This window comes from Podarcis cretensis (assembly GCF_951804945.1).
Source record: "Podarcis cretensis genome assembly, chromosome: 1".
Lineage (NCBI taxonomy): Eukaryota > Metazoa > Chordata > Lepidosauria > Squamata > Lacertidae > Podarcis > Podarcis cretensis.
Window position 1 is genome coordinate 2,889,045 of NC_137170.1, and position 72,089 is coordinate 2,961,133.

The window sequence follows — 72,089 nt, forward strand, 5'->3', positions numbered from 1 at the left end:
AAGACTCCCAAACCAGGCCTCTCAGACCAGCTCTGCGCAGGATTGTATAGGGTGCACCACCTTGGCATAGATGGCCAACACCTGAAACAAATGGAGGTGAAGGTCCCAATTTGACCCTCCTGGATCTTCCCATGACTTTTCTTTTCATCGGCCAAGGCATCTGTCTAGACTGCTTCTCTAAACGGCCTCGGTCCAGTATATCTGAAGGAGCGTCTCCACCCCCATCGGACACTGAGGTCCAGCACTGAGGGCCTTCTGGTAGTTCCCTCGCTGCGAGAAGCCAAGTTACAGGGAACCAGGCAGAGGGCCTTCTCGGAAGTGGCACCCACCCTGTGGAACGCCCTCCCACCAGATGTCAAGGAAATAAACAACTACCAGACTTTTAGAAGATATCTGAAGGCAGCCCTGTTTAGGGAAGCTTTTAATGTTTGATGCATTACTGTATTGTAATATTTTGTTGGAAGCCTCCCAGAGTGGCTGGGGAAACCCAGCCAGATGGGCGGGATAGAAATAATAAATTATTATTATTATTCTCTAGAGTGTGACTCAGAGGAAAGGTGTTGCTGTAGCTATTATGGCATCCCCTCTGCCATGGCCACGGGGGTCTCATTTATATTGCCCACGATATTTTTTAATGTTTGCATGAAAACACAAGAAGTCACATGGAAGCTTCATTGGGCAGAGCTTGCATCAGTATGCAAATGACTCTCTGCCTTACCTCTCCTCTCCATCTACTAATCCTGCTATGCTGGTCCAGGGGGGAGGTTACCGTGGGGCGAGGTCCAGGACCTGAGTTGAGGGTCGGCAGACAGTCCTCCTCGGGCGAAGCAGGGTCCACAGAGGGAAGCTGGGCAAGGACAGGAACTCTGGGGGAACAGGACTGGATGCTGGCCGAAACAGCTCATCAACGACATTGCTCCCACAACCTGGGACCGGGCTGACTGGCCTTTATCTTCTCTGAGGCCAGGGGTGGTCCCGGCCCCCAGGAGACCTGCCTCTCCTGGCCTGGAGGCGAGCACTCCTCCTGGGAGAAACCAGTTCCCTTCGCCTCTCTGCCCTTCGCCTCTGCAGTTCAGGAGAGGCTGAAGGGTTACTGGGCCCAGGGGGAGACTCACCTGTAGGCACTGAGTCCTCAACCACCTCTGGAGCCAGAGTGGATTCACCTGGTTCCTGCTCCTGAGGATCCGGCACAGGTGCAGGCGCTTCAGAATCAAGGCCCTGCCCCAGTTCAGCCGGCCCTGGAGGCAGGGACTCCTGTGCAGGCTGGGATTCCTCTGCTTCAGCCTCTGAATCGGATTCCCAGGCCATCACACCTGCTAATCCTATGGAGGCTGTGGGAATACTGAATCAATGTTTGGAGGCAGTTATTTAGCTGTGATTCCTGCACCGCAGGGGGTGGGCTGGATGACCTTGGGGTCCCTCCCAACTCTGCAGTTCTGTGGTTCTATGCTTCTATGTATTTGAAGGTTGAAGCTGCAGGGCACCAGGAGCCTGCCCATTTCTCTTCCCAAATATAAGGTGAAACTTTTCCATCAGAAACTTTCAGCTCCTGTTAGCCCTGAAAATGGGGAGAGAGTTTTGGAGATTAACCAAATAGGACAGTGGAAGAATCACAAGGTGAACTGGAGGGCATTCATTCTAGGGGAGAAAAACTGCCAACAGACTCTGGCAATTCTTCGGCTAAAAAAATAAAAAATGAAAATCCCACTTTGGGACCTGAGAAATCAAAGCTGGCATAAGCACTGCAGGTTACAGACACTGTAGGGGTTTTGTGTGTGTTGAGAAACAAATGGAAACTGCAAAGCAGAAGGGCTTTTTTCCCTTCCGTTCTCCAGAGCAGCACCGCAGACAAAAATAATCCAGTCCGATTGGTGTCTCATTGCCCCAGAGCTGATCAAAAGCCTCTTTAAAGTCAATAGCCTGATTGAGCAGATCACAAAGGTTAGCCCCATAGACAGCCTCTGCAGACTTTAAAGCAGAGATCATAAAGCAAAGCGGCCTTGGGAAAGAGGTGAAGGAAAAGCTCCAGGGGCTGCTACTGCATGGAGGACTCTTCGCTTTGAGGTCACTGCCTGCCTTCCACATCTGACAAGTCGCTGGCAAAACAAGGGGGGAGAAGGGAGCCCTGGGCCAGCAGATGATGGATGTAGAACGACGCAGATGGGTTGCAGTTGCTTGGCGCCGCGCAGAGAAGCTGCCTGCAGTGTGGATCACTCACAGATAATTGCGCTAATTAGCACCTCGATGGGCATCTGTAGCACAAGAGCATTGGCCAAGGACTTAAAGAAGGGGTAAGCAGTGTGGTGCCCTTCAGAAGTGACAAGGCTACCAGGCCACCAGTCTCCCCACATTATCCACTTCAATATACTCCAACATTTCTCTGATGAAAATGTTGTCATTTAGTCGTGTCCAACTCTTTGTGACCCCCTGGACCAGAGCATGCCAGGCACTCCTGTCTTCCACTGCCTCCCGCAGTTTGGTCAAACTCATGCTGGTAGCTTCCAGATCACTGTCCCACCATCTCGTCCTCTGTCATCCCCTTCTTCTTGCACCCTTCATCTTTCCCAACATCAGGGTCTTTTCCAGGGAGTCTTCTCTTCTCATGAGGTGGCCGAAGTACTGGAGCCTCAGCTTCAGGATCTGTCCTTTCAGTGAGCACTCAGGGCTGATTTCCTTTAAAATGGAGAGGTTTGATCTTCTTGCAGTCCATGGACTCTCAAGAGTCTCCTCCAGCACCATGATGAAAATAGGGACATCCTACTCCATTATTATTATTATTATTATTATTATTATTATTATTATTATCTTAATACCCCATCCCTCTGACTGGGTTGCCCCAGCCAATCTAGATGGATTCCAGCATATATAAAAACAAAGTAAACATTGAACATTGAAAAATTGCCCACATTCTATGGCACCGGAATACAGCCCTTCCCCAACTCGCTGCCCTCTGGAAGACATGTAGGATGTGATGCATAAGTAGCAGTCAAATACAACATTCCCTGTTTTCCTAGAGTGGACATGCAAAGGGGATGTTTGGACCAGCCAGTCAGAACTTCCTGTTTCCTCCTGGGCTGGGACATACTTCCCTTGAATGTGACTAGAGGTGGGCATGACCTTACCTGTGCAGGTAACAAAAGCACAAGGCACGCAGCACTCTCTGTCTGTCTGTCTCTCTCTCCCTCCCTCCCTCTCCCTCTCTCTCTGACTTCCTTCGTCATTGGAGCAGCTTTTTAGCTAGAGATGCTCTGTTGGCTTCCAGCCAGCAGAGGACACTGGGAATATTCCCATATGGGATAGCTCCACATGTATATACTTCGTAACTAAGTCTGCCTTCAGGGATCCAACTGTAAACTGATCATGTGAGTAAACCTCTTTTGTATACTTTAAACAAGATTGTGGCGTGTTTATTCTTCTAAGAGGGATATAAGGGGACTTACCAGGAACCTAAAAGTGAGAGGCTTAAACAAGCCTGCAACCAGCTTTCTGCTGTGTGTGAGAAGGGGAATGTAAACTCTGCTAATTAAAGGGACTTGCTAGCACACATTAGGAAGGATATTAATAAGCAATCTATCCTCTCGGACTTCCGGGTTAGCGCCATCGGCAATGGCGGAATTCCTCTGACTCAGAGGAACCCGCTCTGCAAAAATCGGGTTGTGCCGCCGCGGCGAAGGCGGAGACCCTCTAAAAATCCCAAGCGGAAAGCCTGGGAATGTGGGATTCGGCGGACACCAGGAAAGGGAAACCCCTTTTCGGGGGTTCTGAAGTGACGCGAGGTGAGTGGCGCGGTGTTTCGAATCGACTGCTATTTTCGCGGAGTGAAGCCGCACAGCCATTGCCGGAGAGCGCTGACTTTTTTCTGTGGACATTTGGATTTCAAACAACAACCCGTGAGTAGTACGGAAATTGGACTCTTAAAATATTTTTAAATTTGGCACCGATCGGGGAAGGTCCAAACAGGAAGTCCGCCTCCCCTTTCTGTAAATAAACTAAAGCAAAGAACCTGTCAACTAAGGTCGTGGAGAGTTTTTTTTTGTAAAGGATTTTAATTCTACTGATTGAGACTATCAGAAATTTTTCTTGGAAGCAGGGGAGCCTGCAGGAGAAGAACAAGATTTGGGATTTGATGTGCCACCCCCCTGGACCCGGGAGTGGTCCGTGAGAGCCCGTTGATGAGGAATAGAACAATTTGACAGCTGTCAAGCTAGCTGTCAAGATACAAAAAGAGGACTTTGTTTCTATTGTCTATATTTGCTACAAGCTTATGTTTAAAAAGAAGGAAGGACTGTTACAATTTAACGTATGGGACTTTTGGGTCTGTGCTGAAAGGAGTGAAAAGGAACTTAAATTCCTCTAGAGGGAGCTTTGGGATATTGCATTAAGGACCAGCTGAGAAACTGTTTTTTGACCTTGGACTGTTTAAGAATGGCGGCCGGGAAAGAAATTCAGTTTGAATTGAATAGGACATTCTTTCTCTTGGGAAAGTTGCAAGGTCAGATAAATGTTTTGACTACAAATGTTACAACTTTGGGCACAAGAGTGAGTACTAGCAAAGAATTTGATAAGAGCTCGGCACAGGAACTTGATTCAACTGAACAAACAGGAAAATGTGAGGAGGAGAATTATGTTGTCTCTGAAGCGAAGAAAGGGGGAGCCGTAACCCTACAGATGCAAAAGGCGAGCTACAATGGGAGGCCTGACATGATGGCAACAAGGAGAAATAAATCTTTGAAGTTGGAAGCCTGGCCTGAATTGGAAAATGAAAGATGGAGAGATCTCTTTATGTGGAGATCAGATGACCTTTGGATTACAAATCTGATTCAGGTGGAAGTTGGAGCTTTGGGGACCTTTGGATTTGAAAGGAGAGTGAAACAAGATTTGGAAGATCTTATAGGCCCTACTCTCAATTATGAAGGTTTGGCTGGAAGGAATGTGGATGCTGTTGGGTTGGAGCTTCCCCGAGATTTGGCTTTTAATACTAAAGACTATCAAAAAGACTGGCAGAGGGGACATGAAAGAGATTTAAGAGCCTCGGATTTAAGATCTCCGGGTTGATGGCTTTTTGGAGATTGATGGACTTATGCTGGGGACTGAAACCGGGAAGGGGTTTGGGTGGAATGGAAATTGGGAACTCAATATGCATAAAATATAATTTGTTTTTTTTTTTTTCAATGAGAGTTGGGAAATTCGTGGAATGGAATCTTTTCTGACCTTAGGGAAACGTATTAAGAATAAGTATAGATATAAAGCCTTGGATGAGAGTTAAGATTGGATAAAGTAAAAGCGGTTTTTAAAAAATATGGTAAATTTAAGGATTTTGTTAGGAATGAGAGAATGTGTAAGGATTTGCTGAATTAACAATTTGAATTAGAATACAAAAACGGGAGGTGTGAGGAGGTCACGGAAATAAGTTAAGAAAGAAAAATATGTAAAGGTTTGATTTGTTTTTTCTTTTATCTTTTTTTAAAAAAATGATTGTATTTTTTCTCTTGTCTTTTTATTTTGCTTGTCTTTTTTATTTTTTTGTAACCTTTAAAATTTTGAATAAATATTACTTTAAAACAACAACAACAAAAAATAATCTATCCTCTCCTGCCTCCCTGAACATTCCCACAAAACAATCCCTGCTCCACTGTGGACAATGGTCAAGGATGTTGGCAACTGCCATAAGAATGTAAGAGAAGCCTGCTGGATCAGGCCAGTGGTCCACCTAGTCCAGCATCCTGCTCTCAGAGTGGCCAGCCAGATGTCTGTGAGAAACCAGCAAGCAGGATTTGAAAGCAAGAGCAAATCTCCCCTCCTGTGCTTTCCAGACGCTGCATGAGCTTATCTGTCCTGAATCGTCCAACATTCATCTTCCTTGGTAGTCCACCAATTCTTTTTCCCCAAAAAAATAATATTTATTCAAATTTTCAAAAAAAAAAGTTGCAAAAAGGAACACAGAATACAGAAACACAACATATCCAAAAGAAAAGTAAAATAAAGAGATAAAAAAAGCAAAAAACAGCCAAAAAGAAAAGAAGAAGAAGAAAAAAAAATACAATGGAAAAAAACCAACCTTAATATAGTTCCCTTTCTTAACTTATTTCCTTGACCTCCTCACACCTCCCCTCTTTGTATTCTACTTCAAATAGATATTTCAGCAAATCCTTCATCCTTGTTTTTATCCTTATAACTTATCTTAATATATTGTAATTTTCCATTCTCTCTTTTACCAATTAGCCATCCACTTTTACTTTATTTAATCTTATTTCTCATTTAAAACTTATATATCTGAACTTATTCTCTTAAGACGTTTCCCCTGAGATCATAGAAATTCCATTCCACGATTTTCCCATCTCTCATTAAAAGAAAAAAAAGAAAAAAGATATACACTTTAAATTCCCAGTTTTTCTTTCACCAACTCCCCTCCCCGGTCTCGGCCCCTACCAACAGTTCCATCAATAAAAGTCTGTTGTCCACCAATTCTAGTCTTCTGAGAGAGGAAGGAAAGCCTTCTCTCTCTCTGCTTTCTCCATGCCAGGCATAATTTTATATTCATGACGTGTCACCTCTTGCTTGCCTTTTCTCTAAGCTATACAGTCCCAAACGCTGTGGCCTGTTAGTATTTCATTCCTCCGATGCTGCAGATGAGATTGGTGTAAATCACATGCCTGTCTGGGAAGAGTGTGGGAGCGGAAGACAGTCTTATCTCTTCCGCTGTATGTTCTATTGTACTGTACTTTTGCTTTTACTTGTCCCTGTTCTTTTCTCAGAGCTGGAGAGAGAGGACACCATAATTCCTTTGTCTGTCTATAGTGTGTAAATAAATACGTAGTTTTGTTCTACAATGTCTCGCGCTTCTTGCTGTGTAATGCTAGAAGACTAGTGTGCACGTATCATTTGCTATATGTTACTGAAGCACACTGGAGAAGAAGGGAAATTCCTTTTCCAGAGCTGTGCATACCGGAGGACGCTCGGAGTTTGGGGGCTGCAGGGGCACCCCAGCGTGTTTTCCAGCATAGGGGAGTCGCACCATCCCTTTGACTCTACAACGTGCTTTTTGAACCCAAGGCAGCATATTTGTGGTTCTCAGGTGGTCTTCCATACAGGCGTTTACCAGACCCCCTTAGCTTCAGCAAGGTGGTGGCCTCAGGAAATCCCTCCCCTTCATTCACCCCCTCATCTGTTTCTGGACACAAAGAGTTTTACCACCATCAGAGGGAGAGGGAGAGGGAGAGGGAGAGGGAGAGATTTTTATTCCAAACCTCTATTATCTGTGTTTGTGGTTAAAAAGCTAAAGGTAAAGGGACCCCTGACCATTAGGTCCAGTCATGGCCGACTCTTGGATTGCGGCGCTCACCTCGCTTTATTGGCCGGGGGAGCCGGCGTACAGCTTCCGGGTCATGTGGCCAGCATGACTAAGCTGCTTCTGGCGAACCAGAGCAGCGCATGGAAACGCCGTTTACCTTCCCACCGGAGCGGTACCTATTTATCTACTTGTACTGGCATGCTTTCAAAGTGCTAGGTTGGCAGGAGCTGGGACTGAGCAACGGGAGCTCACCCCGTCGCGGGGATGTGAACCGCCGACCTTCTGCAAGTCCTAGGCTCTGTGGTTTAACCCACAGCACCACCCTTGTCCCTGTGTTTGTGGTTAAGTAATGATAAAACACAAAGGGTGTGTGTGTGTGTGTGTGTGTGTGTGTGTGAATTCTCCACAAATAGTTATTGTGCAGAGTTAAATTGCAGCCAGTCGTGGTTTGTCGTTTTGCAGTTTAAATCACGCACATGGTATGGCTTTTAAAGTGCGCATTGCAAATTATCTTACGATTCCAAACTGATGTGCTTTAACTTTATATATAACTAGAAAGACAATAGAGGCTTACGCTGGCATTCGTGAGCTATAAGTAGAATAAAGCATGTAGGGAAGAATCTGCAACTTCCAGCAGTTCTGTATTTGGGCAGGCAATGCATTCCAGATCTGGCCAGGCTCCAGTTGGGGAAGATGAAGGAATCTGAAAGAATTAACACAATTAATAGGCTCATAAAATCACTCCTGCCTGGAGGCTGAGAGTTGACAGATCTCAGCAGCCTCTTGCAAAGCCTGACAGGCACCAGAGTTTCTGCATTATTTTAATCTCCCGAAACAGTAGTTTTGAAGTCCTGTAGACAAGGGACTGGAGCATTAAAGAAGCCTAAAAGTCTTTTCACATCACATGTGGACATTTATAATACAGCATGGGCTATATTTACGGTGCCTGCTCAGTATTCATAGAATCACAGAATAGCTGAAAGAGACCCTCAGGGGTAATCTAGTCCCTGCAATGAAGGAATCACAGCTCAATCATCACAGACAGATATCCACCCAACCAACCTCTGCTTTAAAACTTCCAATGAAGGAGAGCCCACCACCTTCTGAGGGAGTCCATTCCACGGCCAGAAAGTTCTTCCTAACATTGAGTTGGAATCTCCTTTCTTGTCAATGGAAGCCATTGGTTTGGGTCCCAGCCTCTGGAGCAGGAGAAAACAGAATTGCTCCATTTTCCACGTGGCAGACCTTAAGGTATTTGAATGCAGCTCTCATATCTCTTTTCAGTCTCCTCTTTTCCAAGATAAACATTCCCAATGCCATCAACGGTTCCTCATCAGGCCTGGTTTCCAGATCCTTGATCATCTTGGTCGCCCTCCCCTGCATGTGTTCCAGCTTGCCAATGTGCTTCTTAAGCCCTGGTGCCTAGAACTGGACACAGGACTCCAGGTGTTTTTGTACTGGTATTCTTCAGGACATGGGAGAGCTGGTGCTTCTGCAACTAGTTTTGGAACATGAAGGTAACCAATGTTCTCATTCTTCTGTTCCTTTCTTCCCACCTTTTTGCAAACTGTTGTTCTTCATTCTTTGGAGGCTGCCCTCCTATTCCAGAATACACCACCTGCAAATATTTGTCTATGGATATATATATATATGGAATAATTGATGCTTTTGAATTATGGTACTGGAGGAGACTCTTGAGAGTCCCATGGACTGCAAGAAGATCAAACCTCTCCATTCTGAAGGAAATCAGCCCTGAGTGCTGACTGGAAGGACAGATCCTGAAGCTGAGGCTCCAAGACTTTGGCCACCTTCTGAGAAGAGAAGACTCCCTGGAAAAGACCCTGATGTTGGGAAAGATGGAGGGCACCAGGAGAAGGGGACGACAGAGGACAAGATGGCTGGACAGTGTTCTCGAAGCTACGAACATGAGTTTGACCAAACTGCGGGAGGCAGTGGAAGACAGGAGGGCCTGGCGTGCTCTGGTCCAGGGGGTCACGAAGAGTCGGACACGACTAAACAACTAAACAACAACATATATATGTGAATTAGGAAGAAATAATAATAAGATCACTCACTTTCTCTGACCCTCCCCCCTCCTGCTGGGTCTGAGAATGGAATATGCTGTAATGTTACGGCTGGATTGATGCTCGTGGGAGAATGATGTAAGCTAGGAAATGCATTTGGAGCACATTTCTGTAATGCCTTTATCCCGACATCTTACAGGAAACAGAAGAACAAACAGAGGCAGGGGAAACCAAAGGAGAAAAAATTAAAGGCAAAGAGAGAGAGAGAGAGAGAGAGAGAGAGAGAGAGAGAGAGAGAGAGAGAGAGAGAGAAACACAAAACAACTCAGAATGGAGCTTTAACAATGAAACCTGCCAGGAAAAAATGTTCAGCCGCTCCTGTAATCTTGGAAAAAAATATTAGAGGGAGAGCAAACCCCAGCGGAAGGCATGTGGCTTCGGAGCAGATTAAAGGAGCTGTCTCCCACTTGATGGGCACAGTCGCCTGTACCCCAACCAGACATCATTCATTAAAGCAGAAAGTATGTGTTTATTGCATAGCGCAGAGGTGTTTAGCAAAGATAACCTTGTTAGCAACAGAGTCTGTCTGGATTGCCAGTGTGACTAACCAAACTGGCAGCCAAAGGAGGGGGCACCGGTGCCCTTCTGGGAAAGGGGGAACGGGGGGAGGTTCGGAACATGCCCTTTTTGAAGCCACATGTTTGGTCATTTTCCAAAACGGCTGTGTTAGCAAATTCACGATTTGCCACACAGTTGTTCTGGGTGTGCGACGGCATCTGACAAGCAGATGTCCAAATCTGACAGCTGCCTCGCAGCAGGATTGCAGCAGCAGTCTAGAGTTTGGAAAGAGCAGCCTCACGCTGAGTCAGGCTATTCGTCCACCTGGCTTAGCCCTGTCTAAAGCAGCGATGGGGTAGCTGTCACCCTCCAGATGTTCTTGGGACTCATCAGTCATCTTCCCCTGTCCAGACAAGTGTCTGGAAACCAAGCCTTAAGAGGAACGGTTGAAGGAGCTGGGTATGTTTAGCCGGGGGAAGAGGAGACTGAGAAGAGATATGAGAGCCATCTTCAAATATCCAAGGAGCTGTCACATGGAAGATGGAGAAAGCTTGTTTTCAACTGCTCTGGAGGGGAGGACTCAGACAAAAGGAGTCAAATGGCAAGAAAGGAGATTCTGACTCAACATTAGCAACAACTTTCTGACAGTCCTGAATGGGGTAACTGTGCCCCGGAAGGACCTGGTGCACAGCCTAGGAGTCATTTTGGACTCACAGCTGTCCATGGAGGCGCAGGTCAATTCTGTGTCCAGGACAGCTGTCTACCAGCTCCATCTGGTGCACAGGATGAGACCCTCCCTGCCCGCAGACTGTCTTGCCAGAGTGGTGCATGCTCTGGTTATCTCTGCTTGGACTACTGCCATGCGCTCCACGTGGGGCTACCTTTGAAGGTGACCCAGAAACTGCAATTAATCCAAAATGCAGCAGCTAGACTGGTGACTGGGAACGGCCGCCGAGACCATATAACACTGGTCCTGAAAGATCTTCATTGGGTCCCAGTACATTTCCAAGCACAATTCACAAAGTGTTGGTGCTGACCTTGAAAGCCCTAAATGGTCCTGTATATCTGAAGGAGCGTCTCCACCATCATCATCCAGCCCGGACACTGAGGTCCAGCTCTGAGGGCCTTCTGGTGGTTTCCTCGCTGCGAGAAGTGAGCTTAAAGGGAACCAGGCAGAGGGCCTTCTCTGTGATGGCGCCTGCCCTGTTGAACGCCCTCCCAGCAGATGTCAAGGCAATAAATAACTATTTTACTTTTAAAAGACAACTGAAGATGGCCCTGTTTAGGGAAGTTTCTAATGTCTGATGCTGTATTGTTTTTAATATTCGGTTGGGAGCCACCCAGAGCTGCTGGGGAAACCCAGCCAGATGGGCGGGGTATAAATAATAAATTATTATTATTATTATTATTATTATTATTATTATTATTATTATTATTTGATCACTCATAGACAAGTAAGATGGTCTTCCATTAACACGGTCTTAACAGTGAGTCTGTAAGTGACTCACGTCCTTCCACAGTGGGACATACCGTATTTTTCGCTCTATAAGACGCACCAGACCACAAGACGCCCCTAGTTTTTGGAGGAGGAAAACAAGAAAAAAATTATTCTGAATCCCAGAAGCCAGAACAGCAAGAGGGATCGCTGCGCAGTGAAAGCAACAATCCCTCTTGCTGTTCTGGCTTCTGGGATAGCTGTGCAGCCTGCATTCGCTCCATAAGACACACACACACATTTCCCCTTACTTATTAGGAGGGGAAAAGTGAGTCTTATAGAGCAAAAAATACGGTAGGTTTCCAGCCGGGAGTTGATCACGGTAAGGGTTTGCCAAGTGTGCCTCCCTCTTAGCACATTTCTCCCTTTCGTCCTGACAGTAAGAGCTGTTCGACAGCAGAGTGGACAATCTCAGAAGGCTGAGCTTCACCTGACCCTCCCTTCCCTCCACAGCACGTGCAGAAACCTCCATCTTGACTGTTGGACCCAGTCTTGGCCTCATCTGCTCAATCCACAGGAACCTGTCTTCACATGCAGGGGAAGTTCCTCACTCACTGGGGGTTTGAGACCCTCCTCTGGCTTAGCCGGCCAGTTGAAGCCATTTTCTGGCGTGTGGTATACAAATTTAATTTAACAACAACAACAATTTCATTTAATTGATTCAACAAAACCGAAGAGGATGGTCCAGTTTTTACCAATCTTTTTCCCCAGTTGATCCCAGCTTTTCAGAAGCTGACAGTCATTTACACCCCCAGCGTCCCCTCCCACCCCCTTGCCTCTTAGTGCCCCCCTAGGTAATTCCACCACCTCCAGGGGGCAGAACTGCCCCCTTTGGAAACCACTGGTTGAGAATCTCCCTTAGCTATGAACCCCCATTGTAAGTGAAGGGGCGCTTTGCGAATTGACATGATGCAGGCCACGAGATCTGAATTTCTGCTCAAATTTGAGCCGCTCTGCAGAATTAGAGCTGAGCTAATGCCTCTGTGGATTAAAGTGCCAGTACAAAGATCTCCTTTGCAGAACTTTCGCGGGGGGTTCAGGAGGTGAGCAGCAGAGCTCTGCAGATAGCTTTCTAATTGGAAGGAAAGCGAGGCTGCCAGTGTTGAACACAGAGGCTAAGTCCTAAACTGCTGCACGCTATCTAAACATGCCCCCACTGTTCCCTTTTATGCTGAGCGGAGAGAGAAGATTCATTCATACGCCGCACATTGCACATTAAATATAAAAAAAGAAAATGAGGAACAATTCATACGGTGAGTGACTGCGGTTCCTTGATTTGACGGAGGGAGTATAACAATCAAGAGAAGCATATTTAATTCACTCGTAGCATATTCTCTCTTTTTTATTAAAAAAAAAAAGTGTAATGTTCCTTCTGGCGTGTAATTTGCAGAGTGACTGTGATAGATTACGAATATCAAAGCACTGTTTGGAAATAGCTGGAGGTTGTTAGGAAAATTCCTAGGTTCCCTTCCTGGGAGCAGACTGCGGAAAGGATAGTGGAGTCAGGTACACAACAGGGAGGCTCAGCAGAGATTTATTAATCATTAAGGCAGCGCTGAATGGTCAGCCACCAGGCTATTGCCCCAAGCATGGTCTGACAACAGTACATGCCCTTAGGCTCTTCTTATAATACCCTTCTTCTATCGGGTAAATACATGCAGTCGTCGCGCCCCTCTCATTTATGCAACATTATTGGCTAAAGCACTGCATGAGCAGCTTGTGGACTTCCAATTGGATACTAGGGCTTGCCAATTAGAAGGTCGGCAGTTTGAATCCCCGCAACGGGGTGAGCTCCCGTTGCTCGGTCCCAGCTCCTGCCAACCTAGCAGTTTGAAAGCACATCAAAGTGCAAGTAGATAAATAGGTACCACTCCGGCGGGAAGGTAAACGGCGATTCCGTGCGCTGCTCTGGTTCGCCAGAAGTGGCTTAGTCATGCTGGCCACATGAACCGGCAGCTGTATGCCGGCTCCCTCAGCCAATAAAGCGAGATGAGCACCACAACCCCAGAGTCATCAGTGCCTGAGGTCCAGCTCCAAGGGCCTTCTGGCGGTTCCCTCGCTGCGAGAAGCAAAGTTACAGGGAGCCAGGCAGAGGGCCTTCTCGGTAGTGGCACCCGCCCTGTGGAATGCCCTCCCAACAGACGTCAAGGAAATGAGAAACTACCCTACTTTTAAAAGACATACGAAGACAGCCCTGTTTAGGGAAGTTTTTGATGTTAAATGCTGTTTTGTGTTTTTAATATTAGGTTAGGAGCCACCCGGAGTGGCTGGGGAGGCCCAGCCAGATGGGTGGGATATAAATAATAGAGTAATATTATTATACCCTCTTTTAATGCCATCACTTCATTTTGTGGGAGCGAATTCCACCTAGTACATTGATTGGAACTTGGGAGTGTTACGATATGGAAGCAATGCAGCTGCAAAGTGCTAGCTTGAAAAGTAAACATGATGGGAATGTTGGGACTGTTCCGTGGGAATCAGAGGGACAGTCTATTCACAGTGCGAAGCACCGGAATTAGCTCAGAGTGTAATAGGAGCTCTTCCGTTTGTTCCTATCTAGGAAGTGTTTGTCACTAGACTGCTGGAGCTTGAAGAGAGCAGTCACGTTTTTTTGTAATGCTGCAAAGACAGAAATAAAGGCATGTAAATACGTTTCTGTCTATCTCTTTCCCCTGCCAGGGGGGGCAGGAAAGAGGGGTGTGTTCTTCTCATGCTGAGAAGGATCGCCTATTGCGACCTAGCCTGGATCTTGCTGGGGAATGCAGCCAGGGAGGTCAACAGGGAATCATGCCGGGTACCTGGGAGAGTTGCCAGTTTCTCCTGATAAGGCTTGATTTCCCGACAGGGAGGCCTCCCCATTTCATAGCATCATAGAATCACAAAGTTGGAACGGGTCCCCAAGGGTCATCTAGTCCAGCCCCCCGCAATGCAGGAATCTCAACTTGAGCATCCATGGCAGATGGCCATCCAACCTCTGCTTAAAAACCTCCCAGGAAGGAGAGTCCACCTCCCCAGGGAGACCCTTACGCCGCGAACAGCTCTTACTGTCAAAAAGTTATTCCAGATGTTTAGTCAGAATCTCCTTTCTTGTGACTTGAAGCCATCAGTTTGTGTCCTTCCTTCCAATGGCTTGCAGGCTTCTCTTCTCGCAAGGTGTACATCTTCAATTGCTTTCTTCCATTTTGGGCCCTGAAATACTTCTTTTTCTGCTCAACTCTGCTCAGGATCTCCTGGAGAACTAGCTGCTAGATTGCATATCCTTTTCAAAAAAAATTCCCTTACTGCTTCTTCATTCCACTCGCCCTTGGTGGAACCGGAAATCTCTTTAGCACCTAGCAAGAAGCTAATCTAATTAAATCTGCACAACCCTTTCTACACTCCATCCTAAAACTGTTACAAACAGCAGACTTGGGGGCTTTTAACGTCACGCCCTATTTCTTCACCTGCTTTTGAAACTCAATAGCCAGCCTGAAGAAAAGTTCCAAAGGACTCGAAAAGTTTGCTCCCCACTTTATGACATTTTGGTTGGCCCTAATAAAGACTTTGCTCTCCTGTTCTGTCCTCTCCCCCAACAGGTCAACAGCTTTTATGACCTTCCGTGCTGGATTTGCTGAACAATGCTTGCCTGATATTTCAAAAGAAACCTGCTAATATCATGAGGCCATTGTTCAAGTCTATGTTGCAACCCCATTTGTGCACAGTTGTGGTCGAATCAACTCAAAAAAGGCTATTGTGGAGGTGGGAAAGGTTCAGGAAAGAGCAACAAGAATGATCAAGGCGGATGAGTGACTCAGTAGACATAATGCTCGAATTCTGGAGTGATCCAACGTAGCTGAATGTTGGAAGGCTCAGAACAAACCAAAGAAGCTGCTTCTTCACACATCATATATCTAAGTTATGGAACAGGCTGCCACCTCGACGATTTTAAAAGAGAGTTGGGCCAATTAGTCAAAAGGGGACAAGCCGATCAATGGCTACTAGGTGGCCATCCAAACTCTGCTTAAAAACCTCCAATGAAGGAGAGTCCAGCTTTTGGAAACCCCAGTAGGGGAGAAGCACTGCTTGAATCCTGCTTGTGGCATCTGGTTGACCACAGTGAGAGCTGGAGGTTGGGTCAGATTGGCCTCTTTGACCTGATCCAGCAGGGACACAAATTCTCCTCTCATGTCTCCTCTCATAGCAAGGGACTGGAATATTGTTAGGAATTTTATCCACCAGCAAATAGCACTATGCTCCAGCAAATAGCACTATGTTGTTTATAGCATGTGAGTGCTTGAGAGCATGAGACAGGAAGTCTCAGCACTGTTGGGAGTTTAGTTTCACTTCTGTGTGTGATGCTTTTCTGTACTGATGCTGAGAGAGCACAGACATGCTGATGGGTTCTTTGTATATAGACTGTAAAATAAAGTAGTTTATAGCTATAGTCCCATGGACTGCAAGAAGATCAAACCTATCCATTCTGAAGGACAGATCCTGAAGCTGAGGCTCCAATACTTTGGCCACCTCCTGAGAAGAGAAGACTCCCTGGGAAAGACCCGGATGTTGGGAAAGATGGAGGGCACAAGGAAAAGGGGACGACAGAGGACGAGATGGTTGGACACTGTTCTCGGAGCTGCCAGCATGAGTTTGACCAAACTGCTGGAGGCAGTGGAAGACAGGAGGGCCTGGCGTGCTCTGGTCCAGGGGGTCACGAAGAGGAGGACATGACTAAACGACAACAACAACAAGCTACTGATTGTCTCTTTCTTCTGCAATGAGATGCCAGAAGACGAGTGTGTTCCTCTCAGGAGGGAGGGGTTGCATATCACCAGTCTCTCTGGACTGAGGAAGATTTACAGCCAGAGGGTGACCACTGGAGAGACGCCCCGGTGTCTTAGGAAGGTGACGGCCTTCCCGGGCGTTTTTCCCAACAAATATCTGTCACCTGGAAGATGGAGCAAACTCAGTTCCCACTGCTCCAGAGAGTCAGACCCGAACCAATGGATTCCAGTTCCAAGAAAGCAGATTCCGACCAAGCAGGAGAAAGAACTTGCAGTTGGACAGTGGAACAGACTCCCTCAGAAGGTGGTGGACTCTCCTTCCTTGGAGGTTTTTCAGCAGAGGTTGAAAGGCCATCTGTCATGGATGCTTTAGCTGAAATTCCCGCATTGTGGGGGGTTGGAGTAGATGACCCTTGGAGTCCCTTCCGACTCTTCAATTCTACGATTCTGCTAGCCATGATGGTTGTGGTCTTCCTCCACTGTCAGGCAGTAGGCCTTCATGTGCCAGTTGCTGGGGACCACAAGTAGGGAAAGTGGCTCTTGTGCTTGGGTCCTGTTTGCAGGCATCCTGCTGAGACATTTGGTTGGCCGCTGTGAGAAAGGATGCTGGAACTCGATGGTCCTTTGGTCTGATCCAGTTGCAGGCATGCTCTTCTCTTCTTCTGTTCTGTTAAAGGCCCTTTCCTGTGTTGGGAAGAATAGATGTTTCACTCTACTAGACATCCTCAGTTTATTCTCTCAATGGGTGTTGACGTTTGGGTGTCCTTAGCATTTCCCAAGCTCCATAAAGGCTGCTTCTGACCATAGCGCTGTTTTGAACAGTTCCAGCTCCTTGCTAATAGTTTTCCTTCCATTCTTGCTCCCAATTAACCTTTCCTTCTCCCTTTAATCCAGTCCGTTGCACTCTCCAACATTCCTAGTTTTTATCAGACTAATTGCACTTTTTCATCTACCCCTTTTGATTTTCTCAAATCTAATTATACTGTTATCATGAGTTCTGAGATGGTGTAACACCATTGGGTTATTGATAATTCCTGTTCATTAATTTATTTTTTTTAAAGCAGCTTCTTATAGTTTCTTGCTAATATTCAGATGGCAAAATCAACCCCTGGGATTGGCTGGCTGTACAGTTGTGAGTTCTGATTTGTGTAGCATTAATGGCTGGCAGTTTCCAGGTAAATCCTTCCCCTTTGTCTTCATAGCCCCAGTAGATAGGGACCTCACCTTTCACCACTTTCCTCAGAGCCCTTCTTGGCCTGAGCTGGACCCAGAGGCGGAACACCAGTGGAATAAATCAGTTAAAGCAGTGAAGCATTCTTCTTTCATCAAGTGGTAGAAGCAAAGATGAACAAATTCATCTGGTACTGTATGTCCAATGGAAAGTTTGAGAAGCTCCACCAGCTCCAGAGTACTGACTGAAGTCTATAGCAAATAAGGAAACAAATAAACCATCCAACCTCTGCTTAAAAACCTTCAGTGAAAGAAAGTCCACCACCTTCCAAAGTCTACCACCTCCAAGTTCTTCCTTACATTTGGTTGTAATCTCCAGTGCCAGTGTGGTGTAGTGGTTAAGAGCAGTGGACTCGTAATCTGGTGAACCAGGTTCGCTTCCCCGCTCCTCCACATGCAGCTGCTGGGTGACCTTGGGCCAGTCACAATTCTCTGAAGTCTCTCAGCCAAACTCACCTCACAGAGTGTTTGTTGTGGGGGAGGAAGGGAAAGGAGATTGTTAGCCGCTTTGAGACTCCTTAGGGTAGTGATAAAGTGGGATATCAAATCCAAACTCTTCTTCTCCTTCCTTCCTTCCTTCCTTCCTTCCTTCCTTCCTTCCTTCCTTGTCATTTGAATCCATTGGTTTAGGTCCTAACCTCTGGAGCAGCAGAAAACAAGCTTGCTCCATCTTCTATGGGACAGCCCTTGAGAGATTTGAAGAGGGCTCTCAGGTCACCTCTCAGTCTCCTCTTCTCCATGCTGAACATCCCCAACTCCCTCAGCCATTCCTCAAAAGGCTTGGTATCCAGTTCTGTTTTGGACCCAGTCCAGGAAGTTCTTCCATGAGTTTGTCATCTCCCACAAGAGCCTGAATAATGCAAAGTGGTCCTTTGTGACTCTTTAAAGCAGCATAATTCATATGGCGCATATGAGATTTATGGGGGTCAGTGCAAAAAAGGATTGCAAATCTCTTCTTGACACTTCATTGAGGAGTCGACGCAGGAGGGGGTTGGGGGGGACCTGCCTTGGTACTTCAAGGCAGGTAAGTTTGAACAAGGACAATGCTGCATATTATTCAGCAGTTGTTGGGAGAGACAAAAGCTTTTCCCTCCCCCACCTGACATTCTGCAGATATGGAGAGGGGAGCAGTCTGCTAAACAGAAACACCTCGGCCTTGCAGTGTAGTGGAAGAAAGCAGAGCTTTAATTTCCGAGGGGGGTGGGGCATCTCAGCTCAAGGCGAACCAGGAGCTTGGACAGTCCTTGGAACTTAGCATTACGTGAAATATTTGTGGTTTCTCGGGGGTGGAGTGTTGGCAATCTGCATGCAATTCGGCTAATAGCAGTTCCTGCCACTGTGTTCCCCTCCTCCACTTCAGCTTTATTTATTTTAAAATAATTAAGATGCAACGTCACAGTAAAATGGCCCCGATTAACATGACTTCCCAGTAGTGATGTTATGGAAGTGAGAGCTGGACCATAAAGAAGGCTGATCGCTGAAGAATTGATGCTTTTGAATTATGGTGCTGGAGGAGACTCTTGAGAGTCCCATGGACTGCAAGAAGATCAAACCTCTCCATTCTGAAGGAAACCAGCCTTGAGTGCTCACTGGAAGGACAGATCCTGAAGCTGAGGCTCCAGTACTTTGGCCACCTCATGAGAAGAGAAGACTCCCTGGAAAAGACCCTGATGTGGGGAAAGATGGAGGGCACAAGGAGAAGGGGACGACAGAGGATGAGATGGTGGGACAGTGTTCTCGAAGCTACCAGCATGAGTTTGACTAAACTGTGGGAGGCAGTTGTGAGGAGTGCCTGGCGTGCTCTGGTCAAGGAGGTCATGAAGAGTCAGGCACGACTAAATGACTAAACAACAACAACAACAACATGACTTCAGGATTTCTTGCCATCACACCGGTGGGAAGACTGAAGATGCACCATGGGAGCAGGGCCGGGGCGGGAGAGTGCTAGAGTCGTCTAGTCAAGTTGTGTGGGATCAATTCCAATCTGTTACCTCCGAGGATGTGGACAGGCTGCTTGGACAAGTGAAACCAACCACCTGTCTTCTTGATCCTTGCCCATCCTGGCTGATAAAAGCGAGCCGGGAAGGGCTAGGCGATGGGCTTTGTGGGGTGGTGAATGCTTCCCTCTGTGAGAGAGCCTTCTCAGAACCTCTGAAAGAGGCGGTTATTAAACCGCTTCTTAAAAAACCATCTTTAGATGTGGCCACTATGCCCAACTATCGCCCAGTTTCAAATTTTCCATTCTTGGGCAAGGTGATTGAGCGAGGGGTTGCTGAACAACTCCAGGCATGCCTGGAAGAAGCGGACCATTTGGATCCCTTCCAGTCGGGATTCAGACCTCATCATGGGACTGAAACTGCCTTGGTCACACTGGTCGAATATTAAAAACACGATAAAAGATCAAACATTAAAAACTTCCCTAAACAGGGCTGCCTTCAGATGTCTTCTAAAAGTCAGGTGGCTGTTTACAGTGGTGCCTTGGTTTAAGAACAGCTTAGTTTATGAATGGGTGCTGGATGGCCATAACCTTGAACAGGTAAAATACTTCAGTTACCTAGGGCTCACATTCCATCATACAGGATCTTGGAAGCACCATTGGCAAACCTCCCTCCAAAAGGCAGAGATTACAAAGCTAGCCATACATAGATTCTTCTTCACAAAGGGTAGCAAATATGTTCCAGCAGCCTTAAGGGTTTTCAACGCAAAGCCCGTTTCCCAACTCCTGTATGCAGCAAATGTCTGGCATAATGGGGATCTGCCAAAGCTAGATGGCTTTCAGGCAAAATTTATACAATCTCTGCTGCAGGTACCTAACTGCGTCCCCAACTCTGTACTTTTGTTGGAAGCTGGTGAATGCCCAATTTCAGCTAGAGCGTGGTGGGCTGCCCTAAAACATTGGCTCAGGATTTCAGTGTTTAATCTAGGGAAGGGTCTGTGCCAACATTTGACCAATGAGGAATTTGTCAGCAAATGGCAGAAAACCATGGCTAAAAAAGCCACCTCTATTGGTCTGTCTCCCCCCCCCCCAACTGTATTACCTGGGTTATGAAGGTGCCCAAAAGGTTTTAAAGCAAAGATTATGGGACAATGCACACAGTGACTTGCGATCTCGGTCACACGCAGTCTGTAGTCCGCTGGCAGCAGGAGTTCAATATGGGTATGTCTTTGAGCTAACATCTTACATCAAAAACCTGACAGTACCTAACTATCGAAGGCTTTTCACCAAAGCCAGACTAAATGTCTTCCCTTCTGCAGTACTGGATGGTAGATTGAGAGGAGTTCCCTACCAGGACAGACTTTGCTCAAGACATCGATTCCATAAATCATATTCTGCTGCATTGTGCGAAGTATGAGCAGGCCAGGGCTGAACTGATACTACCCTTGCTGGTGCCTTTCGCGGGAAAATCAGAGGCTCACTATGTCAGGTTCCTACTGGAAGACCGGACAAAAGCTAGAACGTTGGCAGTGGCAAAGTTTTTATCGGTGGTGGCAAGAACAAACGAGCCCTATATTCTAAACAAAGTGCTTGATTAACCTGGAGGTAGGCTGTATGAACTCTGTATTGATTTGTAATGTTTTGTTGGGTCTCTGGACCGTAATAAAGATTGTTGTTGTTGTTATTATTAAATTTTCTAAATTGCTAATTGCTTAGTTTATGAACAACCTGGATTAAGAGCGCTGCAAACCCAGAAAAAGGTGTTTTCGTTTGTGAACTTTGCCTTGGAATAAGAACATGTTTTGCTTCCTGTTGAGCATGTTTCATTTGTAAATTGAGTCCCCCGCTGCTAAGGGAAAGCATGCCTTGGTTTAAGAACGGACTTCCAGAATGGGTGAAGTTCATAAACCAAGGTACCACTGACAGTGGCGTAGCGTGGGGGGTGCAGGGGGGGCCAGCCGCACCGGGCGCAACATCTGGGGTTAGGGCAAATCCACGGGTTAGGGGGCGCAAATCCACGGGTTAGGGGGCACAAATTACTTGCCTTGCCCCGGGTGCTGACAACCCACGCTACGCCACTGACCACTGAATTTCCTTGACATCTGCTGGGAGGGCGTTCCACAGGGTGGGCACCACTACTGAGAAGGCCCTTTGCCTGGTTCGCCGTAACCACACTTCTCACCGGGAGGGAACCGCCAGAAGGCCCTCAGAGCTGGACCTCAGTGTCCGGACTGAACGATGGGTGATGACGCTCCTTCGGGTATACTGGGCCGAGGCCATTTAAGGCTTTCAAGATCAGCACCAACACTTTGAATTGTGATCGGAAACGTACTGGGAGCCAATGCAGGTCTCTCAGAACCAGTGTTGTATGGTCTTGGCGACCACTGCTACTCTTGGAAATTACAAGATGGATTGAGGAAGAGTCAGCATAGCTCTTTTTATTTTATTTTCTGGCCAAAGGGAATACTCCAAGTGAACTTTGCCTTTTTAACGCCACATCAGACCATGCCTAGTAGATTTCCTCGCTGAAGGGTACGGATTCTGCTTCCTAGTGCCTCCGTCTTTCCCAGAAGCCTTGGGGTGCTGGCAGCTTCTCCTTCTCCGGGAATCATCCTTTCTTCCTGGTTTCATTCCATTGTTTCACGGGAGACGTTCCAAGAGGCGTTTGCATCAGAATTCATGCAGAGCCAGCCAGCTCAGCCGAGCGTGTTATCTCTTCCACTTGATATTCCAGGCAGATGAGCAATTCCCCTTCCTTTGGCGTGGCGTCCTGCCACCCATACATTACAAAGAGAGTAAATCACACAGGAATTGTCGATGCTAACCAGGCATTACGTGCATGATGCAGCTTGGCAGATGCCATTCCTGAGGAGGTGGCACTTTCAGAAGCCTTTCCAACGTTGCCATTATATGCCGCGGTTTCAGGCTCACTCGCCGAGTCTCAAAATGGACGGATCCAATGGATGCTGCGTTAACCAGTGGGAGGCAATTCAGTTGCACAAATGCCCCAGGTGAGTTGAATTGCACGCTGGGGCTGTGTACATTGAGCCCTAGGGAAAAGGAGAAAGCTTCCTCCGTTGTGGGATATGTTCAGTCATGTGTACAACTCCCACAGGAGTCAGTGATGGCCACCAACTTGGGTGGCTATAAAAAAGGATTGGACAAATTCATGGAAGAGAGGGTTCTCACTGGCAACTGGCCATGATGAAGGCTAAGATCTGCCCCCACGGTTGGAGGCAGTGATGCTTCTGAATACCAGTTGCTTGAAACCACAGGAGGGGGTCACAGCAGCAAGAATTTTATTAGCACAAAAATGGAAGCAAGAAGAATTACAGATGGAAGAAGAATGACAGATGAAGTTGATGGTCTATGCAGAATTAGATAAATTAACAGGAAGGATTCGAAACCTGCGGGAGCAGAGATTCTTAGAAGACTGGAGTAAATATATGAACTATATGAAAAGTAATTGTAATGAACAGATTACGCTAGTAGGACTGCAAAGGGTTTTGTAAGGAGGACTATTTGAAATATTGTAAGAAAGACTATGAGGAGAGTTATTAGTTAATGATAATTAAGAGTAATAGAGAAATTAAGAAATGCAGAATAAGTGATAAAGAATGAAAAATCATCAGAGGTGTTGACGGAAGTCTAAAATATTGTATAAGATAAGAAGTTATGTGATATGATTGTTGGAAATGATATGTTAAAAAAAACCAATAAAAATGTACAGTGGTGCCTCGCAAGACGAAAAGAATCTGTTCCGTGAGGCTCTTCGTCTAGCGGTTTTTTCGTCTTGCGAAGCAAGCCCATTGACGGATTAGCGGATTAGCGTTATTAGCGGCTTAGCGGCTTTTAGCAGTTTATCAGCTTAGCAGATAAGCAGATAAGCAGCTTAGCGGCTTAGAAAGGGGGGGGGGGAGTCGAAAAAACTCGCAAGACATTTCGTCTTGCAAAGCAAGCCCATAGGGAAATTCATTTTGCGAAGCGCCTCCAAAACGGAAAACCCTTTCGTCTAGCGGGTTTTCCGTCTTGCGAGGCGTTCGTCTTGCGGGACACCACTGTATATTAAAAAAAGAAACCAGAGGAGGGGAGGGGGCTCATGTGCCTGGGTCCATAGAATCATAGAACTGTAGAGTGGGAAGGGACCCAACATGTCATTTCATCCAACCTCCGGCAATATCAGAATGACAGCTAAAGTGTCCCCGACAGTTGACCACCCAACCTCTCCTTAAAAACCTCCAGTGAAAGAGTCCACCACCTTCTGAATCCAGCTTCCCAGCTTCCCACAGGCATGTGGTTGGCAACTGTGGGAAATGGATGTTGGACTAGATGAGCTCATCTTATGTTCTTACAGTGCATACAACATGCACTAGATTAGGGAAGACAATCCCTACTTTTGCTCCTCGCTTGTGCCTGGCTTCAGCAACATGGTAGAGGCTGTACAGTGTCAGGTGTGTGTGCAGGAGCCAGGCCCTGTGACCAATAGGTGTTTGCAGGAGTGGGGCCTTCCTAAGTTTGTTCTGGAGAGGCAAGGTGCGGCCACACAGGTGAGGCTGCTTGGTAACTCACAGCACCTGGTGGCAAGAGCCAGGAAGGGATATAAGGTCAGCATTTCCCTTCAGCTCTTTGCACAGCAACACGTTTCCTGCCTTGCTGCGTTTGGCTTCTTGCTTCCTGATCCTTGAACCTCGGTTTCTTGACTCCTTGCTTCTTGACCATTGGACCCTTGACTTTGTGACTCCTTGCTTCCTGACCCTCGGACCCTTTGCTTCTTGACTCCTGGCTCTCTGACCCTCGGACTCTTGGCTTTCTGACTCCTGGCTTCTGGACTCCTGTTTTTGCTCCCACCCCGCCATCTTGCCCCCGGTCCTGACATCAACAGCCGGGACTTCAATCCCGTGAACCGGACTGTGACATACAGTTGCCTTCTCCAACCAGGTGTGCCACAGATGCTTTGGAGTGCAACTCCCATCATCCCCATCAAGCACTGGCTAGGACTGATGGGATGTGTAGTCCAAACACCCTGAACGTTTGAGGTTTGGGAAGGATGATGTGTGGAGGAGTAACACAGCAAATTTTTGAGAAGAGTTTCTGTTTTGTTTTGTTTTCTGAAAAATGCAAATTCATGTGGAGATGTGGCAAACTAAATGTAAGATTGGGAAAATGTGAAACCAGGGTGGTATATAAATTCAATTCTATTCTGAACTTACTCTATTTCTAACTTAAAAATGAAAAGCGTAATGCTGGTGGTCAACAAAATAGGTTTAAAGACAATTTTTTAAAAATGCAGTATAAAAACCAACAATTGGGAAACACTGGCCTGCGAGCACTCCAGTTGGAGAACAGCCTTGATCAAAGGTGTCATGGGCTTTGAAGACACTCGAACTCAGGACGCAAGGGAGAAACGTGCTAGGAGGAAGGCACGCTTGTCAAACCCTCACCGTGATCAACTCCCACCCAGAAACCGATGTCCCCACTGTGGAAGGACGTGTGGATCCAGAATTGGCCTCCACAGTCACTTACGGACTCATTGTTAAAACCATGTTTATAGAGGACAATCTTACTCAGCTACGAGCGATCACCAAAGAAGACGAAGACGAAGACGAAGAGGAAAAATTCAAATCATCATCAACAACAACATCAGATTTGCCCATTCCTAATCCAAGATCTCAGTCATTTAGGGCATTATATTTAGGTTAAAAATATCATCTTGACTTGTAACAAACTACCGGTATTTCAGATGAGATGCAGCACAACTGCCTTGATTTATTTTTTTAAGTGCCGTTGGCGCTTCTGGAGAACAATTCCCAAACCGGTGACTCTTTATCTTGTTTTGCTTGAATTCAGATTCCTGAAGGGAATTTTGTTCTGGGAAGATATAGCATCCACAGATACCCAAAATGTGTGGTCCTTTTTAGAATCTCCCTCTGTCAGACTTTCTCCACTGATGCCAGCTCAGCCTAAATTGTGGGGAGCAAAATGCAGTCTCCCTTCTTTGTGTGAAGGTGGCAGGAGCTCATTAGTGTCATTCAAATAAATTGGTGTGAAATGTGATCATCTCGAGAAGCATATCTATTTACACTTGCAAATCGGAAATAATGCCGTTAGGGTCTAGGAAGCAACAATTAGGGAATACATCTGCAGGGATTCACAAAGGCATCATTCGCCTTTGGCTATGCGCAAAAGAATCTTTTATTGCTCTGGGTATAGGCTTAATTGAATTCCGAGGAGAAGCTGTGCTGCTTTTTCACCGGTGTGATAATGATGGCGAGGGTTCCTAAGGCCAGGCGCTGTCCTCCAAAGGGAGACCTGGGATCATAAGCAGGGGGGATCTATCTTCTCAAAGTGTAAGCAGGATCAAAGTAGTCAGGCGCATGGTTTGCATGCAGAATATCTCTGTTTCACCACACTGGAGCATCAGCAGAAGTCTAGTGTCCAGATCAAGGGAAATAATAGTACCGCTCTCTTCTGCCTTGGTCAGACCCCACCTGGAGTCCTGTGTCCAGTTCTGGGCACCCCAGTTTACAAAGGAGATGGGCAAACTGGATTGTGTGTAGAGGAGGGTGACCAAGGGGGAGGTTCAAAAAGTATCAACATGGTTCTTAGAGAATAACTTGAGCCTAATATTAGCAGGCGGGACACAGGTGGCGCTGTGGGTTAAACTACTGAGCCTCTTGGGTTTGCTGATCAGAAGGTTGGCGGTTCGAATCTCCATGACGGGGTGAGCTCCCGTTGCTCAGTCCCTGCTCCTGCCCACCTAGCAATTCGAAAGCACGTCAAAGTGCAAGTAGATAAATAGGTACCACTCTGGAGGGAAGGTAAGCGGTGTTTCTGTGCGCTGCTCTGGTTCGCCAGAAGTGGCTTAGTCATGCTGGCCACATGACCCGGAAGCTGTACACCGGCTCCCTCGGCCAATAAAGTGAGATGAGCACCACAACCCCAGAGTTGGCCACGACTGGACCTAAGGGTCAGGTGTCCCTTTACCTTTAAATATTAGCAAGACAAAGGAGATGGTGTTGGACTTTCGGAGGAAGAGAGGGGAACTAGCCCCGTTGTATTTCAGGGGGGCTGTGTGGAGAGAGTCTCTTCCTTTAAATTCCTGGGAGTTTACCTTAGTGAAGACCTTCTGACCAGCAAGTCCTAGGTTCTGTGGTTTAACCCACAGTGCCACCTGCGTCCCTAGAAAGAGCAGGGAAAATGCTAATTGTGGATCAGCCCTTTGACAGAACATTAGGAAGGATTTCTGGCAGTGAGAGATGTTGAGCAGTGGAACAGGCTCTTTCAAAAGGCGATGCACTCTCCTTCATGGGGGGCTTTTAAAGAGAGGTTTGCTGGCCACCTGTCAAGGGTTTCTTTAGCTGTGATTCCTGGATTGAGTAGGGGTGGTTTAGATGGCCCCTGAAGGTCCCTTCCAACTCTATAATTCTATGTTTCTGTTGTTATTTTTAAAAATGTTTTTATTAACAATTTCAACATAACAAATTATCGAGACATATCATATTCATTAATTTCTCCCTTTTTCCCCACCCCCCCTTCGAACCCTCCCCCCCTCAAAAGAGAACAATCTGTAAATTTCAAATTTACTTTCCACAATTTTCCCCAGTCCTCAAATTGTATATTATGTCCTATATCCTGTGCCCATTTGATCATGACCTATTTGACCTCCTCATCTTTTGTTTTTTTGTTTCCCATTCTAGCAGAATACTATATGCTTTCTTCAACAGCTTCTTCTTCTATGACTTCCTTTTGAAATCTAGAAGTTGTAGAACTAAACCCTTTCTTGTTGCCTTCCTTGTACATCTCAGTTTCTGTTGTTATTTCTATGCATGTCGAAACAAGAAAATGCAGGAAGAAAATGCAACTTCAGAGCTGGAGCAAAGGACGCTGCCTTTTGCACTTTTCCTGGCGGCCTTTTGGGAACAGGCAATAGTCTCATAACAGGAGGGGATTCCCAAGGATCAGAGTTCAGGGCTGCCCTTTTGAGTCTCCACAGGTCCTGCCTGCCAGGGCCTTTGTGTCCATCTTTGTCGTACATGCTGAGAAGCTGCATGGACAAAACCGGAGGAGTTTCCCAGGCGCAATCAAGTTCTGTAAGTTGGGGAACATCGCCCATTGTGCTCAAGCTGAAATGAAAAGGTTGCAGCTTATTTCACCTGGAGAAATTGTTGGCCTTTCCTGCTCGCTGCCCTTGTGAATTGCAAACAAGCAATCCACTTAGCCCTCTGAAACTCATGTTCTTGAATTTTGACTCTCTCAGGCTTGCTCCAGTGAGCCAGAGGTAGCAATCAGGAAAGGGTCAGAGCTCCCCAAATAAAATGAAATAGATTGGAAATATTTGTTAAGATCAAAGCAAAGGAATGGCGAAAATATGCAAACTCGCCAATAAATGAAATGCACAAACTCAGCAATATCTGACACAGAAGAATAAAAAGAAAGGAGGGATGAAATATAGGAGCAATTTATAAATGGGAAAGAACAATGTTAAATTGGCAAATGAGAAGAATTAGCAAGTCACCAAGAAAGCATGGATAATACCCAATTGCATCCTTGCGAAACAGGAGATGGGAATCTTATAAACATAAGAACATAAGAAGAGGATCCTGGAACAGGCTAAGGCTCGATCTAGCCCAAAATCTGCTCTTCGCAATAGCCAACCAGGCACGTATGGAAAACCTGCAAGTGGGACCAGGGCACAGGAGCTCTCACCCCCTACTGTGGTCTCCAGCAACTCGTATTCAGAATCTTCCACCAGTGGACCAATCCTGGATTACCAGGGGGTCCCGTTTGGCCTATGAGGCCATTCTCCACAAGCCACAGCCACCTGTCCATCAGCTGATATCATTAGCAATGTCAGTAGATACGTGGGAGGACAGGATTTAATTCTGCATTAGATGCACACCCTCTCCCCAGAAGGGAACAGGCAAACACAGCCAAGGAAGCTGGATTTAATCCCTCATCAACAGCTGATGAGCAGGGGTCTGTGCAAAAGCGTTCTTTGAAGCAGCTTCTCCTTTAATCAGGCAGGCCATGACTCCAGGGGAGGGGAGAATGAATCTTCTCTTAAAACCCCATACCATCTGAAAGGATGAGCAATGAGGCTGCTTCAGAAAGGATTTCTGAAGGCTTAGATAGGTGCATGGAAGCTGCCTTGCAGCCTTTTTGCAAAGAGCAAAAGGGCTCTGAAGGCAAGCATAAGGGATTTTGAAAGGTGGACCGTCAACCACATGATATCATAACAATGTCACGTGATTGTCTGATGGGCAGCCCTGCTACCTTTCAAATTCACCCTACCTCCCTGAGGCTGATCCTGAAAAGGATCTGGTCTGTGGAGCCAAAAGCATTCCCCACCCCGTCCTAAAACTTCCACCAGTTCAGTCAGCTCTCTCCCCCCACTTCTGGGGCCCAGCTGAGAGGTGCCAGAATGCAGTTCTGGTGGGTTCCGCCTGAAAAAAAATGTCCCGTAAGGGGCAATGCAAAATTTCACCTGTCGCAGGAAACACCCCCCCCCCAATCATCCAGTTTGTACAAACTCGACACACACACTCACACTCACACACACACCCAACATATGCTACGCTTCTGTTATAAATTCATAGAAAATCAACTATACATCGGATCTGCACCATTCCACTTTTATTCTACTCCATGAAGGAAGGACTACAAAATGGGCAAGGTTTGATACAGGCCAGCCTTGAGCATACCAGTACATACACAGGAGCCCTGCCCAGTTGCTATGCCAACCCTGATGGTCCTAGACAGAAGACCATCAAGGTCACAAAAGAACTTGCATATGGGAGTGGATTCAGCACGGATTGGAACAAAGGACAATGATCAGCTCTTCCCTCTGGGTGCAGGAAACTGCCAACTCCCCTTTGTCCTCTGGAAATGACTCATGGGGAGGGGGAGAGGAGGAACCATCCAGGTGACAAGATACTCAGGTTACCTCCACAACTCCTCCCTCAACCCCTCCTTTTTGTGATGTGTCAATGATGTAGTCATGATGTAGTTGTGATGTAGTTCTAGGGGTGTAGCTTGGGGGATTAGTAGCTGATAAAAGTTGGAGTCTTCTTTTGTTCTGTGCTTCCATTTTGTTTCACCTGGTGGCAGGTGGGAGTACTGTCGCCACAATCAAGACCAAGCCTACTGGCTGCTGTTTTGCTCTGGTATTCCTGGCTGGTGTCCTTGTTTTTTTGTCCAAGTGAGCCCTCGGATTTCTCCGTTAACACACCTATCCTGGTCGCAAGCAGTATAAGACTTTATACACCAAAAGCAGCTCCTTGAACTTTGTTGTTGTTTAGTCATTTAGTCGTGTCCAACTCTTTGTGACCCCATGGACCAGAGCACGCCAGGCACTCCTGTCTTCCACTGCCTCCCGCAGTTTAGTCAAACTTATGTTAGTAGCTTCGAGAACACTGTCCCACCATCTTGTCCTCTGTCGTCCCCTTCTCCTTGTGCCCTCCATCTTTCCCAACATCAGGGTCTTTTCCAGGGAGTCTTCTCTTCTCATGAGGAGGCCAAAGTATTGGAGCCTCAGCTTCAGGATCTGTCCTTCCCGTGAGCACTCAGGGCTGATTTCCTTCAGAATGGAGAGGTTTGATCTTCTTGCAGTCCATGGGACTCTCAAGAGTCTCCTCCAGCACCAGAATTCAAAAGCATCCATTCTTTGGCGATCAGCCTTCTTGATGGTCCAGCTCTCACTTCCATACATCACTACTGGGAAAACCATAGCTTTAACTGTATGGACCTTTGTTGGCAAGGTGATGTCTCTGCTTTTTAAGATGCTGTCTAGGTTTGTCATTGACAAACCTATGACAAACCTTGAAGTTAGCCCAGTAGCTAATTGGCAGCCAGTTCAATTCTTCCAGGAACGGCGAGCAGCCGGGCTGCTGCATTTTGCACCTGCTGGAGCTTCGACTTGCATTTAACCAACCTATTTTGTTCTCAGTGCCGCTTGCAAAGGTTGGCGACACCACAGTCCAGCACTTAATGACTGTGGACAGGAGGAAATGTCAATATTGAAATGAGGCCAGAGGAAGTCACCAAAGGGCATCCAGGAAGCAAGGCAAACAACACACAGCAAATTTAAAAACATATTAGCAATTAAATGAAAACAGACACAAGGTCTGGGCGGAAAGCAAGCAGAGCAGAGTGCAGCCAGGCCTGTTTCCTACCTTGCAAAGGTCCTCTGGTGGCATTCGGTGACAAACCGTCTCTGAACAGCTGCCCAGGAACTTGAGCGATGATACCGAACGAAGGTTGTGAACCAGGAATGTGGGTGCGGTAGGAGAAATGTGGCAGTCATGTGTGAGTGAGCACCTTTTCAAAGTGCCGGATCAGAGCAAGGTGATCGGTATCAAAAGCCAAGGAACAGAGTTACGTACCTAATATCTATTCTGCAACAGTTAGAAGTTGATTGTTTAGTGTGGCAGTAGCTACACTTTGGAATGCCCTGCCTATTGATAACAAACCTTCGCTGTTCTCTTTTCAGTGCTAAAAAAAAAAATCTTGTTTAAACAACAAGGTAATTTTAATCTGTTTTAGTATTTTTACTTTTTGTGTGTTTTTAAGTATGCTTGTGGGACGTGGGTGGCGCTGTGGTCTAAACCACAGAGCCTAGGACTTGCTGATCAGAAGGTCGGTGGTTTGAATCCCCGCAATGGGGTGAGCTCCCATTCCTCGGTCCCTGCTCCTGCCAACCTAGCAGTTGGAAAGCACATCAAAGTGCAAGTAGATAAATAGGTACCGCTCCGGTGGAAAGGTAAACGGTGTTTCTGTGCGCTGCTCTGGTTCACCAGAAGCGGCTTTTTTTTTAAAAAAAGTAATATTTATTAAAGTTTCCACAAAAAAGATTACAAAAATAATAAAAAGAAAACACTAAAAATACAAACACTAAAAACACAAAAACAGTTAAAAAAACAAATCCCTCTTTCAATATTTTACAATTCATTTACTTATTTTCATGACTTCCTCGCACCTCCCTCTTTTGTATTCCAATTCAAATATTTAATTCAGCAAATCCATACCCTCTCTATTTTCTCTTAATTCTTTTTCTTCACATATTATAATTTTGAATTTTCATCTAATATCAATCCCTTTTTTACATATTCCTTTTAACCTTATTGCTAAGACTACTTCTTTTCATTCCAACATCATTTTAACATTCAATAATTTTACAATGTTTCTGTAAATAATTTTTAAATTTCTTCCAATCTTCTTCCACCAACTCTTCTCCCTGGTCTCGGATTCTGCCAGTCATTTCCGCCAATTCCATATAGTCCATTAATTTCATCTGCCAATCTTCCAGGGTGGGTAGATCCTGAGTCTTCCAGTACTTTGCGATGAGTATTCTTGCTGCTGCTGTAGCATACATAAAAAAGGTTCTATCCTTCTTTAACACCAGTTGGCCGACCATGCCCAGGAGAAAGGCCTCTGGTTTCTTCAGGAAAATATATTTAAATACCTTTTTCATTTCATTATAGATCATCTCCCAGAAAGCCTTAATCCTTGGGCACATCCACCAAAGGTGAAAAAAGGTACCTTCAATCTCTTTACATTTCCAGCATTTGTTATCGGGCAAATGGTAGATTTTTGCAAGCTTGACTGGTGTCATGTACCACCTGTATATCATTTTCATAATATTCTCTCGTAAGGCATTACATGCCGTAAATTTCATACCTGTGGTCCACAACTGTTCCCAGTCAGCAAACATAATGTTATGTCCAACATCTTGTGCCCATTTAATCATAACAGATTTTACCGTTTCATCCTGAGTATTCCATTTCAACAGCAAGTTATGCATTCTTGATAGTATCTTAGTTTTGGGTTCTAACAATTCTGTTTCCAATTTTGATTTTTCCACCTGGAAGCCAATTTTTTTATCCAAATTGTAAGCCTCCCTTATTTGAAAATAATGAAGCCAATCTCGCACTTTATCCTTTAGTTTCTCAAAACTCTGCAATTTCAATTTGTCACCCTCCTGCTCCAGAATCTCCCAATATTTTGGCCAATTGGCCCACCAGAAGCGGCTTAGTCCTGCTGGCCACATGACCCGGAAGCTGTATGCCGCCTCCCTTGGCCAATAAAGCGAGATGAGTGCCACAACCCCAGAGTCGGCCACGACTGGACCTGATGGTCAGGGGTCCCTTTACCTTTAAGTATGTTTGTAGATTTATTTTGTTTAGTTTTACTGTTTTACCTTTTGGTAAACTGCTTTGATGGATTTTTGTTGTTGTTTACAACCAAGTAGTGTATAAATTTTGTGGAATAACCTTCAAACAGGTGGACGTTCAATGAAGCTGAATATCGGAAGATTCAGGACAGATAAAAGAACTTCTTCATGCAGTGCCGAGTTAAACCTCACATCCACAGGAGGCAGGGATAGCCACCAATGTGAATGGCTTTAAGAAAGAACGGGACAAATTCATGGTTAAGACTATCAGCCGCTTAAATCTTGGTTAAAATAGTGCCTGAGCACTGGAACTCAGACATGCAGATGTTTCCACATTCCTGTCTTGCTGATGAGATGAAGAGATAAAAGAAGAAAAGAGGCTGTCCCGCAGGCGGGTGAGGACAATACATATGGCTAGGCCTCCCCTTGTCAGGACACAGTGGGAGTGTCTCTCATGCTCTAGCAAAGTTACAAGGAAACTCTGTGAGCTTCGGCTCCTAAAGGTAAAGGATGCCTGGATGGTAAAGTCCAGTCAAAGGTGACTCTGGGGTTGTGGCGCTCATCTTGCTTTCAGGCCAAGGGAGCCGGCATTTGTCCACACCACAGACAGCTTTCTGGGTCATGTGGCCAGCAGGACTAAACCACCTCTGGTGCAACGGGACACCGTGATGAGGCATCTAATCATAAGCCTGCATTTTTATCAAAGCTTATATGTTTAATGCCAGGCAGAAGACCAGCTGCCTAAGAATCTTGGCAAAATGTTTTTACTCCTAGACAAGGGCCCCCCCTGATTTATAGCAGAAAACAACTCTCAAAGTCGTAAAAAGGGAATTACAGGCTGACAGCCAAGGTTACACTGACCCTACAAATTAAGGGTTGATAAATAGTAAAATGAGCCATATCTTCTTCCTAAGGTTAAAAAGGTCAAGAGCAGTGAAAAAGCATCTAGCTGGCAGAAAGAGAACATTTTTGGGAAGTCTTTTCTAAAGCTGTTTCTTTCTTAAACTAAGATCCTTTTAAGATTTCTTTTCCTTTTAAAAGGTTGTTTATGTATTAAATATATTAGTTTAAATATAATTATGCAAAGGATTTAAGAAATGCTAGATTCTTATTTCATATAGTTGTAAGAGTTGTAACTATCCTGAAATTAAGTCAGCCACCAGCCCCCCCCCCCTTGCCAGACAGAAGACGCCAATCGAGCACTCCTGATATATGGTTGTCAGGCCTTTTGTTTAGAAACCTTCAAATGAAGGAGATCTCTCAATGTTGATGTGAACTCAATCCTTGACATATGCATAAGATAAAAATTCAAGATTAATTATCTGTTTTGGAAGGCAATAGGGCAAGGAGGGCAAGAGGTGAGCTGGTAATTAAGATTCCTTGTTGAGACACATGTAAGATATATTACTACTTATTTGTCATTTATAGATAGAAGAATATATAGCTTTTTGATTTCCATAAAAGGCAAGAGGAAATGGGTGTATCTTTTGTGATTGGTTCTAGCAAACAGCCAATAGGAATTTTAACCAGGCTGATTGGACAGAGGCAGCCACAGGAGGAGCAAGGGGGCTGGATTAAGGAAATATAAGTGCTGGCCAGAATGGCAAGAGGCCAGGCCAGAGCTTGGTAACCATATACCACTGTGCCTCATATTTATTTGTCTGACAAATAAATTACTATTTTAATTTCTCTATTGCTGCGTTGAATATTTCATTCCAGCTAAGCGTTAACCACAAGCAGGGTGCTACAGTGACAGAAACCAGAGCGCATGGAAATGCCATTTACCTTCCCGCCACAGCGGTACCTATTTATCTACTTGCACTGGTGTGCTTTCAAACTGCTAGGTTGGCAGGAGCTGGGACAGAGCAATGGGAGCTCACTCTGTTGTGGGGATTCGAACTGCCGACCTTCTGATCAGCAGGCCCAAGAGGCTCAGTGGTTTAGACCACAACGCCATCCTCTATCATATGCCTATCTAGCAAAACATGAATGGTTGGTTTGACTGCGTTGCCAAGATCCACCTTAGCATCCCTCTGTCCATGTTTGCTGCCTACTCCCTGGTATCCCTTTGGCCCAGCTGGGTCAAGCAGTCCTTCAACCGGGACAGGGCCATTTACCGAGAGACAGAGCGCAATTTGCTCTACGTCAAACATGCCATTATCCAGGTCACTGCCTTGACTGAAAAGGAAGCCTCGGCAGTCAGTGGATTGTTGTCTTTATAAAGCTGTCCCGGAAAACACAGCAAAGAGCCTCTTGGAGGGGCGGCCACTCTCCTTGCTCAAAGAGCATATGTGCTTGGGGTTTTTTGCATCTTTCAGAAAACTGCCAACTTGATTTCACGGGGGAGTGCAAAATGATCCCCCACAAGGGTACACCTCTGCAGCCAACCTGACATGCTGCGAGTGGAGTTGCTTTGTGTGTGACCTTTATACACAAACCTTTCCATCGGCGGGTACACAGAGTTGCGTGCCTAGGAAACCGACGTTTGCCTTTTGATGGCATCTGACTTGGCAGCTGCCATCACAAAGCCAAGATTTCCCATAATGGTCCAAGGAGCAAGAGTATCATGGGGCGGGGGGGAAATAGCCATCCAGGGCATTCAGGAGTGTTTCATCTGGAAATTACATACCCTCCATGTGTCCCGATTTTCTGGGGACTGTCCTGGAATTATGGAAACCGACCAGGATTCTGATCTGATCCAGGAATGTCCTGGATTCCCTTTTTCTTCCTCTCCACTTCTCGGAGAACAATTAAAAGTGGTGGTGTGTGTGTAGGTGTAAAAACAGAATCATGTTTATTCTGAAAATAAAATACCTGCACCCGATGAAGGAAGTTGTGAAGCTGGCATACAAAGCCCTTCCTATACTTTTGATGAAAAAAGTGAGCAATCCACTTTAAATTCTTTAACTGCAATGCTTCAGCAGTCAGCAATTTTTTAGGAAACGTGCAATGTTTATTCCTTTATTGTAAATTGAGCCTTGCACTGTCTACTCAGAAGTAAGTCCCAATGTATTCAATGGAGCGTACTTCATTATTATTATTATTATTATTATTATTATTATTATTATTATCTTGCCACCTTTTCCCCAGATAGAGACTCAAGGCAGCTTATAGCTACAATTTTATTTCCTTCTGTTTATCTGTGGAAGGTCTTTACAACAAACAATGTTGGAGGGTATGAAATTATGGAAGCAAAAGATTATCAAAATCCATTTCTTGGCATTTTGAGGTGGTCATGATGGGCACAAAGGCTTTGGTTTACTAATGGAGGATCTCACTTTTATTGGAAGATGGAGTCCTGTGTCCCATTCTGGGCACCACAGTTTAAGAAGGATATGGACAAACAGGAACATGTGCAGAGGAGGGCAACCAAGATGATCAAGGGTCTGGAGACCGAGCCTTATGAGGAATGGTTGAAGGAGCTCTGGTCCATGGGGTCACGAAGAATCGGACATGACTAAACAATAACACAGATCACAGCCAGTCTTTCTATACTGTGAGTAGATCGTGGTCTCTTGGGAGTCCAACTAGATTTCAATGTGTGTGGGGGGGGGGGAGGTTGAGAAGAAATTGCCCGCACTGGATGCTGGAATAAGCGGGCCCTCTTTGACGTGATCCTGGAGGGCTCTTCTTGGCTTACTGACTTCAACGTAGCTGCTGCACCAGTTGTTCCTGCCCATTCTTAAGCACTGACAGCATTTTTAGTAGACTGTTTGGCTCATAAATGCTTCTTTTCCTCTCTTCCCTTGGCCAAGCTGAATCTCGGCATACTCTGTGGAAGAAAAGGGCCTCATTAGTCTATTTTGCCTTCCTCCTTGACATTGAACAGACGGTAGCCTAATGAGATTCAGGTAAGGCCACCAGGCAACCAAAGGTCAAGAAGTTTCCATCCTGCCCCCTCCTTCCCCCTTCATTAGGACATAATTCGCACGCCAGCGGAAAGAAAGCCCTTTGTTTGCATTTTTACTTTTAATTACGAAAGCATACTTTTGGCACTGAGAGGCTGCGAAAACGCAAACAGTTCCTAATTAAAGTGTAGCGCTGGGCCCAAAATAAGCATAATTAGTTATGGTATGCAGAAGTTAATAATGTATTTTGATATGTGCATACAAATCAGTGAGAACGGTGAGATTTTTTTTCCAAAAAAAAAAAAAATTAAAGTGCTGCCCTATTAATAATAGGGCACACTTGGAAAGGGAGGGTTTTTTTTAAAAAAAAAAGTTTTTCTCTACTTCAAATGACTCCCCTCGCTCCTAATAGTGCTGTGAAAAAGGACAAAACTGTTCAGATCTTCAAGGAGGGCTATCCTCACTCTGAATTGGCTGCCTTCACTTTTGGTGACCTTAGCACATAAAGCCACTTCCGCCCTTAGGAGGAGGTGGAGATGTGGGCTTCACGGCCCCCAGCCCCCGCACGATTGGGGAGATTCCCGGCCACATCACCTCCTGGCCAGCCAATCGGCTGGCTCAGGGGGCGTGGCCTGCCCTATTTAAACCAGGACGCGGCCGGGGATCTCCCTCTTTGCCACTTGCGAGCTGTTCCTGCTTTTCCCACCCACCCTCCCTATAAGGTTTCTGTTCTTTGACCTTGCTATGGACCTTGGCTGGTTGCCTTTGAGGGGCCTGGTAGGAATTTTTCCACTTGGCAAATTGGCACCAGCCACTTGGTTTTCGCTTACCTCATAGTAAATCATGCCAACTTTCTTGGTATTGGCGGTTTAGCATTGGTATTGTTCTGTAGATGGAAGAGGGGAGGAAGCGCCATCACCTGCCCCACATATTGAGACATCACCTTGCCAACAAAGGTTCATATAGTTCAAGCTATGGTTTTCCCAGTAGTGATGTATGGAAGTGAGAGCTGGACCATACTGGTTTTCCCAGTAGTGATGTATGGAAGTGAGAGCTGATCGCCGAAGAATGGATGCTTTTGAATTCTGGTGCTGGACAGAAGTGATGTCACCGAGATGAAAAGTAGCAAAATGGAGAGAGGGAGAGCAACGCTAGAGAGCAATGTTTGATGTGTGTTTGAATCCAAGATGGTGGCTATGTGAAAAACAAGGCACCCTTGGGGTGTTGTTGTTAAAATTTGTATACTGCCCTATACTATACTATACTATACTATACTATACTATACTATACTATTCTAATTGATTGTTGAATGTTACTATTTTGATGTAGGCTGCCTATTTCAAAGTTATGCTTTATTATCACATTTTTGTATTGCATTAGATTGTTATCAGATGTACATTTTTTGTTTCTTCAGCTTGTAAACTGCCTTGAGTATTGTAAGATAGAAAGGCAGTATACAAATTAAAAATGATGATGATGATGATACCCATAGCAGGTGTGCCAACTTGAATAAAATATTGTGGGGGCCCAGGTAAGCCCCACCACCCCAGACAGATTGGCGGGGTATAAATAATAATTAAAATATTATTATTATTATTATTATTATTATTATTATTGATCACATGACGCTGTGTACACACATTGTTTGAATGACAATGCCCATCAACTTTGGCTCAACCCCCTCAAATATTTTATTGGGTGGATGAAGCCCCCTCAGCCCCTAGGAGTGGGCTCCTATAACCCTCAGGGCAGTTCACAGCATAAAATCACAATATTTAAACATACAATACATAATGTAAACAAGAACAACCCCTAGAATCCCCCTCCACTGTAGGCTCTGGTTGTATATATATATATATATATATGTAAATAACACATACCTCTGCCCAGTCTCTGCTGTGCCTCATTCCCCCCCAAAAAAACACAGACTGGTTTGGCATGCAGCAATGGGGTATGTTGTGTACAGTGAGGGGGGAAAGTATTTGATCCCCTGCTAAATTTGCCCATTTGCCCTCTGATGAAGAAATGACCAGTCCATAATGTTAATGATAGGTTTATTGTAGCTGTGAGAGACAGAACCCAGAAGACAAAAGTCAGCGATTGATGTGCATTATAATGAGTGAAATAAGTATTTGATCCCTTGGTGGCAAAACCCTTGTTGGCAATTACAGAGGTCGGACGTTTCTTGTAGGTGACCACCAGGTTTCCACACATCTCAGGAGGCATTTTGTCCCACTCCTCTTTGCAGATCTTCTCCAAGTCAGTAAGATTTCGAGGCTGATGTGTAGCTACTCGAACCTTCAGCTCCCTCCACAGATTTTCAATGGGATTAAGGTCTGGAGACTGGGTAGGCCACTCCAGGACTTTAATGTGCTTCTTCTTGAGCCACTCCTTTGTTGCCTTGGCCATGTGTTTTGGGTCACTGTCATGCTGGAATAGCAGGGGATCAGATACTTTCCCCCCCTCACTGTATGTTCTTATATCAAACACCAAATTTCTGAATTCTCTTCTGGAGAGCACCAGGTGTACTCTTAGTCCTGGAAATCTTATCCTTTGTGAGGAAAGTACTTCTGGGTCTCCAAAGCAAGAGGCCCCCTTCTTATTGTGTTTCATGTTCCATTTGGGCTGGTGAAAGTCTCCCATTTTGCTGCAGATGTGTTGACTTTTTCATGCCAAAGGTTGTCAGCAAAGGACTTCATTGTATCTTAAAGGTCTCCCAGCCCAGAAATAATGTCAGCTCTTGCAACCTCCTTGACATTTTGAGCACGGCTGCCATTTGAGGATCAGAAATGTCCCTGCCCACACTGGGTGCTTCATTCAAGAGCATTATTCCTTTTGTAAGGTGCCCAAGGAAACGCCATTGATTTTGAGTTGACCCATTAGTGTTGCCATAGTGTTGCTCACTACAACAAAGGACTCTTCTGGGACCAACAGATGGACATTGGCTGCTGACACCTTGGCCACTTTGGGGGACTTCCAGACAAAAAGGGAAACGGGACAACAAAATCTTTCTTCCTAAAGGAGAGGACCTGATCATATGCAAGGAGCAAAAACATAGAGGGAAACTGAAGTATTTGCTTGTTTTGATTAGGTAACACTGAATAATGCAATCATAGAATTGGAAGGGACCAAAGGGTAATCTATTATTATTATCAATAATTAATAATAATAATAATACCCTGCCTATCTGGCTGGGTTTCCCCAGCCACTCTGGGTGGCTCCCAACAGAATATTAAAAACACGATAAAACATCAAACATCAAACCCTAAACAGGGTTGCCTTCAGATGTCTTCTAAAAGTCAGATAGTTGTTTATTTCCTTGACATCTGACGGAAGAGCGTTCCACAGGGAGGGCACCACCACCGAGAAGGCCCTCTGCCTGGTTCCCTGTAACTTGGCTTCTCGCAGGGAGGGAACCGCCAGAAGGCCCTCGGCGCTGGACCTCAGTGTCCGGGCAGAACGATGGGGGTGGAGACGCTCTTTCAATCCAACCTCCTCTAATGCAGGAATCACAGCTAAAGAATGCTCGGCAGATGGCAAAGAGTTGAGGCTATCTGAGACCAAGAGTTCCTTTAAGTGAAGGATCCAGAGTGAAATATTAAGGAAGTAATAGCATAAGAAGAGCCTGGTGGATCACGCCGATGGCCCATCCAGGCCTGTCCTCCCACTGGGAAACCCTCTTCATCATCATCATCATCATCATTTCTCAGGGAATTGCCATCGGAGCCAGAGGGAGAGGGAGGGCTCCAAAGGGATTCCGGAGAGCGTACCGGGAGGGAGAGAAGCAGCCCATCTTCTGGGGAAGGAAATCAGCGTAACACTAGTGGAAAAGGGGGGCAGATGGGGGAATCGGCGAGGCGGTCCCATGACTCCTCGCCGGAGACCAGCGGGGAGAGCACGGGTCCTCCGCTGCCCACACCCTCCCTGCGCAGAAGGCTTCCACGCAGGGAGAGTAGGCGGAGACTAGGCGTCAAAGAGCTTCTTTGCTGGAAGAAGTTCAAGAAACGCCCACTGACAGATTCTGCCAGCGATTGAGACAGCCACGGGTGAGTGGTTGTCCGGACAGAAAAGGTTCACTCAGGCAACCCAGCCAGGTGTGGCGCCGGTTTACGCACGAGCAACCCCTAGAACCATTACAAATAGAAATTGAGCAGCAGAGACTGGAGGGTGGAGCAAGGCAGGTGGAAGGAGGCCTTGCCTGATGGAGTCTCTCCCCTCACAGTTCTTCCTCCAGGCACAGCTTTTTTATGAGGCGTCCCGGGGCCAAGGGGTGGGGGAAGGCAAGTGGAAAGAGGCCTTTGGAGGCAGAGCATAGCCATCCTGGTTAGCAGCCATCAATGGCCCCCATTGGCCCCCTCCTCCATGAAACTGTCCAATCCTCTTTTAAAATCACCCAGGTTGGTGCCCAGCATGGCTTTCTGTGGAAGTGAGTTCCATTGTTTAACTATTCTAACAGTGCAGTCCAACACCAACTCCCATAGGTGCATGATCTCTGTCAGACAAGCAAGCCCCCGATAAGAAGTAATGACTCTCCGGCAGTTTTATGTACGTTTATTTACAAAAAGACACATTCAGAGCACGGCTGCTCGCCTGCTCGCATTGACGATAGTTGGTCAGTCTGAATTTTCACCCCTCCTACAGCAGGAAGGACTCCAAACTCCCGCCTTTCCCCTCTTGCCCTTCCGGTGCCATATGATCTTATTCAGACACCTAGCACAGGGACTGAGAGGCTGGCCTGTCCCCTCCCCACTGCTATTTGACACAGACTCAGACCTCTGCTTACCTGCTGATTGCCTAGCAATGCTCTGGCTACCTTCCAACTCTTCCTCTCCTTGAGAGATAACAGAGTCTTCCCAGGGAAGGGGAATCGAACTGCCCTTTCTCGACTCTGTCAGACAGCTCTCATCTGTAGAGTCGGCCTCTCATTCACTTAGTTCGATTTCCAAGTCTAACTCTTCCTCTGTGCTCTGGGGGGCCACATTCCTGACACCAGCTCCCTGGGACCCTGCGTTCCTGAGCACCCACAAAATTCCCCATGAAGGGGCTGAGCACCCATCAATTTTACTGCCAGGGCCATGCACGTTGCATGGCACCCACGGCCTGGGGCACCCATGGTCACGGAGCCAGGCTGGCACTCCTGCCACCTCCAGGGTCAGGGAATGGGGCCAGCACCTCCAAATCATTCCCTAAGATGAGGTCAGTAACATCTTTCAATGAAGCTCAGTCAGGAGCGGTGTTTGGGCAGTGTTTCTTCTGTGAAAAACTAATCCTTACCCTGTACTAGGCTAACCCCAATTCTGCACCAAGAATTCTGCAGTCTGAACAAATTGGCCCTGGAGACTCTTTAGACCTAGGCAGAATTTTGACATGGTAATGCGCTGAGTCTCTGGACCACGAGAGATGTCTAAGCCTTACTCTGTGTACTCAGATGATCTGGACAGCTTTTATTTTTGCCTCTCTCCTAGAGCTGGATATACGAGCTTGGTTTGCAGCTCAGGGAGCCTGCAAAGTTCAGTCACTCCATTGCTGCAGGACTGATGCAAGCTTAGAACTCTCCGACAATTCCATTCGCACAAAATGTGAAGGATTTGGTGTGTGGGATTGGGGGCGTATGCATTCTGAAGGTTTGGCCTTGCATTTTTATCAGCAAGAGCCGCGGAATTTGAATCTAAGTGGTGCAGAAATTATTTATGAAGCGTCCCGTATTCCCAGTCCCTCGACTTGGATGCTTTTCAAATGGCAATGCATTTACAAAGCCAGCGAGCGACACTTTAGGCTGCCTAAACAGAGAGCCAGAATTGTTGCCCTGCTGGCTGAAGGCCACCTGGAAAACATGTAACTGTTTGGCTCCGGTGTTAAGTAGGACACATGACATGTTCTGGAAGCCGGGGATTCAGTGCTTCCAAAAAGAGAAGAAAAACCTTTGCAAATTCTGTGCGCCAAAAACTCACCTACAACTGCATTGTGAATTGGATTGATTTGCTTATATTTACTTAGGTAAAGGTAAAGGGACCCCTGACCGTTAGGTCCAGTCGCGGACGACTCTGGGGTTGTGGCACTCATCTCGCTTTACTGGCCGAGTGAGCCAGCGTACAGCTTCTGGGTCATGTGGCCAGCAGGACTAAGCCACTTCTGGAGAACCAGAGCAGTGCACAGAAACGCCATTTACCTTCCCACTGGAGTGGTACCTATTTATCTGCTTGCACTTTTATGTGCTTTCGAACTGCTAGGTTGGCAGGAGCTGGAACCGAGCAACGGGAGCTCACCCCATCACGGAGATTTGAACCGCAACCTTCTGATAGGCAAGCCCTAGGCTCTGTGGTCTAGACCACAGCACCACCCACGTCCCTTTATATTTACTTAGCAGGGCATAATTCTGATTTAGCTAGTGTTTTTGGTCAAGCACTGCAGAAAGATTTTGTCAGGGAACTGCCATCGGAGCTCAGGGTGGTGGAGAGGCTCTCGGATGCTGGGAGACCCTCGGATGCTGAGGAGGGAACCAGCAGGGGGAGAGGGAGAGTTTCCGCTGAAGAAGGAGGGAAGGAGGAGACAGCGTCGGAGGTGAGGCTCAGAGACGCTTCAAGCGAGACCAGTGGTGAGAGCTCAGGACCTCCCCTTGGAACGCCCACTCTGCGCAGAAAGCTGTCGCGCAGGGAATCAAGGAGGAGACTTTCTGTCAAAGAACTTTTATGTTGGAAGAAATTCAGGAAACGCCCACTGACGGATTCTGCCAGTGATTAAGGCAGGCACGCACTTATGGCTGTCCGGTTAGGGAGAGTTTAAAACTAACTACAAAACTGGGAGCGTTTCAGCGCTTACGCACAAGCAACCCCTTATCCCATTACAGATTTGTAGTGAGTCTGGGTTCATATTCTGAAAACAATGGAAGACGTTTTTGTTATAACACGCTTTCCCAGCTGGATGAATGGGTCTCTGCAACAAGTGTCTATTTTTTGTATCTCTCCATATAAATGGAAGGCTGCCATCATGTTGCAGTTTGCATGGCTGACAACTCCAGCATCGTGATGAAACAGCAGGCAGGGAAGCGAGTGAGCAGTGGGGGGGGGGGGGGAGGCAGGGAACCCAGATGAGCGATTTCATAGCTACAGTGATGTTTAACAGGAGGAGGGAGGGAATTCTACTGTCTCCTCTTTCAGGTAAATAAAGGGAAGAGGGTTTGGGTAATGGAGAAGCATGTGGGGAAGTAGGGACAGAGTGTCTTTTTAAAACATTCTCTTCTATAAGGAAGCATTCTGAAATCCCAAAAGTTGTTTCCAAGCCAGACTTGGCGGTGGGGTGTGTGGGTTTCCATGCATCTGTATTCAAGACTTGCAAACCCATTTTAAAGGTGTCTCTATTATCTCAACATCAAAAAAACGAAGATCATGGCCACTGGTCCCATCACTTCCTGGCAAATAGGGGAAGAAATGGAGGCAGTGAGAGATTTTACTTTCTTGGGCTTCATAATCACTGAAGATGGTGACAGCAGCCACGAAATTAAAAGACTCCTGCTTCTTGGGAGAAAAGCAATGACAAACCTAGACAACATCTTAAAAAGCAGAGACATCACCTTGCCAACAAAGGTCCGTATAGTAAAAGCTATGGTTTTCCCAGTAGTGATGTATGGAAGTGAGAGATGGACCATAAAGAAGGCTGATTGCCAAAGAATGGATGCTTTTGAATTATGGTGCTGGAGGAGACTCTTGAGAGTCCCATGGACTGCAAGAAGATCAAACCTATCCATTCTGAAGGAAATCAGCCCTGAGTGCTCACTGGAAGGACAGATCCTGAAGCTGAGGCTCCTAGACTTTGGCCACCTCATGAGAAGAGAAGACTCCCTGGAAAAGACCCTGATGTTGGGAAAGATGGAGGGCACAAGGAGAAGGGGACGACAGAGGATGAGATGGTTGGATGGTGTTCTTGAAGCTACCAGCATGAGTTTGACCAAACTGCGGGAGGCAGTGGAAGACAGAAGTGCCTGGCGTGCTCTGGTCCAGGGGGTCACGAAGAGTCGGACATGACTAAACAACTAAACAACAACAACAACATTAACTGTGGGCGTTATCAAGGAGTTTCAGAAGGCCCGTGTTAAGAGTTATGGCAGTAGGGTTCTGCACCTTGGGACAGGAGAGAGAGAAAGAGAAGCAACTGGACAATGGCAGTGTGACAAATCCTACATGTAACATATCCCTGTCTAGGAAAAATCTCAGCTGCACTCCTCTGGAGGTGAAGCAGAGACAGTTAAAAGATTTCTTCCACTGAAAAGTCCGCACCAAGGAAGCAGAGAGGGGGAAATAAAACCTACTGTTTGCCTGAAATGTCATCACCATGGAGTTGTTACTGCTTGGATGTTACTGTCATCTGGCTATCAGTCAGTCCTTGTTGAAAGCGGGGAGCTGGGAATGCCATGGAGAAGCCCCCCACGCCCATTTCCCAGCCTCAGCCATTCCTCAGGTTGGGAGAGAAATCCATTTGGTTCTAATTTATTGCAAACTCGCCACCTACTTCTCGAGTTGTCTGTTTTGGCCACAGTGATTCATGCCTTAGTTTTACCCTGTCTGGATTGCTGTCATGTGCTATATGTGGGACTACCTTTCAAATGGGCTAAGAAACAACTTCTTCTTTTTTCCAAAGGTATAAATAGCTTGTATTTTATTTTTCTATATTTTTTATTAAATTTTCTGTTTTACATTTTATAATATTCATTCAAACAACCTTAAAATATCAATGATTTGCCTTCTTCTCTTTCTATGGTTCATTTTGCATAACATAAATCCTTGCATATTTTATATAAACTAAACCATTCAGTATTCCATTATTACTTGCATCAAAACCTATTTACACTGTTGAATTTATCTTAATGCTACAGCATTTTCAAGTGTACAATTTCCCCCCATATATTCAATAAACATTTTCCAGTCTTCTTTAAACATATGTTCTTCTTGTTCTATGTTAGGTCCACAAGCTGTGCATATTCCATCACTTTAAGTTGCCATTCTTCCTTAGTTGGGACTTCATTCCATTTCTATTTTTGGGCTAACGAAACATGAGCCACAGTAGTGGCATACATAAATAACCTTTTTTGATACCTGGGAATTTCCATCTGAATTATCCCTAAAGAGAAGGACTCTGGGTTGTTGTTTTTTGGTTGCAAGAACAAATGAGCCCTATATTCTAAACAAAATGCTTGATTAACCTGGAGGTAGGCTGTATGAACTGTGTATTGATTTGTAATGATTTGTTGGGTCTCTGTACCGTAATAAAGATTGTTGTTGTTGTTTTTTGGAAAAGTTATTTAAAACATTTTTTTTCAATTCATTATGGATTATTTCCCAATACTCTTTTACCCTTTTACAGGTCCACCACATATGACAGAAGGTACCCTCAGTCTAATTGCATCTCCAACATTTATCTGATTCAGTCTTGTACATCTTAGCAAGTCTACTCAGAGTTAAGGTTTCAGCAACTTCAATTGGCTCAAAGAGCTGCAGCCAGCATGTGGGAATGTTTAGGGTGGCAGGAGAGAGTATGTTGTTTATTAATACCCTTCCTAACTTCTGCTAGCAAGTTCCTTTTCTTAGCTACATTCCCCTTTTTACATGCACGGCAGATAGCTGGTTGCAGGCTCGTGTAAACCTCTCACTATTATACAATTCAATCTGTTTCAGATTGAATTGTATAGTTCCTGGTAAATTCCCTTGAATTCCTCTTAAAAGAATAAAGACGCCACCATCTTATTCAAAGTCAATAAAAAAAGTTCACTTACATCAGTTCACAGTTGGATTCCTGAAGGCAGACATAGTCCCAAATGTGTACATACCCCATATGGGGGAATAATCCCAGTGCTTCTGCTAGCTGAGAGCTAGCAGAGCAGTCCTAGCAAAAAGCTGAACAAACGAAGGAGAAAGTCAGAAAGAGAGAGAGAGAGGTGTGTGCTGTGTGACTCGTCCTTTTGTTACCTGGACAGGTAAGGTCACACCCACCTTCTATCACATGCAAAAGGAAGGATGCTCCAGCCAGGAGGAACAGGAAGTTTCGACTGGCTGGACCAAACATTCCCCCGCATGTCTTCTCTAGCATTACAAGGAATGTTGGACTTGACTGCCTCTCATAGATCACATCCCACACAGAGGAGCACAGGTACCCACAGCCCTGTAGAGATGGCCTTCCACCGAGGCCTGCTATGGCCACAGACACTCTGAGCAGTGCATGCAGCATCCACAGTGGAAATTTTGTGGGTGCCAATGTACCCAGGTCCTCCTCCCAAAGATGGCGCCTATGGCATGAGGAAAGAGTGCCCTTGTGCTTGGATCCTGCTTGCAAACTTCCCACTGGGGCACCTGATGGGCCACTGTGAGAACAGGAGGCTGGATTAGATGAACCAATGGCCTGATCCAATGATGGCCAGCCACCTAGAGGACTATTGATGGCTGCTAACCATGATGGCTGTGCTCTGCGTCCAGGACTGGAGACAGCCATGCTTCTGAATACCAGCTGCTGGAAATGGCAGGAGGGGGGAGGGCCCTTATGCTTGGATCCTGCCACTGTAATGCTGAACTAGATTGTCCCATGTCAGTACGTTATGATACGATAATCTTTATTGTCATTGTCCCATACAGAACAACGGAACTGAAAAAATCTACACCAGACATTCAAAAACCAACAAGCCTGCTATCCCAGCCTGGTTAACCCCCTAAAAACTCTGATACCCCATAATTAAATACAATATACTCCCATAGAGACTACCTTACACTGCGTTTAAAACCAAATTTGCATTGGATAGAAACTGTTTCTCAGGTGGCTAGTCCTAGTCTTTATAACCCTATACCTTCTTCCAGAAGGCAGAAGCTGAAAGAGATCATTTCCGGGGTGCGCACTATCCTGCACTATCTCTGCAGCTTTCTTATGGCACCTGGAAGCATAGATTTGATCCAAGGTGGGAAGAGTGCACCCAATTCTTCTCTCCGCAGTCTTTACAACCCTGGATCCAATGTTCTCATGTTGGAATTTAGATGAGAACTGTGCCAGCTAACATCCATCCTTTGAGAAACATGACTTCAATGTCTCACGGAGCATCTCCCTGTGATTGCAAAAGCAGAGTAAATAATGCAATGAGCCAGCAATCTGTTTGTTTTGCATACTTTAAACAGGCAAGGGAGTTCAGCCTGGAAGCTCTGCTCCAAGGCCCTTTGCTTGCTCTGACTTTTACCCACTGGTCTCCTGGTCCTCAGCGAGGGTTCCTTTCTTGCCCTCCCTTCCTCCCCAAGGGCCAGGTGGGAGCCTTGCCTTCTCCTAGTCCCCGATTCTGATAGATGTTAATTGCAAGGGCTGCAGATCGGCTGTTGTAGAGGAAGGGAGCTGATAACAGGATAAAGGTTATCTCGACTCACATTCGTGGATCTAAATAGGGAAACAGAGCTCGGAGCTGAGAGCATTTTTATCTCGAGGATGTCATTAGGGAGGGAGAAGGGGGGGGGCATTCCACAAGTGCCGCTAATCTCTAAATGCTCCTCCTGCAGTCTCCACCATGATTTTATCTCTCTCTCCAGTGCTCTTTGGAGAGCAAAGTCTGCGGGTGCTTAGCAAGCGGAATAGTTCAGGCTAAGTTAGCGGCTGCCTCTCGCATTCCTGAATGCTAACCAAGAGCCACATCAGCTATGCGCTGACTAAGCTAGGGTTGCCATATTTCAAAAAGTAAAAACCAGGACACCCCGAAAGTGTGTCCACACAGGAGCACAAGTGCATCAGGAGAGCTTGCTTTCAGCATTCAGCTTCATTGGGAGCCCAGATTTTCTACCACTGACCCACCCTCCTTGCAAAAGATGTGCTTGTTTGAATAGGCTGCATTTTAAATGTACAGTGGTACCTCCGGTTATGTACTTAATTCGTTCTGGAGGTCCATTCTTAACCTGACACTTTTCTTAACCTAAAGCACCACTTTAGCTAATGGGGCCTCCCACTGCTGCCGCACCACCAGAGCCCGATTTCTGTTCTCATCCTGAAGCAAAGTTCTTAACCCAAGGTATTATTTCTGGGTTAGCGGAGTCTGTAACCTGAAGCGTATGTAACCTGAAGTGTATGTAACCCGAGGTACCACTGTATGTGCTTTAAGGTAAAGGGTAAAGGACCCCTGGATGGTTGTTGTTGTTTAGTCGTTTAGTCATGTCCGACTCTTCGTGACCCCCTGGACCAGAGCACGCCAGGCACTCCTGTCTTCTACTGCCTCCCACAGTTTAGTCAAACTCATGCTGGTAGCTTCGAGAACACTATCCAACCATCTCGTCCTCTGTCATCCCCTTCTCCTTGTGCCCTCCATCTTTCCCAGCATCAGGGTCTTTTCCAGGGAGTCTTCTCTTCTCATGAGGTGCCAAAGTCTTGGAGTCTTAAGTCCAGTCAAAGGAGACTATGGGGTTGTGGCACTCATCTCGCTTTCAGGCCGAGTGAGCTGGCATTTGTCCACAGACAGCTTTCCGGGTCATGTGGCCAGCAGGACTGAACCACCTCTGGTGCAACGGGACACTGTGACAGAAACCAGAGTGCACAGAAATGCTATGTACCTTCCTTACCTTACCTTACCCATTTATCTACTTGCCCTGGCGTGCTTTTGAACTGCTAGGTTGGCAGGAGCTGGGACCGAGCAATGGGAGCTCACCCCGTCTAGGGGATTCGAACTGCCGACCACAGTGCTACCTGCATAAGAAGAGCCTGTTTTCAGCATTCAGCTTCATTGGGTGCCCAGATTTTATACCACTGACCCACCCTCCTTGCCAAAGATGTGTATGTTTGAATAAGCTGTGTTTTAAGTGTACGTGCTTTATCCACTCTGGTAACATATATTTTAAACGATAAAATTTATAATTTTAAAAGCCTCTCCTCTCCCGTGGCCTGTTCCCCTGAACCATTGAAAGAAGAGAGAGCAGAAGAGGTAACCTGCCTGGTTCAGTTCATTAAGTGCATTCTGACCCATAAAAGATACACTGAGATCATTAGATTTCATGGGGATGTTTTGTGCAAGAGCATTAACATTCAGCATGCCTCTTACCCGCCCCTAACACAACCCTAATTCGTCAAAAGGGACGGCCCTGGGGAACCCGATTCTGACAAGACGCATAGAACAGAGGCCAGCACCTCGCGGCTGAATTCCTGTATAGGGAAAATCAGTGGAAGATGCAGAATCAGGGAAAGAAGGTCCCTCTTGTGACCAGAGAGGGAGAAGAGATGCTGAACAAGATTTTACCCGAAAGACACTCAGCAGAATAAAGCTGGGGGGGGGCTGCTTCCAGTCGAGAGGGATGTGCCATTGATTTTTCAAAAGTACTGTTGGGGTGTGAATAAATGCTAGGAGAGGATATATTTGCTAGATATTATCTTTCCTTCCTCACATTTGTGAGTTCATCAGCTTAAAAGGGAAGCTTGGGTAGGTTAGTTTTAGCCTTTAATGTAAGTAAACCAGGATGCTTTAAGGCAGAATGGATTTTCCTTTCTTACATCTGGAGTCTAGCTTAAGATGGAGTCTGAGCCCTGGAGCTCAGACTTGTCAGATGTAAGAAAATACCTATAGCTATGCCCTCCTGCTGTCAGGGCACAGTGAGCAGGTGTCAGGTGTGCGTGCAGGAGCCATGCCCTGTGGCCAATAGGACTCTGCAGGACTGGGGCCTTCCTAAGTTTGTTCTGGAGAGGCAAGGCGTGGCCACACAGGTGAGGCCGATTGGTAACTCACAGCACCTGGTGGCAAGAGCCAGGAAGGGATATATAAGGTCAGCATTTTCCCTTTGGCTCTTTGCCATAGCAACACGTTCCCTGCCTGGCTTCTTGATCCTTGGACCCCTGACTTTGTGACTCCTTGCTTCTTGATCCTCAGACCCCTGACTTCACGACTCATTGCTTCCTGACCCTCAGACTCCTGGATTCTAGACCCCCATTCCTGCTCCCACCCCGCCATCTTTCCCCCTGTCCTGACGTGCCCTGCTGGGACTTCGATTGCCCGTGAACCGGACTGTGACAGTGGGTCTCTCAGAGAGTCCTCTCTAGCAAACTTACAGGGGAACTCTGTGAGCTTTGGCTCCTTTAATATGCCTTTCTAGCAAAACACGAACTGTTGGTTTGATTGCATTTTAAATATCCCACAGGTATCACTCTCTGTCTGTAATAAACACACTTCAAGCAAGTAACGTATTTTTTTGCTCTATAGGACGTACCAGACCATAGGAGGGGGAGAACAGTAATAAAAAAATTATCCCCCTCTCTGCTCAGTGCCCCTTCAGCGAAGCGGCAGGAGAAATGGAGTCCCTTCCATTTCTCCTCCCGCTTCGCTGAAGGGACGCTGCGCAGAGAGGGAAAACTGTGCAGCGCCTCTCCAGCAAAGCGAAGCCTGGAGAGCAAGAGGGATCAGTGTGCACTGACCCCTCTCGCTCTCCAGGCTTCAGGCAGCTATCCGCAAGCCTTCGGAGCACAGCAAGAACTCCTGCTGCGCTCCGAAGGCTTGCGGATAGCTACCTGAAGCCCCTTAGTGCAGCAGGAGTTCCCGCTGCACTCTGGGGGCTTCAGGCGGCTTCAACAAAAGCAATGCGAAGCCTCCGGAGCGCAGGGGGAGCTCTCTGCACTTTGGAGGCTTCGTGTTGCTATCGCTGAAGCCAAGGAGCCTGCATTCGCTCCATAAGACGCACACACATTTCCCCTTAATTTTTGAAGGGGAAAAGGTGCATCTTATAGAGCGAAAAATACAGTACATCATTATACGCCACCCCAATCTCTAAGAGATTCCAGGGGTTCCAGGCGCTTGGTCAAGATTCTGTTTGAGAGCCAGTGTGGTGTAGTGGTTAAGAGCGGTAGACTCCTAATCTGGGGAACCGGGTTCGCGTCTCCGCTCCTCCACATGCAGCTGCTGGGTGACCTTGGGCCAGTCACACTTCTCTGAAGTCTCTCAGCCCCACTCACCTCACAGAGTGTTTGTTGTGGGGGAGGAAGGGAAAGGAGACTGTTAGCCGCTTTGAGACTCCTTAAAGGGAGTGAAAGGCGGGATATCAAATCCAAACTCTTCTTCTTCTTCTTCCTTAGAATGAAGGTCATCAACAACTGTGGTGTCTTTAGAATGCATGGTTTTATGTACACATCTATACAACCTGAGCATCGGATGGAAGGGCTCACAGCATTAACACCCCAACAGATCTTGGACTCAGCTGTTGTTGTTTGTTCTTTAGTCATTTAGTCGTGTCGGACTCATCATGACTCCATAGGGCCAGAGCACACCAGGCACTCCTGTCTTCTATACAGCTGCAAATAAAAAGTTTTAAGTGTGTTGTAAAGTGCATTGTACAAATGTGACACTAGATGGCGATGGTGAGCTATGGCAAATTCAATATATTTTTAGAACTTTTTTTTAAAAGGCATTTTCACAGCATTTTTTTTATGTGTGTAGATTCCACCCTTGTTTCTCCATTTGTCACAACTTTGGATCCAGCACAAAGCAAGCAGCCTTCTGTATCTCCAGCTTCCAGTCCAACTCATGCACACTTTCACCAGCTATTGAGTGGGGTGGAGGAAAGGCCCACCATGGGAGGCCCCCCATCCCTAATTATAGCACTTGTAACCTGGCTCCTAAGACAGTTGGGTGGCGTCTTGTGTGCCTCTTCCTTGCAGCTCCTTCAGCCAAGCGGGTGCCAAATGTCTTGCTCTGCTTTCCTTTGGCCCCATCAGTGAGGCTGAGATGGGACTCTTGTCATGTGGCCATCCTAGGACCTCCAACGCACTGCTCAGGCTTGCGCCCCGGGGTGGTCACCTCTGTGCAGCTATCACAGCAGGTGTGCTCCATTGCCTCTTGAGACAGATGGATTAAAAAAAAACCTGGGGGAAAATGGAAGCGAATGTCACTGATGCAGCTAGGAATGGATAGAATTGGAAGTTTTGTTTTTTCCCCCAGATAATGATGTGCCAAAAATATATCTATCATGTTTGTTTGTTTGTGTGTGTGCGCACGCACGCATGGGGATGGGAAGATTGTGATTCCCCGTCTATTTATGAGAAAAGCAATTCTAATTCATGGAGGAGAGGGCTATTGATGGCTACTAGCCAGGATGGCTATGTTCTGCCTCCACAGTTGGAGGCAGCAATTCTTCTGGACACCAGTTGCTGAAAACTGTGGGAATGTTCAAGGATGCAGGAGAGGATATATTGTTTGGTTATAGCCTTTCCAACTTGTGTTAACTAGTTCACAATTTAGCAGAGTAACATTCCCCCTTTTAAACTCACAGCGGATGCATTTGCTCAGGCTCGCTAAAACCTCTGTAATAACTGTTCTGGTATTTCCCCCTTATTCCCTCATAAACGATAAGACACTACAGCCTTCTATAAAAGTATAAAATGAGTTTACTCACTCATATTCTGTTCACAATCGGATCCCAGAAGGCAGCCTTATTGTAGAAAGTAACATACGCCTGGAAACTATCTCATAGGGAGACAGTCCCTTTGTCCTCTCTTGGCTGGAAACCAAGGGCATCTTTGGCTAAGCAGATGTTGCTTCTTTGATGCATGTAGTCAGAGAGAGAGAGATGGCTGCCCTGCCCTGTGCTTTTGTCGTTACCTGCACAGGTGAGGCCACGCCCACCTCTAGTCACATGTCCCAGCCCAGAAGGAAACAGGAAGTTGACCTGCTGGCTGGACAAACACTCCTCCCCATGTGTAAACATGTTCACTCTAGGAATGTTGTACTTGACTGCTCTTGTGTTTCACATCCCACAAAAACCACAGGAGGGGAGAGGGCTCTGGTGCTCAGATCCTGCTTGTGGTTTCCCATGATGGGCATCTGCTTGGCCACTGTGAGAAGAGGATGCTGGGCTCAAGGGGCAATTGGCCTGATCCATCAGGTTCTTTTTCTGTTCTTAACTACAGGATCTGGAACAGGAGTCAGCAAAAAATTATAGCTGCTGACCAGTCCACTGTCCCTTGGACCTTGCGGTGGGTCAGAGAAGAAGCACCGGGGGGGAGCTGGAAGAGGCGGCGAGCGGGGCAAGTAGTCCCCCCCCCAGCCCCAGCCGCTGTGCTTACCTTCCCAGGTACTGCCTCTGCCACCACAGCCACCACCACCCCTGCTGCTGCTTCTCATGAGTAGGCCGAGGGAGCTCGTCCGCTTCGCTCTCTGGCCCACAGGAGCACCGGGGCAGTGGTAGAGGAGGAGTAGGGAAGATGAGCAGCATGAAAGGGCTGGATCTGGAGAGGGACAGCTCAAAATGGTGCTCAGCCAGCTCAGCCCAGCCCCCTTCCTCCTCTAGGCAGGGCGGGGAGAAGCCAGGAGGAGGGAGGGAGGAGGCGGCAGCGCGATGCGTGTGAGGGAGAGAAATGGAGCAGTCCAAACGATCAGAATCCCCACACCGATCCACGGACAGTCCATGGTCCGGATCCTGAAGGCAATTGGCCCTGATCCGGCCCCCAGGCCTTAGTTTGCCAACCCCAGATCTGGAAGATCACCAGCAGTCTGTGATGGGTGTCTGGGCATTGAGTCCAGGCATAAAGAGGAGTTGCTCTAGCCTGTGACTGGCTATTGTTTTAAGGAAAACAGGATCCTCTCTTTTTACAGGAAACTTCCTGTATTTGTGAGGGTGACCATCCACGATGTAAGGATTAGCAAAGCTAAGCTCTTTGCTATTAATAACCTAGTTGATGGGGCAGTCAGAAGAGTAGGAATCACTCAGATTACTTACCCCATCCTTGTTCCGCAGGAATCAAATTCATAATTCCATTTCTCCTGAAACAAATGGTTTGTTTCCTTGCAAAAGGGAAAATACTTTGACTTCTCCTGAGCCACTTTGCATTTTATCATGTCTTAGAGAGCTCTCATATTACAGGAAAACCTCCCAGAGATAGAAGCGACAGATCGAACTTTGTGTTAGGAAATTCACCAGGTGAGTTATTAACACTACAGATGGTTATTTATTGACTTTTTTCTTTCTTTTTTGGCCGGGGGATCCAAATATATTGCCTTTCTGTAGCCAACTGTCTTAAAACAAGCACCTAATGAGGACAGGAACAGAGAGTTACAGCAAACCAGAGGCAATAAAGCACATGATTTTTAATCAACAATGCCACAAGTGAGACAATGCATTTAAAACGGGGGGAAAGAGTGGAGAGACCAAATCTAAAATCCTGCCTGGGTTTTATTGAGTCCAACGTAGCCAGAGAAGAAAAACCAGTGTAGCATTTTGTGTGTTTGATTTCATATGTGCACTTCTTCTTCTTCTTCTTCTTCTTCTTCTTCTTCTTCTTCTTCTTCTTCTTCTTCTTCTTCTTCTATCCCTCGTAGCCGAGTAAGATTGTCTTCCATAAACAGTTTTAACTGTAGGTGACTGTGGAGGCCAGTTCTGGATCCACACGTCCTTCCACGGTGGGGACATTGGTTTCCAGGCGGGATACGATCATGGTGTGGATTTGCCAAGCATGCCTTCCTTTTAGCACATTTCTCCCTTGCATCCTGAGTTCAAACATCTTCAAAGTCCATGACACCTTTGGTAAAGGCTGTTCTCCAACTGGAGCGCTCGCAGACCAGTGATTCCCAGCTGTCAGTGTTTATACTACATTTTTTTAGATTTGCCTTGAGAGAGTCTTTGTACATCTTTTGTTGACCACCAGCATTACACTTTCCATTTTTAAGTTCAGAGCAGAGTACAGTTGTATCTTAGCTCCTGAATGCCTTGGGTGTCAAACATTCCAGCTCCCAAACAATCAAAACCCGGAAGTGAGTGTTCCAGTTTTCAAACGTTCTTTTGGGAGCCCAACATCCGATGGGGCATCTGTGGCTTCCGATTGGCTGCAGGAACTTCCTGCAGCCAATCAGAAGCTGCACTTTGGTTTTCAAACATTTCCAGACTTCCAGAACGGATTCTGTTTGACTTTTGAGGTACGACTATAGTTGCTTTGGAAGACAATAATCGGGCATCCGAACAACATGACCAGTTCACTTGGGGGCCACACGCAAAGAAACTTCTATGGACACAAGGAAGCTGTGTGATGTTGTGTTTATCTACCTCAGTGTCACCCACACTGGCTGGCAGCAGCTGTCCAGGGAGTTTTCCCCAGTCCTACCTGGAGACTCAGAGAATTGAACTCAGGGCCTTCTTCATGAAAACAGACACTATACCACTGTTGTCTTTTTCTTTGTCCATGGAGTTTTCTTGGCAGGGATACTGGAGTGGCTTGCTGGTTCCTGCTCCAGGTGGATCACGTTTGGTCAAAACTTTCCACTATGACCTATCCCTCTTGGGTGGCCCTGCATGGCATAGCTCATAGCTTCTCCGAGTTATTCAAGCCCCTTTGCCACGGCAAGCCAGTGATCCATGAAGAATTGATGCTTTTGAATTATGGTGCTGGAGGAGACTCTGGAGAGTCCCATGGACTGCAAGAAGATCCAACCTCTCCATTCTGAAGGAAATCAGCCCTGAGTGCTCACTGGAAGGACAGATCCTGAAGCTGAGGCTCCAAGACTTTGCCATTTCATGAGAAGAGAAGACTCCCTGGAAAAGACCCTGATGTTGGGAAAGATGGAGGGCACAAGGAGAAGGGGATGACAGAGGATGAGATGGTTGGACAGTGTCCTCGAAGCTACGACATGAGTTTGACCAAACTGCGGGAGGCAGTGGAAGACAGGGGTGCCTGGCGTACTCTGGTCCATGGGGTCACGAAGAGTCAAACACGACTATACAACAACAACAATACCACTGAGATGCATCTTTTCCACTTATGGGCCTGAAGATGTGTCTTCTGGAGGCACTTGCCAATGAGGGAACGCCTAGGATACCCTTTGCCCTGACAAGCAATTAAATGTGTGGAAGACTCAAACCCATAGCAGCCTGCAGTTGGGTGCCCACACTATGTGTGAGCCTGAAGCTTAGGGAACTTGCAGGGCAGATGACTGCCAGATTTTGGGTACCATCCTGCCTCTTTCTTTGCTCTGAGTGTGGCTGCTCCATGTGGCAAGTCATTGAACTGCAGGCTGCAGCATCTGCCTAGATCAGGGGCTGTGAACATGGTTCCTGAGGACTCAGAAGAGCATGGTGGTGCATTATATCAGACCTGTTATATGGGGACCTTTTTCATCAAAATAGAAAAGAATAGAACAGCAAACTGTATACTGCCACACTATGAAAATCTTTGTGAGACTAGTCACAATCCTGCATCCCATTCATTCAATTCAGATTTCATCTAGGTAATGGAAGCATTCCACAAATCCAATAAAATCCGTCTATTCCTACCCCAATGTGCACAACTCATTGTGCTTCTCCCTCGTTCCAGAAAAAGAAAAACATCTGGAGATCAAATTAGACTTGATTGAGGGGGTGCATTTCCCCCCCCCCAAAAAAAGCACACTCTCTGGCCCCAGAAGTTTTTCCTCTCTTTGGCCACATTCCATAATTTCAAATGCCCATCATTATCTGCAGCTGGAATCAATTGGCAGGAAAAAGGACGCTTTGCAATAGCATTAAGTCGACCTCATTTATGGTAATCCTATTGTTTTAACCACCCTGATCAATTTGGTATCGTCAGCAAACTTGGCTACATCACTGCTCATCCTCTAAAGGTCATTTATGGACAAGGTCCACACACACACACACCCTGGACACACCCAGTTCATTTGCTACTTCTGTTCAGAATTCCACCCCATCTTGAGTTTCAACCCATGGATTGCTTTCACTGGGTCACGGCAAGAGGACCGGCCCAAGACATTTTGCCATCTGCAATGCAGAACGTTGCCTTATACTGAGTCAGATTTTTAGTCTATCTAGTTAGATATTGTATACACCGAATGGCAGCTGCTCTCCAGGAATTCAGACGGGGCTCTCTGCCAGTCCCAGTTGGAGATGATAGAGACTGAAACACAGACTGTCTATGATATTAATGTTGTTTTTGTTATTATATTTATAGCCAACCTTTTCCCAGGCTGGGATTCAAGGCAGCCTACACAAATTAAAAACCACGCCGATAAAATTCAAAAAGCTAAAGACATATTAAAGAGGACTATCGGAGGCTGGAGGGGCGCGGGTGGCGCTGTGGGTTAAACCACAGAGCCTAGGGCTTGCCAATCAGAAGGTTGGTGGTTTGAATCCCCGCAACGGGGTGAGCTCCCATTGCTCGGTCCCTGCTCCTGCCAACCTAGAGGTTTGAAAGCATGTCAAAGTGCAAGTATATACATAGGTACCACTCCGGCGGAAAGGTAAACGGCGTTTCCGTGCGCTGCTCTGGTTTGCCAGAAGCAGCTTAGTCATGCTGGCCACATGACCCGGAAGCTGTACGCCGGCTGCCTTGGCCAATAGAGCGAGATGAGTGCTGCAACCCCAGAGTCGGTCACAACTGGACCTAATGGTCAGGGGTCCCTTTACCTTTACCTATCGGAGGCTACTTGCCATGATGGCTCTGTTCTGCCTCCACAGTTGCTTCTGAATATCAGTTTCAGGAAAACACAGGAGGTGAGAGTGTTGTTTTTGTGTTTGAATCCTTCTTCTGGGTTTCCTTTTAAAAAAAATATTTTTTATTTGATTTTCCAAAATTTAAACATGCAGCAAAAACAATTCCCAATCTAATTATCGCCTGACTTCCCCCATCCTATTGATTCTATTTTCAACTGCATATCAATGCTTGTCAATTTTTTCATCTTCCTAAATTATCTATACCAAGGATGTCGAACAGGTCAATCGCGATCTACAGGTCGATTGTGGGGCGTTCCTGGTAGATCCTGGTTGATCATGTGATCCTGATAGATCTTTACAAGATCCTGATAGCCTCCCCAAAAGAAGCTCAACAACTTTGGTCCATCTAATGGGTAGATCACGGCCAGTGTTTTTATAGTGGGAGTAGATCACAGTCTCTTGGGAGTTGCACATCCCTGATCTCTATGTTCTGTTACATTACATGTGTGTTTAAAATCCTGCTAAAGTTTTGGCCTGTTTACAATGATTCTGTACATACATTATAAACATTTCCCATTCTTTTTTAAATTTCTTGTCTTCTTGATTCCTGAGCTTCCCTGTTAGTTTTGCCATTTCGGCATAGTCCATCAACTGGATTTGCCATTCTTCTTTGGTCGGTGGGTTTCCTATTAAGGCATCTGATCGGCCACTGTGAGAACAGGATGCTGGCCTGATCCTGCAAGCCATTCTTATGTTCTTATAAATCTTCTGCTTCTGGATTCATTCGATGAGATACACTCATTCCATTCCTCGTTCCATCTGCACAGCAGCTCACATGCCTTCCCCCTGGTGCCTGCCTTCTGAGGGAAGGAGCTTTTCAGCATAAAGGGAGTAAGCTTTGCGAGGATGAATGCAACTGGCCTTTGACAATCCTGCACTGATCTCCAGCTGCAGCGACAAGACCCCACTCGCTTAAAGCCAGGGCCACCTGCACCGCCGCAGCTCACAAATGTGAAATCATTTCGGTCTCGTGTTGTTGCCTGAGATGGTAATTACATCTGGGAAATGCAAAAAATGTCTTTCCCCTAATTGTTGTTATTGTTTAATAATTACAACGCAGATGTAAAGCCGAAGAGGAACAGGATGAGACCCGGTGGCTCAGGTGTGCTCTCCAGCAAATAAATCTGGCATTAAAAGATGATTTGGTACCTGACAGAGGACAGATTGGAAACAGTCGGTGCCTGTTGCACACCTGTTTCTTTTTTCACACAAGGCGTAATTAACTTGTGGGGTTCATCCCAGCTTCTGTGCCATTAAAGTGGATCTGATGATGGGAATAAAACATCAGGGATTCTGGAACTGAACAAGGAATCACATGATGCCTAGCTAAGATCTAGGGGTCTAGTGACCTACCTTGATCGGTGCTTGGACTCTACAGCCATCTTACATGTTTGACAATTTGCTTGCTTATTATTTGAACCCAAGTCTCCCAGGTCCAAGTCAAACATTCTACTTCCTTCTTCTTTTTTGGCGATCCCTCGTAGCTGTGTAAGATTGTCTTCCATAAACATGGTTTTAACAGTGAGACTGTAAGTGACTGTGGAGGCCAATTCTGGATCCACACATCCTTCCACAGCGGAGACAGTGAGGGTTTGCCAAGCGTGCCTTCCTCTTAGTGCATTTCTCCCTTGCATCCTGAGTTCGAGTGTCTTCAAAGCCCATGACACCTTTGGTAAAGGCTGTTCTCCAATTGGAGTGCTCACAGGCCAGTGTTTCCCAATTGCCGGTGTTTATACTACATTTTAGGGACGCGGGTGGCGCTGTGGGTAAAAGCCTCAGCGCCTAGGGCTTGCCGATCGAAAGGTTGGCGGTTCAAATCCCCGCGGTGGGGTGCGCTCCTGCTGCTCGGTCCCAGCGCCTGCCAACCTAGCAGTTCGAAAGCACCCCCGGGTGCAAGTAGATAAATAGGGACCACTTACTGGTGGGAAGGTAAACGGCGTTTCCGTGTGCTGCGCTGGCTCGCCAGATGCAGCTTTGTCACGCTGGCCACATGACCCGGAAGTGTCTCTGGACAGCGCTGGCCCCCGGCCTCTTGAGTGAGATGGGCGCACAACCCCAGAGTCTGTCAAGACTGGCCCGTACGGGCAGGGGTACCTTTACCTTTACCTTTTTATACTACATTTTAAAAAAATTGCCTATACAAAAGAGACTTTAAACCTCTTTTGCTGACCACCAACATTACGCTTTCCATTTTTAAGTTCGGAATACAGTAGTTTCTTTGGAAGACAATACAGTGGTACCTCGGGTTAAGAACTTAATTCGTTTTGGAGGTCTGTTCTTAACCTGAAACTGTTCTTAACCTGAAGCACCACTTTAGCTAATAGGGCCTCCCTCTGCCACCATGCTGCCAGAGCACAATTTCTGTTCTTATCTCGAAGCAAAGTTCTTAACCCGAGGTACTATTTTAGCGGAGTCTGTAACCTGAAGCATCTGTAACCTGAGGTACCACTGTAATCAGGCATCCGAACAACATGACCAGTCCAACGAAGTTGATGTTGAAGAATCATTGCTTCAACACTGGTGATCTTTGCTTCTTCCAGTACACTGGCATTAGTTCACCTGTCTTCCGAGGTGATGTGTAACATTTTTCAGAGACACCGTTAATGGAATCTTTTGAGGAGATGGAGATGGCATTTATGAGTGGCCCATGTTTCACAAGCATACAGTAAGCTTAGTAGTACCACAGCTTTGTAAACAAGCATTTTGGTTTCCCTGCGAATGTCCCGGTCCTCAAACACTCTGCACTTCAATCAGGAGAAAGCTGCACTCGCAGAGCCATTCTACCCATTACATCACAAAACAGAATCAGCATATGACAACATCTTTTTTTGGGGGGGGGGCCACAACCCAGCACATTTGACAAAGGTCTCACAATGTATTGTTACTGAAAGTCCCTTGCCATCATGCAGTGACCAGGACTTGCAGAAGGCAGCTTCCCAGGTGAAGCAAGTTAAGTGCCTTGTCAAAAGCCCATCAGACTCTAAGTCCTCAGTGTGAGGCTTAAACAGGATTAGAGCTGTGTGGCTCATTGGGTTAGGTGCTTCACACGCTAACCTGGCAGATGATCCTTTTTTCCTGTGGGGGAAGTCTACGCACTACTTTCTGCTAGGTGTGTGTTATGTGCCCTGTGATTAATCTTCTTGGCTTTTGTTCTGTTTGTTTTTAAAATGCAAAACCAATGTGGAAATGTGGCAGACAATATCAGCGTGGAAAAATGGGACACTGAGAGAAACTGAAACAAACACATCCACCCACCCTGATCCTAAAAGAAATTTAATGTGCCCTTGAAGACAATGCAAGGCCTTTTCCCCTGCTAAGAGCAGCAATGGCAGAATAAGTCACTATGGTCTGGGTTTTGCTATTTTCCTGTTCTAGAGACCATTGCATTTTCAGCATATGGATTTTTTATTTCATTTCTATTTCCCAAAAAATTATACGCTGCTTGATTGGGGATTCGACATTAAAATCCATGGCATAGCTTGTTGAAGAGAGGTACTTGGTGTGCATAAAGAAAAGAATCGACTGTTTTTCCATTTCCAGAGAAACCATGTGCATATCTGTGGGGGCAGGAGAGTAGAGCAAAAGAGACGTTTTTATGGTGGTTGGGGGGAAATCCGGATAGAGCTTTAAGGGAGCTATAAAATATTTAATTGCTTTTGATGCCCATGCCTGACACAGTGGAGAGTTAGGTTCTGGAGTCCACCTGCCTGTTTTTTTCAGTAATAAAATAATTGAAATGGCAGTAGAGGCAAGATCCAGAAGATGACTTAAGGAGGAATGCTTAGTTGACTCAGTAATTAATTTCCTTTCCCCTTGAGTGAATTAAACCATAGATCAGATTGTAGCGGGGGGGTGTGTGTGAAAGATCCTCAAGAATTAGGGTAGGGGGAGAAGGAGATTTTGTTGTTGTTTAGTCGTTTAGTCGTGTCCGACTCTTCGTGACCCCATGGACCAGAGCACGCCAGGCACTCCTGTCTTCCACAGCTGGTAGCTTCGAGAACACTGTCCCACCATCTCGTCCTCTGTCGTCCCCTTCTCCTTGTGCCCTCCATCTTTCCCAACATCAGGGTCTTTTCCAGGGAGTCTTCTCTTCTCATGAGGTGGCCAAAGTCTTGGAGCCTCAGCTTCAGGATCTGTCCTTCCAGTCAGCACTCAGGGCTGATTTCCTGAAGAATGGAGAGGTTGGATCTTCTTGCAGTCCATGGGACTCTCAAGAGTCTCCTCCAGCACCATAATTCAAAAGCATCAATTCTTCGGCCATCAGCCTTCTTTATGCTCCAGCTCTCACTTCCATACATCACTACTGGGAAAACCAGAGCTTTAACTATACGGACATTTGTTGGCAAGGTGATGTCTCTGCTTTTTAAGATGCTGTCTAGGTTTGTCATTGCTTTTCTTTCAAGAAGCAGGCGTCTTTTAATTTCGTGGCTGCTGTCACCATCTGCAGTGATCACGTAGCCCAAGAAAGTAAAATCTCTCACTGCCTCCATTTCTTCCCCTTCTATTTGCCAGGAGGTGATGGGCCCAGTGGCCATGATCTTCGTTTTTTTGATGTTGAGCTTCAGACCATATTTTGCGCTCTCCTCTTTCACCCTCATTAAAAGGTTCTTTAATTCCTCCTCGCTTTCTGCCCTCAAGGTTGTGTCATCTGCATATCTGAGGTTGTTGATATTTCTTCAGCAATCTTAATTGAAGGAGATTAGAAAGGGGAAATTGATTAGAAAGAGGAAATGGCTACTTTTCAGAAAGCCAGGTGCTACTTGATTTGACTGGAGTTTACTACTGTTTGTAAAGTTCTTTACACCACCCTGAGTGCTTAGATGAGTGCTTTACACCACCCTGAGTGCTTTATTGGGACAAGGACCCAGTCAAACTGCTCTCAAGTGCCACATTTCTGAAAGAGCAACAAAAGCCTTGAAGATCAGCCCGAGGCTAAATAGAAAAGTTTACAATGCACTGTGAAAGTAGCCCTTTCCCCCAGAGGTTAATGCAGCTTTTGTGGGAGAAAGTGGTTTAATGTGAGCATAATGTTCCTCACATTTGCTAAAAGGCTGAGCTTCTCTTTCAGATGTCTAGGAAAAGAAATGAATGTCCACTCTTAGGCTTGAGTTATAAGCCTTATTAAGAAGCCTATATTGCCCTTAATGACTTCCCTTTGGCCTGTTGGGGGGTGGGGGTGGGGGAAAGGAATGCTCCGCTTTGAGTACTGAGGAGCCAGGGAGCAGCCCCAGGGAAGGGGGAGATATTGCAATAAGGATATTGCTGCCCATAAGTCTTTGCCTTTGTTATTACCATCTTGTTCCTTCGTTAATAAGGCCTTCTGGGGTTTTAAAGAACAGGGCCATCACAAGAGTTTAAAGCTAGCATAAAACGTGGAGCGAACAGGGTTCACTTTGAGGTGGACTTTGTGTTATTGGAGAGGCCAGCAAGAACACAACCTGACCGTAAGACTGGTATGGACCAGTCAAGGAGGAATCTAATGTTGGCCATGAACGTGAAAAACAACTCAAGGTACAAGGAAGGTTCCAACATGCGCAGTGAAAAATGGGTTGAGTGAGTTTCATTTCAAGGATGCTGGTTGGATGAGAGGCAGTGATGTGGCAGGAGGTGATTGGGTGGAGGCGGAGCAGCTAAGATAATGTATCTTTTGCCTATATAGGGGGTGCCCTAAGGGAAATGCTCTCTCAAATTCTTTGCCCGGTAAAAGATTAGTGAAGAAAGTCTGACCAAAAGGGAAATTGGGAAAAATTGAACCCCACAAGGGGAATTTACCCTGCAACACCTGGGCTGTGGAGTATAGAGGTGGGGTTGGGGGGCTGCCCTTTTCCCTGCTAAGTCAGCTACAGCTAAGACCTATCTGCAGGTCAAAATACAGTCATACCTCGGGTTACAAACGCTTCAGGTCGCACGTTTTCGGATTACGCACTGCACCGAACCAGGAAGTACTGGAATGCGTTACTTCAAGGTTTCGGTGCTCATGCATGCACAGAAGTGCTAAATCGCACTTTGCACATGCGCAGAAGCACCGAATCGCAACCCGCATGTGCGCAGATGCAGCACTGTGGGTTGCGAACCCTGCAGGTTGTGAACGTGCCTCCCACATGTTCGCAACCCAAGTGTCCACTGTAGTTGAGTGGGCACATAATGGGTAAGGGAATCCCACAAGTAAATTGGTCCAAAGCCATTAAAGGCTTTATGTGCCAACAGTAAGCCCTCAGACTCAGCCCAGAAACATGTCAGTAACCAGTGCAGAACTCTGAGCAGAGGATGCAGACAGGATCGCACCCCTGCCAGCAACTGTCCTGTAGCTTTCTGCCTTGGCTGCACTTTCTGAACCATGGGAAACCCTACAAAAAGCACAATGCAGTAATCCAATCCTCAAATCATCAGTGCCTGAATTCCTGTGGTCAAGCTATCCTGGTCCAGTAACGGCCACAGTTACTGTGCCGGCAGGAGTTTATACAAGGAACTTCTAGCCACCGAGGCTGCCTGGGCCCCCAGCAACAAAACTGGGTCAAGAAGCACCCCAAAACTAAGAAACTGCTTCTTCAAAGGGAGTTAGACTGGGGCAGGGAGAAATTGAGGGTGAGTTAGAGGAAGGGCGAGCAAGAGGTTCCATGATAGAAGTGATTCCTTAATCGCAGGGAGTTGGGCTAGAGGAATCTTCCAAACTCCACAGGTCTATTGTGAACATAAAAATGGAAAGCGTAATGCTGGTGATCAACAAAAGAGGTTTAAAGACACTCTCAAGGCAAATCTTTAAAAATGTAGTATAAACACCAACAACTGGGAAATACTGGCCTGCGAGCACTCCAGTTGGAGAACAGCCTTTACCAAAGGTGTCATGGGCTTTGAAGACACTTGAACTCAGGATGCAAGAGAGAAACGTGCTAAGAGGAAGGCACACTTGGCAAACCGTCATTGTTATCAACTCCCACCTGGTAACCAATGTCCCCACTGTGGAAGGACGTGTGGAACCAGAATTGGCCTCCACAGTCATTTACGGACTCATTGTTAAAACCGTGTTTATGGAAGACAATCTTACTTGGCTACGAGGGATCACCAAAGAAGAAGACAGGTCTATGATTCTCAGTTTAAATAATTTGGCTTGGCGAGGAGAAAGCATCTAGAGAAACACTAGAACTCATGTACATCTAATGAAACTGAATAATGGGATAGTCAAGATAGACGGAGGTCCTTCTTCTTGGAGCACAAAGTGTGGAACTTTCTGCCACAGGAGTCAGCGATGGCCTCCAACTTGGATGGGTTTAAAAGAGGGTCAGACAAACCCATGGAGGAGGAGGAGAGGGCCAGGATGCTGACCATGTCTCGCCTCCCACGGTGGAAGGGAGCAATGCTTCTGAATACCAGTTGCTGGAAACCACAGGAAGGGAGGGTGCTCTTGTGCTGAAATCCTGCTTTCAGGTTTCCCACAGACATCTTGTTGGCCACTGTGAGAGCAGGATGCTGGAATAGATGGCCTTGTTGGCCTCATCCAGTGTGGTGTAGTGGTTAGGAGCGGTGGACTCGTAATCTGGTGAACCGGGTTCGCTTCACTGCTCCTCCGCATGCAGCTGTTGGGTGACCTTGGGCTAGTCACACTTCTCTGAAGTCTCTCAGCCCCACTCATTTCACAGAGTGTTTGTTGTGGGGGAGGACGGGAAAGGAGAATGTTAGCCTCTTTGAGACTCCTTCGGGTAGTGATAAAGCGGGATATCAAATCCAAACTCTTCTTCTTCATCATCATCATCATCCAAAACACTCTTCTTAAGTTCTTCACTGACCTGACATTTGAGGGCCCCAAGGTCTGGAGCCCATAATCTACTGCCAGCATGCTCCCATGGCGAGTGACAGAGAGACCCAAAGTAGGACTTGCCTCAGTTCCTCCCCTGGATCCATCATCTCTCCGGGCGGCATATAAATTCCATAAGTAATCATAATAATTATTCTGCTCACAGTGTAACTACAGAGATGCAAAAACAGCTGTGGCATGGTGTGCAAAACGGGCCAAAAGGCAAAGAGAGAGGAGGGATGGAAAAGGCAAGGCATTCACATGTTAATTTTAAAGAGGCCTTGTGGTGTACAATGAGCCATTTGCAGAGAAGGCAGGCTGTCAGAGAAGCTGCCTGGAATTTAGCCTGTCAATAGAGTGACATGCTGGAGACGCGGGACTCCTGCATATTGCATGAGCCGAGAACTTCGGGGCCCGGCCTGCTGCCATAAAAGATTCATGCTCAATGGTGCTTTTCGCTGCTGCGCCAGAAGGCACTTGCTATATTTGGCATCCCAGAACTTTACCTGCAAGCAGTGAAAGGAATGATGGGCAGGAGCCAAGAGAAGCTGACTCAAGCCTACCTTTTCAAAGCTATCCAGGGTTTTCTGTACACACACACATACCTGTGATGATGCTCTGGGGTGTCACTAGTGCTAGCCTAACAGCTGCACAAATTTAGCCTGCTATATTTAAGAGCCAAACCAGCGTGGTCTAGAGCTTAGAGTGTTGGACTAGGATCTGTGAGACCAGGGTTTGAATCCCCACTCAGCTAGGAAGCTCAATGGGTGACCTTGGGCTAGTCATTGCCTCTCAGCCTAACCTACCTCAAAGGGTTGTTGTTTGAGTAAAAAGGGGAGGGGAGAACCATGTTCATTCCCTTCAGCTTGTGGGAGAAAATACCCTTTGGAGGTTCAATAAGGAAGCTCACACTAAATTTCCAATTAGATTTTATTCAGAAATGCATCGCTACAGCCCAAAAAGGTGTGTGAGAACATGTCCATTAACACATACTCTGTAAGGGAAATCCAGCTAAGAAGGGGGAAAATGGAGGCAGTGAGAGATTTTACTTTCTTGGGCTCCATGATCACTGTAGATGGTGACAGCAGTCATGAAATTAAAAGACACCTGCTCCTTGGGAGAAAGGCGATGGCAAACCTAGACAGCATCTTAAAAAGCAGAGGCATCACCTTGCCAACAAATGTCCGTATAGTTAAAGCCATGGTTTTCCCAGTAGTGATGTATGGAATGGAAAGCTGGACCATAAAGAAGGCTGATCACCGAAGAATTGATGCTTTTGAATTATGGTGCTGGAGGAGACTCTTGAGAGTCCCATGGACTGCAAGAAGATCAAATGTATCCATTCTTCAGGAAATCAGCCCTGAGTGCTCACTGGAAGGACAGATCCTGAAGCTGAGGCTCCAAGACTTTGGCCACCTCATGAGAAGAGAAGACTCCCTGGAAAAGACCCTGATGTTGGGAAAGATTGAGGGCACAAGGAGAAGGGGACGACAGAGGACGAGATGGTGGGACAGTGTTCTCGAAGCTACCAGCATGAGTTTGACCAAGCTGTGGGAGGCAGTGGAAGACAGGAGTGCCTGGTGTGCTCTGGTCCAGGGGGCCATGAAGAGTCGGACACGACTCAACGACTAAACAACAACACAGCTATTCCATCCTCCACCCGAGCATTTTCTACCACCTTTTACCACCCCAGTGTCAGAAATCAAGCCTTTATCGGGAGAAACTGGCAACTCTCCCAGGCACCCGGCTTGGTCTCCTGTTGACTTCCCTGGCTGCATTCCCCAGCAAGATCCAGGCTAGGTTACGATAGGCGATTCTTCCCAAATGTGGGAAGAACACACCCCCTCCCTCCTGCTCCCCCGGCAGGGAAAGGAGATAGACAGAAATGTATTTACATGCCTTTATTTCTGTCTTTGCAGCATTACAGAAAACATGTCTGTACTCTTCAAACTCCAGCAGTCAAGTGACATAGACTCCCTGTACTTCCTGTACATACGCAAGAGGAAGAGCTCAAATTACACTCTGAGCTAATTCCGGTGCATTACCCTGTGAACTGACTGTCCCTCTGTTTCCCAGAGACAGTCCCAACATTCCCATCATGTTTTGTTTTCAAGCTACCAGTTTGCAGCTGCATTGCTTCTATATCGTAACACCCAGCACCTTATTCTCTTTTTATTCAAACATAGTCCCTGAAAGGTAAAAGGTAAAGGACCCCCGGATGGTTAAGTCCACTGAAAGGCAACTATGGGGTTGCAGCGCTCATCTCACTGCAGACCAAGCAAACCAGCGTTTGTCTGCAGAAAGCTTTACAGGTCATGTGGCCAGCAAGACTAAACCACTTCTGGCACAATGGAACACTGCGACGAAAACCAAAGTGTATGTTAACACTGTTTACTTTCCCGCCACAGTGGTACCTATTTATCTACTTGCACTGGCATGCTTTCGAACTGCTAGGTTGGCAAGAGCTGGGACAGAGCAATGGGAGCTCACCCCGTTGTACAGATTCGAACTGCCCACCTTCTGATAGGCAAGCCCAAGAGGCTCAGTGGTTGAGACCACAGTGCCACCTGCATCCCCTGAAAACACTTACGCAACACAAATATTTTTGCTGTGTGTGCAAAGACCTCCTCCTCCTTATTATTACTATTATTATTATACGTATACCATCCTTCATGCAAAGATCAGAGGAATGTTCACCCCTGGTGACAGCAAAGGTTCCAGAAGCACCCCAAAACTACATGCCGTCTCCTTCAGAGGAAGTGTAACCCCATCCAGAGCTTATAAGTGCCCTATATGCATTTGTTTTTCACTCTTAACAGCCAGACATTAGGTTCCACATATATGTGGCACTGATAATGCATTTTACAGCTATTCCACTCACTAGTGCTGGGAATGATTATGAAACCATGTGGGTTATCTCTGCAACAGGTGAAGGAAATCACTGACAAGTGGGAAGTGGTTTTCAATACTCATGAAAAACCAGCTTGAAACTTGCTCTAGCTTCCTGTGAATGAGAAGATGGCGTTGGCAATGACAAAAACAACAAAGTTTTCTAGGCCTTCAGATGAGAAGATAGGGTTTGGGATTTAGGTACGCATTTGGAAATATCACCCCCCACCCCATTAAAAAAAACCACCCAATTGACCATTCTGTTGTGTAAGCACCTTTGCAGTCCAGCCTTTGCTTGCCAAGAATGCTCAAAAGTGCCAAGTTGTTCTGTTTCGAAAAGGGAATTACCTGATGAGCCATTTAGCACCTGGCGTGATTTCCAGGTGCCAAGTCCAGAATTATGTTCTCTCTTGCAGCCTTGTCTGGGGACAACAAACAAAGGATTGGTATGAGCGGAGTTTGCCTCCTCCTCCAGGTGGGAATATCGCCCTGGCCCTTTATTTGCGGATAACATCCTTTTTCCTTATGAACCTTCTGGACTGCTGTTCTTGTAAAACATTTACCCTCTCTTGGCCTCCTTCTGATGTTGCAACCGTGCTTCACAGGTTGTAAGAACAGAAGGTGTGGGGTACATTAGAATGTGCTGTGTTGGGGCTGCTCTTAGTGTTTGCGCTGTGCTTTCTCTGGCTAATCATGTCAATATTTGCAGAAGAACTGGCACAGAAAAGTATGGTTCCTGCTAAACATGAATAGGCAGACCAATCTAAGTCTATTCTGTGTCGTACCTTTTGGAAGAATGCATGGAAAGCCAGCATGTTCATTGTACACATTTTCGGGTTGCATTCAACGTAGCACTGAGCAAAATGTTCCATCAACGCATGCGTTTCTTCTCGCATAACGGGATGTTCCTCCAACCTCCTCCTGCCCCCATGCACACCCTAAATCTGTTCTGGGGATTCACCCAACCATCCAAAATAGATTTGAGGATGGTGCAGGGTTCACAGGGTGGGGACAAGAAAGGGACATCCTGTTGCATTAGCAATAATATTTGGTCTAGTCACTAGTGCAACTATTCAGCTGAGTACCACACTTTACAAAAAAAATACAATTTTCCCTCCAAAGCTTTTCAATTCATTCCCCCCCAAATAAGCATTTTGTTACGTGTGCACTTTCTGGAGACTTGAATCTGCCTTGCAAAATCTGGAGAAGCACATAACCCAATCAATAGCTGCATTCTTATCCACAAGCAAGTCTGGGAACACTGGATGCTGCAAAAAGACCAAATGATAACCTTCCTCCATCCTTCCTCTTAAACTTGGAAGTAATCTATAGCCATCATGACTAGAAGTCATTTATACCCTCCCATGCTTCCATATACCAGTTGGTGGAGACCGCAGGAGGGGAGAATGCTCTTGTGCTCGGATCCTGCTTGCTGGTTCCCCATCGGGGCATCTGGTTCGCCACTGTGAGAACAGGATGCTGGACTAGATGGGCCATTGGCCTGATCCAGCAGTTCTCATCTCATGTCTGTTTGTCTAGCACCCCTTTGGAGCCCTCTGAGCCAGTAGCCATCATAGAATCATAGAATCCTAGAGTTGGAAGAGACCACAAGGGCCATCGAGTCCAACCCCCTGCCAAGCAGGAAACACCATCAGAGCACTCCTGACATATGGTTGTCAAGCTTCTGCTTAAAGACCTCCAAAGAAGGAGACTCCACCACACTCCTTGGCAGCAAATTCCACTGTCAAACAGCTCTTACTGTCAGGAAGTTCTTCCTAATGTTTAGGTGGAATCTTCTTTCTTGTAGTTTGGAGCCATTGCTCCGTGTCCGCTTCTCTGGAGCAGCAGAAAACAACCTTTCTCCCTCCTCTATGTGACATCCTTTTATATATTTGAGCATGGCTATCATATCACTCCTTAACCTCCTCTTCTCCAGGCTAAACATGCCCAGCTCCCTTAGCCGTTCCTCATAAGGCATCGTTTCCAGGCCTTTGACCATTTTGGTTGCCCTCCTCTGGACACATTCCAGTTTGTCAGTGTCCTTCTTGAACTGTGGTGCCCAGAACTGGACACAGTACTCCAGGTGAGGTCTGACCAGAGCAGAATACAGTGGCACTATTACTTCCCTTGATCTAGATGCTATACTCCTATTGATGCAGCCCAGAATTGCAGTGGCTTTTTTGGCTGCTGCGTCATGGCATCTTGTGCTGGTAAATTCCATTGCCTAATTTTGTATTGTGTGAAGAATGCATGTTTTCTCTCTGTTAAAAAAAGTGCAGTGGACATACAAGGCTGACTATCAGGAGGTCTGATAAAAACAAACAAACCAAAGTACAATGTAGGAAAAGACTTGTCGGTTCAGACCAAACTGAGCCCAACATCTTAGCCAAGGAGCAGGGCAGGTGCCCCCGTTCTCTGCCCATCTGCAGCAGCGGCCCACCAGAGAGCAGGTTAGCAGTGCCCTCTTCTGGCCAGCTGCCAAGGGATTAAGGCAACTGGGTCTGACTCATCCTCCGTGTCCCCTGCTTGAGATCTCTCACCTTACATGCTGACACAATTGCAGACTGACAAGTCCCGATGTAAACCTTTTAAAGCTTATTGCAAAGCGAAGAGTGGAAAGGATGTTTTTGAGCATCTGCTCACTTTGGAGCTGACCTCCCGTTCACCCTATCCACTCGCTTGGCCCTCATCCACGAACCAAGCAATTGGCTTTTTAATTTCGGGGGGGGGGAGGGAGAATTCACAGACACAATGGAAAAGAAGCCAGAGCTATTACTGGGAATGTCACATGAGCTGCTACATTCCAAAAGAAGAGGGGAAGGAGGAGGAAGAGGGGGAAGGGGGAGACCTAATGGGGGGGGGGAATCATTCATTCAATAATTGGCAGCAGCCAGCATCCTTTTAAGTAATTGGAGAGTTGCTTAAATGTTGACCATTCTGAAAATGTGGTCCCAGTGCTGGAAAATGCCAGGTAAGGAAACCCATCCCTGGAGATGTTTCAAAGGAGGTGTTGTTGTTGTTTAGTCGTTTAGTCGTGTCCGACTCTTCGTGACCCCATGGACCAGAGAACGCCAGGCACTCCTGTCCTCCACTGCCCCCCGCAGCTTGGTCAGACTCATGCTGGTAACCTCGAAAACACTATCCAACCATCTCATCCTCTGTCGCCCCCTTCTCCTTGTGCCCTCCATCTTTCCCAACATCAGGGTCTTCTCCAGGGAGTCTTCTCTTCTCATGAGGTGGCCAAAGTACTGGAGCCTCAGCTTCACAATCTGTCCTTCCAGTGAGCACTCAGGGCTGATTTCCTTCAGAATGGAGAGGTTTGATCTTCTTGCAGTCCATGGGACTCTCCAGAGTCTCCTCCAGCACCATAATTCAAAAGCATCAATTCTTCGGCGATCAGCCTTCTTTATGGTCCAGCTCTCACTTCCATACATCACTACTGGGAAAACCATAGCTTTAACTATACGGACCTTTGTTGGCAAGGTGATGTCTCTACTTCTCAAGATGCTGTCTAGGCCTGTCATTGCCCTTCTCCCAAGAAGCAGGCGTCTTTTAATTTCGTGGCTGCTGTCACCATCTGCAGTGATCATGGAGCCCAAGAAAGTAAAATCTCTCACTGCCTCCATTTCTTCCCCTTCTATTTGCC